Consider the following 72,089-nt stretch of genomic DNA (forward strand, 5'->3'; position numbering starts at 1 on the left):
ATCATACACCCTCATCTATACACATCACTGTCACTGCACCTCCATCATACACCCTCATCTATACACATCACTGTCACTGCACCTCCATCATACACCCTCATCTGTACACATCACTGTCACTGCACCTCCATCATACACCCTCATCTATACACATCACTGTCACTGCACCTCCATCACACACCCTCATCTATACACATCACTGTCACTGCACCTCCATCACACACCCTCATCTATACACATCACTGTCACTGCACCTCCATCACATACCTTCATCTATACACATCACTGTCACTGCACCTCCATCACACACCCTCATCTATACACATCACTGTCACTGCACCTCCATCATACACCCTCATCTATACACATCACTGTCACTGCACCTCCATCACACACCCTCATCTATACACATCACTGTCACTGCACCTCCATCACACACCCTCATCTATACACATCACTGTCACTGCACCTCCATCACACACCCTCATCTATACACATCACTGTCACTGCACCTCCATCACACACCTTCATCTATACACATCACTGTCACTGCACCTCCATCACATACCTTCATCTATACACATCACTGTCACTGTATCTCTATCACACACCCTCATCTATACACATCACTGTCACTGCACCTCCATCATACACCCTCATCTGTACACATCACTGTCACTGCACCTCCATCACACACCCTCATCTATACACATCACATTCACTGCACATCCATCATACACCATCATCTACACACATCACTGTCACTGCACCTCCATCACACACCTCATCTACACACATCACTGCCACTGCACCTACATTACACATTTAAATTTAAAGCTCAATTAAAGACACAAAGGGGGAAGATCAAATAAAACAAACGAAATAAAAAACAGGTAGGGGGGGGGGGTATAAAATGGGAAACACATGTAATACTCAGCTGGAGGTGAAACGTAAAGACCTGCTGAGGGACTCTGATTAGACCAAATTAGCCGAATTATAGATTAGAATTCAGTCCGTCAAGTCAGGCAAAAAATCGCAAATAACTCCAGACCCCCGCTGCCGACTCATGCCAGCAACGGCGAGTAGCTAATCCCTGAGTAGGATAAAAAAGGGGGAACACCAACAGACGCACAACACCATAACATCACAGAACTGGAACAACGTAATACATTGCCATTTAAACAAAGCACCAAGCGCAAACCGACCTCTCATGTGACGGGGCGAATATATCGTCTGTAACTTGATGACTTCCATCGCCCCACCGCTTGGATTTCAGTTCTGGAGCAACCCGCCGCAGCAGCCGACGTCGCTGCGCCTATGCGAAAGGAATGGGTACCGAAAGCAGTGGGTGGGAGGCCCAAGCCCGCCAGACAACGACTCAGCATCCAACGAAACTGGTATTTCGTGACTGGCAGCCCATCGTAATGCAACAGCCAAGACCCCTTCTTAACGGGTCGCACCACCACATATTGCCTTGCCAGACCAACTGGGCAAACGCTCTCCTCTAGCGCTGGAACCATTGTAACCCAGCGCCCTCTCCCCACTTGATCCGTCTTGGAGCGTCGCAACCTGCACAGCAAGGACCTCTCACCCACTACCACGCCCCCGACCAGCATGCGCGAATCTGCTCTCTTGGAAGGCGCTACCAACTCAGAAACTCGAAAGGCCCCGTGGTAAGCCATTGAGAACGCCAAACTAAACAAGAGCGTCTCAAACCTGGACGACGCGACTCGCCCTACCGCCTCGATGACGGCTGGCAACAAAGCCGCATCGATGGGCCGCCTCCTATCCGGTGGCGACGGCGCAACTCGCGCCCACCCTTTCATTGCCTTCCGCAGAACCTCACTTTTCGTTACGTCAGGGACGCCTCGCAGCTTGCAGAAAAATGAGATGCCTGCCAAATACCGCGATACCACTGCTCGTGACCTACCGGAGACGTAAAGCTGCCACATAAAAGAAAGCATCAGCCGATGCCTACTCTTACCTTGATGCTGACGCCCTTGGACAAACTCCTCCCATTCACTCCAAGCTTGTTCGTAAGCCTTGAGCGTGGCCGGCGCGATCGACCGCAACACTAGACCCTCCAGTCCGGTCCGATCACCTGCCAAACATAACCAGGACAGTGAAAACCTTGAACTTCGGCCTCAGGTGCCAAATCCCAAAATCTCTCCCACTGTCCACGCGACAACGCGTCTGCGATTCCGTTTTCCAAACCGGGCACGTGTTTCGCCCGGAACCATAGGTTCCTACGCAAGCACGTCAACAGCAATTGTCCGAGCACCCGCAGCACCACTAGCGATTTCGCCCTCTGGTTGTTAATCGCATGCACCACGCCCAGATTATCGCACCTGAACACTATGCTGCGGTTAGCCAACCGATCGCCCCAAACTTCCAACGCTACCATAATGGGAAAAAGCTCCAGCAGCACCAGATCTCTTGTAAGACCCTCGCTATGCCAGTTTCCCGGCCAAGATGCCGCACACCACGATCCCTCCAAAAAACAACCGAATCCAGAGGCACCTGCAGCATCGGTAAAAAGCTGCAAACTCTCGCTGTCAACGGCTGGCGCTTGCCATATGCTCACCCCGTTGAAATCCTCCAGGAACGAAGCCCAGACGGCCAAATCCCTTTTCAATTCAGAGGACAAACGAACGAAATGATGTGGCCTGGCACACCCCGCCGTTGCCCTTTCGAGCTTTCGTCAGAAAACCCTGCCCATCGGTATTACCCGACAAGCAAAGTTCAGCATGCCCAGCAAGGACTGCGCCTGCCGCACCGTGACTTTACGCGAGCCGTTGAAACGGCAAATAGTTTCGCGGAGCTTAGACACTTTGTCCTGGGGCAGGCGACACTCTCCCGCCACGGTGTCAATTTCAATCCCCAAAAATGATAGGCAGGAGGCCGGACCCTCCGTTTTATCCCTGGCTACCGGGACACCGAAGTGGTAAAAAAGAGCCCGCGTGCTAAACAGCAGGTCGCCGCACCTTGTGTCATTAGCCGGTCCCGTACACAGGAAATCATCGAGGTAATGTGCAACCCCGTGACCGCCTGACGTCGACTCCACGCACCAATGAAGAAAAGTGCTAAAGCGCTCGAAAAACGAGCATGAAACGGAACATCCCATCGGCAGACATTTGTCGATGAAATACTCCGCCCCAATCCGGAAGCCCATAAAACGGAATGAGTCCGGATGCAATGGCAGTAATCTAAAAGCTGACTCAACATCAATCTTAGCCATGAGGGCCCCGCTCCCGTAGCCGCGGACCATCTCCAGCGCCTCGTCAAATGACTGATACACCACCGAGCAATAAGCCGGTGGTATTGCGTCGTTGACCGATGCCCCTGGCGGGTAAGAAAGATGCTGAATGAGCCGAAAAGATCCTGGAGTCTTCTTTGGTACCACCCCAACCGGGGAGATGACCAAGTCATCCACCGGGGGTGACTTAAACGGCCCCTCCATCCTACCCAACCTGACCTCCTTATCCACTTTCTCCCGTAACACCGTCGGCAAGGTTCGGGCAGACTGAAGGTTCCTGTGCGCGCGCACGGACACTTCGCTTGCAACAGGCAAGCGAAAACCGAACTTAAAACCGTCTAACAAAAATTTTGCATCCCTTTTATTGGGATACAGACCCAACCATTTACCCATCGTTTCCAACTTAACTGGCGTTGGTGCTCTGCTGAGCGGTCCCGCTCGCGGCCTGCTTAGGGTATGGTTGTTTCCCCCGATTTCCCTGTCGTCCCCCTTTGAAACAAGAGGAGGCTGGGTGGGTTCCACCGCACTGCTGGCAAGAGTGACGAAAACGACACTGTTTGCCAAATGAACATGTTCCGCTGTTAAAAGCGAAGCATTTCCCTCGAGGGGCAGACCGCCCGCCCATGCGAACGGCCAATCCGCCTGTCTTGGCAAATCCCCCGTCCGCGCCCGTTCCCTGTGCTGAGGACCCCCCGCGACGCCCACCTGCTCCCTGTTTCTGGGTTTCCTCCTCCCGCTGGGATGCCCGGGTCACTTTGAGCCAGACCTCCACGTCTTTGAACCCAAAATCCATAACCCGTAGCCCGTCCTGCTTCTCCCGAAACTCTTGGTCATATTGCCGCCATTCCGAGCCCGAGGATGTGCGCTGCATGTCGTGCACGAGATGAAGGTACCGGATGATATTCATGTGCTCTTCCGGCCTGTCCTCCAAATAGCAAGCCGCAAACACCCAGAAACCGGCCAGCCAGTTATCAAAAGACCTGAAAGCTTCTGCCCCCATGCCCTTCGTGGCGGCCGCCGTTTTGTAATCTTTCTTCATGGCCTTAGTCAAACCGAATAAGTCCACAAAGTCACCCCTACGTATCTTCTTGCGGCAGCTGTCTCGCAGCCCCCGCATAACTGCGGTGTACTCGCAGCGCACTACCCCCGGCAGATCGCGCCGCTTCTTTGCCCTACGCTCCTCTTCACTAATTCGCCTGCGCCGCTTACGCCTCTTCTGCTGTTTTGCTGCCCTTTTGGCAAGTTTCTCGGCCTCCTTCCTTGCCCTAGCAGTACTATCAGCGTCGGACGCTTGCGACGCCAAAGAAGAGGAGGAGGAGGAGGACGAAGAGCTACGCGAACTCGAGCTTGCGGTGGAAATTGATATAGACTGTACCAACTCATCGACCTCTCCGACCCGGATTCTTCGTTTTCTTCATTCCAATCATCGTCCACCACGAAATCTGCCAAATCCCTTTCACCTCGGCCCTCTGTGGAAGACAAAACAGAAGAGGGCCCGGCCCGCGCTTGCGGCGCACGCCGGGCACCCCGCGTGGAATGCGCAGCGACCGTGCGCCCCTGCTGCTCCCGGTCTGGTCCTAGCTCCAGCTCCGCCGCGGCGGCCCCCAGCTCCCGGCAGGCTCGTGCCACTCGCTGCGCCGCTGATGCCCTTCGAATGCCAGACCCCCTGCGTCCCGCAGCCTGGCCGAAATCCGCCCTCGCCCTAGGGGAGGCCACTGCAGCTAATGGCCCCAGAGCCTCCACCACCGTGGCCAGAGCTGACGCTATGGCCCCAGGGGGATCCCGTGCGGCGCGACCCCCGGAAACGCCGCCCGAAGGACGACCGGTCCTTGGTTGGGCGCGAGCCCGCGCCCACCGACCGCCCGATGCGCCCCGGGGACCCTCCCCCTCATGCTCTAATCCGAAGGCAAGTGCCCCCCGGCCGGCCCAACTGCTCTCCATCTCCGATCCTTCGCCTTCCCTATCCAGGGAAGCAGAAGAATCCCCTGGTCCTGGGGAGGACCCGCTGTCTTGCGCAGCGGCCCGTGCCGCGGCCCTGCGGCCGCTGACCCATTCCCTGTCTCCCCTCCTGCCGCGGGACCCGCTGCGTCCTGCGGTAGACACAGGGACCTGCTGCCCCCCCGCGCGTGCCCCCCCGCGTGTCACCGGACCCGCGGAAAGCGCGCCCGCCTGCTGTTCCCGGCCACCCCTCGTAGTTTCTGCTGTGCCCCCCTCTCTTGTCGCCCTCTCCGTGCCCCCAGCGCTGCCTAACCGAGGCATACGCTGCACCCCCCTAATTGGCTCTCTCCCCCTGCCAGATTCCGGCATCCGGGGAGAAGAAGCGGGTGGCCTGTGTGATGCTGGTGCCGCTGCGCGCGCACGTGTGCGGCCAGCGGCGTCAGGAGCGAGCGTGGGCGCGCGCGCACGTCGAGCGCGCGTCCCACGTCCACCCGCCAACGGCCTCCCGCACTGTTCCTCCTCATCGGCCGCCGCGCGAGGTTCCTGCATAGGCCCCGCGCGGCGACCGCCAGCTCCCTCACCCGTCTTCTCCCCCCGCCCGGCACGAACACTCGGCCGTGGCGAGGAAGGAGAGCCAGTGCCTGCCACTCCCGGGCGCCCCCCCCGCGGCCCGCACGCACGCGCCCGCGGGCGCCCGACATGATCTCGGGCTCGGCGGCTCCCGGAGGGGACGGCCGCCGCCCGCCGATCCTCGAGCGGCCCGAGGGGACCCCTGGTCCCCCACGCCGCCCTCGTCTGGCCGGAGTGCCCGACCCGGCACCCGGCGGCGAGCCCGCCCGGGCCCTGTCCGTGCTGCCAGCGGCCGCGTTCGGCGAGGCCCTAGGGGACGGAGCCCCGTCCCTCATGCCGCCCACTGCCGCCTCAGGGCCCGCTCGGCCGTCCGACCCACGGTACCGAGCCGGGGCCCTGAGCACGCGCTGTGGGCGAGACATGTCGGCAGACAATAAATACCAGGAAATTATAAGGGGTTACTGTGGAGGAGAATCCCAAAGTGAGGGTGAGTCTATGTACTTAATGGCAGAGCAAGAATCCCCTAATAAAACAAAGTTTTGCTTGCACTGCAGCACTCACCTAAAGCAAATCACCAAGAGGAAAGCAAATCACCAAGAGACTTAAGATGGCCTCTCCTTCCCTATATATAGCAAACCCTCCCCCTAAAACAGGCTGTACTTTCCTCACAGCTAGGTCCACCCCTCCCCAGATGTTTAACTCTTTCCTCTCCTATGCAGTCAATACTCTCTCCTTTTGGTTCTTAGCAGTAATATGACGTTTCATTCCTTTCTACAGGTAATTTATAACACGTGTATAAAATAAATGATCAGCTTCTCTCAAGTAACCTGGACCATGATAATGTTTATATGTCTTCAATTAATTTTTTCTATGGACCAGAGATGCAATCTGGATATTCCAGCTCTTGAGGGGCTGACACAACCTGGAGATATCATGATAGGATTTTTGATGCCTGTCTTTTTGGATAAAGTATATCAAAGAATTTCCTTTACACAGAGACCTCCCAGCATCAAATGTGATGTGTAAGTGTGGATTACCACTATATAACTGATACCATCATTTGTATAGGTATAAACCACCAATGGGTGTGAGTCTTCTCTGTATTCTAGTCTTACCGAGCCTGTTGTTTCTTGTTTTCCATGACAAGCAGAGGGGCAAGTGGTCCCCTATCCTAGTACTGTGATTGAACCATTTAATTAAAAAGTTCACTTTACTAAACCTTAGCTCTTCAACAGTTCTGGATCTTTCCATATATGTAATAAGAATTAACACTTCACTCTCTGCAGTATAACACATTTATGTAAATACATACCATCGTATCAATTCTCACTAATTGCTACCTGTAACTACAAATTTATTTAGGTATTAACGACTATGTGGAATTATAATAACGAGTACACACAAATTTACTGCGCAATAATTAGTGATGAGCGGGTTCGGTTCCTCGGAATCCGAACCCCCCCAAACTTCACCCATTTTACACGGTTCCAAGGCAGACTCGGATCCTCCCGCCTTGCTCGGTTAACCCGAGCGCACCCGAACGTCATCATCCCGCTGTCGGATTCTCGCGAGATTCGGATTCTATATAAGGAGCCGCGCGTCGCCGCCATTTTTCACTCGTGCATTGGAAATGATAGTGAGAGGACGTGGATGGCGTCCTCTCAGTTTTGTTCAGTGGGCTGCAAATATCTGGGCTCATTGCTTTATTGTGGGGACTGGGGACCAGCAGTATTATATAGGAGGAGTACAGTGCAGAGTTTTGCTGACCAGTGACCACCAGTATTATACGTTCTCTGCCTGAAAAACGCTCCATATCTGTGCTCAGTGTGCTGCATATATCTGTGCTCACACTGCTTTATTGTGGGGACTGGGGACCACCAGTATTATATAGGAGGAGTACAGTGCAGAGTTTTGCTGACCAGTGACCAGTGACCACCAGTATTATACGTTCTCTGCCTGAAAAATGCTCCATATCTGTGCTGCATTGTAGTATTTATAGTAGGAGTACAGTGCATAATTTTGCTGACCACCAGTATATAATATATTGCAGTACCAGAGGCAGAACTCTGGGAGGCAACGGAGTCATCTGCCGCCGGGCTCCTGCTCTGAAGGGGGGCACCTCTCCTCCCATTCTGTGACACTATTGAATTAAGTTAATTGATAGCTGTCGCTGTCTTTTCAGTGGCCGACTTCCTCACTGGTCCCTGCACCTTACAAATCACACCCTCTTTATTATACTGAATATACACATTTTACAAGTGTAACACCCAGGATTAGAAACCACAACCTATTACACTGGAATCAGTCACCTTACTGATGAAGCTGTTTGCTCCTGTATAGGAAATATGAGAATTTTAACTATATGAAGATACTTCTCTGACAATTCCTCTACAGGAGCAAATAACTCCATCAGTAAAGTGTCTGCTGTTAGTGTAACAGGTCATGGGTTCTAATCCTGGGTATGACTGCTGAGAAATGTGTGATTTAAAATAAAAGACAATTAAATGTATTAAATACAGTATATACATTTGTTTCAGAACACTACATACACACACACACACACACACACACACACACACACACACACACATACATACATACATACATACATAAATACATATATTTATCTTAATATAGGAAATAGGGGGCACCAATATTTAACTTACCTCCGGGCAACTGGGACGAACTTACGCCACCGAGCAGTACGGTACAGTAGGCCACTGCTCTACCTACCTCTGTGTCGTCAATTATACTATCCATCCATACCTGTGGTGCATTTCAGTTTTGCACAGTTTGCTGACCACCATATAGCAGTACGGTACAGTAAGCCACTGCTCTACCTACCTCTGTGTCGTCTCCATCCATATCTGTGGTGCATTTCAGTTTTGCACAGTTTGCTGACCACCAGTATATAATATATAGCAGTACGATACAGAAGGCCACTGCTCTACCTACCTCTGTGTCGTCAAGTATACTATCCATCCATACCTGTGGTGCATTTCAGTTGTGCGCAGTATATATATAGTAATAGGCCATTGCTATTGATACTTGCATATAATTCCACACATTAAAAAATGGAGAACAAAAATGTGGAGGGTAAAATAGGGAAAGATCAAGATCCACTTCCACCTCATGCTGAAGCTGCTGCCACTAGTCATGTCCGAGACGATGAAATGCCATCAACGTCGTCTGCCAAGGCCGATGCCCAATGTCATAGTAGAGAGCATGTAAAATCCAAAAAACAAAAGTTCAGTAAAATGACCCAAAAATCAAAAATAAAAGCGTCTGATGAGAAGCGTAAACTTGCCAATATGCCATTTACGACACGGAGTGGTAAGGACAGACATTTGTCGATGAAATACTCCGCCCCAATCCGGAAACCCATAAAACGGAATGAGTCCGGATGCAATGGCAGTAATCTAAAAGCTGACTCAACATCAATCTTAGCCATGAGGGCCCCGCTCCCGTAGCCGCGGACCATCTCCAGCGCCTCGTCAAATGACTGATACACCACCGAGCAATAAGCCGGTGGTATTGCGTCGTTGACCGATGCCCCTGGCGGGTAAGAAAGATGCTGAATGAGCCGAAAAGATCCTGGAGTCTTCTTTGGTACCACCCCAACCGGGGAGATGACCAAGTCATCCACCGGGGGTGACTTAAACGGCCCCTCCATCCTACCCAACCTGACCTCCTTATCCACTTTCTCCCGTAACACCGTCGGCAAGGTTCGGGCAGACTGAAGGTTCCTGTGCGCGCGCACGGACACTTCGCTTGCAACAGGCAAGCGAAAACCGAACTTAAAACCGTCTAACAAAAATTTTGCATCCCTTTTATTGGGATACAGACCCAACCATTTACCCATCGTTTCCAACTTAACTGGCGTTGGTGCTCTGCTGAGCGGTCCCGCTCGCGGCCTGCTTAGGGTATGGTTGTTTCCCCCGATTTCCCTGTCGTCCCCCTTTGAAACAAGAGGAGGCTGGGTGGGTTCCACCGCACTGCTGGCAAGAGTGACGAAAACGACACTGTTTGCCAAATGAACATGTTCCGCTGTTAAAAGCGAAGCATTTCCCTCGAGGGGCAGACCGCCCGCCCATGCGAACGGCCAATCCGCCTGTCTTGGCAAATCCCCCGTCCGCGCCCGTTCCCTGCGCTGAGGACCCCCCGCGACGCCCACCTGCTCCCTGTTTCTGGGTTTCCTCCTCCCGCTGGGATGCCCGGGTCACTTTGAGCCAGACCTCCACGTCTTTGAACCCAAAATCCATAACCCGTAGCCCGTCCTGCTTCTCCCGAAACTCTTGGTCATATTGCCGCCATTCCGAGCCCGAGGATGTGCGCTGCATGTCGTGCACGAGATGAAGGTACCGGATGATATTCATGTGCTCTTCCGGCCTGTCCTCCAAATAGCAAGCCGCAAACACCCAGAAACCGGCCAGCCAGTTATCAAAAGACCTGAAAGCTTCTGCCCCCATGCCCTTCGTGGCGGCCGCCGTTTTGTAATCTTTCTTCATGGCCTTAGTCAAACCGAATAAGTCCACAAAGTCACCCCTACGTATCTTCTTGCGGCAGCTGTCTCGCAGCCCCCGCATAACTGCGGTGTACTCGCAGCGCACTACCCCCGGCAGATCGCGCCGCTTCTTTGCCCTACGCTCCTCTTCACTAATTCGCCTGCGCCGCTTACGCCTCTTCTGCTGTTTTGCTGCCCTTTTGGCAAGTTTCTCGGCCTCCTTCCTTGCCCTAGCAGTACTATCAGCGTCGGACGCTTGCGACGCCAAAGAAGAGGAGGAGGAGGAGGACGAAGAGCTACGCGAACTCGAGCTTGCGGTGGAAATTGATATAGACTGTACCAACTCATCGACCTCTCCGACCCGGATTCTTCGTTTTCTTCATTCCAATCATCGTCCACCACGAAATCTGCCAAATCCCTTTCACCTCGGCCCTCTGTGGAAGACAAAACAGAAGAGGGCCCGGCCCGCGCTTGCGGCGCACGCCGGGCACCCCGCGTGGAATGCGCAGCGACCGTGCGCCCCTGCTGCTCCCGGTCTGGTCCTAGCTCCAGCTCCGCCGCGGCGGCCCCCAGCTCCCGGCAGGCTCGTGCCACTCGCTGCGCCGCTGATGCCCTTCGAATGCCAGACCCCCTGCGTCCCGCAGCCTGGCCGAAATCCGCCCTCGCCCTAGGGGAGGCCACTGCAGCTAATGGCCCCAGAGCCTCCACCACCGTGGCCAGAGCTGACGCTATGGCCCCAGGGGGATCCCGTGCGGCGCGACCCCCGGAAACGCCGCCCGAAGGACGACCGGTCCTTGGTTGGGCGCGAGCCCGCGCCCACCGACCGCCCGATGCGCCCCGGGGACCCTCCCCCTCATGCTCTAATCCGAAGGCAAGTGCCCCCCGGCCGGCCCAACTGCTCTCCATCTCCGATCCTTCGCCTTCCCTATCCAGGGAAGCAGAAGAATCCCCTGGTCCTGGGGAGGACCCGCTGTCTTGCGCAGCGGCCCGTGCCGCAGCCCTGCGGCCGCTGACCCATTCCGTGTCTCCCTTCCTGCCGCGGGACCCGCTGCGTCCTGCGGTAGACACAGGGACCTGCTGCCCCCCCGCGCGTGCCCCCCCGCGTGTCACCGGACCCGCGGAAAGCGCGCCCGCCTGCTGTTCCCGGCCACCCCTCGTAGTTTCTGCTGTGTCCCCCTCTCTTGTCGCCCTCTCCGTGCCCCCAGCGCTGCCTAACCGAGGCATACGCTGCACCCCCCTAATTGGCTCTCTCCCCCTGCCAGATTCCGGCATCCGGGGAGAAGAAGCGGGTGGCCTGTGTGATGCTGGCGCCGCTGCGCGCGCACGTGTGCGGCCAGCGGCGTCAGGAGCGAGCGTGGGCGCGCGCGCACGTCGAGCGCGCGTCCCACGTCCACCCGCCAACGGCCTCCCGCACTGTTCCTCCTCATCGGCCGCCGCGCGAGGTTCCTGCATAGGCCCCGCGCGGCGACCGCCAGCTCCCTCACCCGTCTTCTCCCCCCGCCCGGCACGAACACTCGGCCGTGGCGAGGAAGGAGAGCCAGTGCCTGCCACTCCCGGGCGCCCCCCCGCGGCCCGCCCGCGGGCGCCCGACATGATCTCGGGCTCGGCGGCTCCCGGAGGGGACGGCCGCCGCCCGCCGATCCTCGAGCGGCCCGAGGGGACCCCTGGTCCCCCACGCCGCCCTCGTCCGGCCGGAGTGCCCGACCCGGCACCCGGCGGCGAGCCCGCCCGGGCCCTGTCCGTGCTGCCAGCGGCCGCGTTCGGCGAGGCCCTAGGGGACGGAGCCCCGTCCCTCATGCCGCCCACTGCCGCCTCAGGGCCCGCTCGGCCGTCCGACCCACGGTACCGAGCCGGGGCCCTGAGCACGCGCTGGGGGCGAGACATGTCGGCAGACAATAAATACCAGGAAATTATAAGGGGTTACTGTGGAGGAGAATCCCAAAGTGAGGGTGAGTCTATGTACTTAATGGCAGAGCAAGAATCCCCTAATAAAACAAAGTTTTGCTTGCACTGCAGCACTCACCTAAAGCAAATCACCAAGAGGAAAGCAAATCACCAAGAGACTTAAGATGGCCTCTCCTTCCCTATATATAGCAAACCCTCCCCCTAAAACAGGCTGTACTTTCCTCACAGCTAGGTCCACCCCTCCCCAGATGTTTAACTCTTTCCTCTCCTATGCAGTCAATACTCTCTCCTTTTGGTTCTTAGCAGTAATATGACGTTTCATTCCTTTCTACAGGTAATTTATAACACGTGTATAAAATAAATGATCAGCTTCTCTCAAGTAACCTGGACCATGATAATGTTTATATGTCTTCAATTAATTTTTTCTATGGACCAGAGATGCAATCTGGATATTCCAGCTCTTGAGGGGCTGACACAACCTGGAGATATCATGATAGGATTTTTGATGCCTGTCTTTTTGGATAAAGTATATCAAAGAATTTCCTTTACACAGAGACCTCCCAGCATCAAATGTGATCTGTAAGTGTGGATTACCACTATATAACTGATACCATCATTTGTATAGGTATAAACCACCAATGGGTGTGAGTCTTCTCTGTATTCTAGTCTTACCGAGCCTGTTGTTTCTTGTTTTCCATGACAAGCAGAGGGGCAAGTGGTCCCCTATCCTAGTATTGTGATTGAACCATTTAATTAAAAAGTTCACTTTACTAAACCTTAGCTCTTCAACAGTTCTGGATCTTTCCATATATGTAATAAGAATTAACACTTCACTCTCTGCAGTATAACACATTTATGTAAATACATACCATCGTATCAATTCTCACTAATTGCTACCTGTAACTACAAATTTATTTAGGTATTAACGACTATGTGGAATTATAATAACGAGTACACACAAATTTACTGCGCAATAATTAGTGATGAGCGGGTTCGGTTCCTCGGAATCCGAACCCCCCCAAACTTCACCCATTTTACACGGTTCCAAGGCAGACTCGGATCCTCCCGCCTTGCTCGGTTAACCCGAGCGCACCCGAACGTCATCATCCCGCTGTCGGATTCTCGCGAGATTCGGATTCTATATAAGGAGCCGCGCGTCGCCGCCATTTTTCACTCGTGCATTGGAAATGATAGTGAGAGGACGTGGATGGCGTCCTCTCAGTTTTGTTCAGTGGGCTGCAAATATCTGGGCTCATTGCTTTATTGTGGGGACTGGGGACCAGCAGTATTATATAGGAGGAGTACAGTGCAGAGTTTTGCTGACCAGTGACCACCAGTATTATACGTTCTCTGCCTGAAAAACGCTCCATATCTGTGCTCAGTGTGCTGCATATATCTGTGCTCACACTGCTTTATTGTGGGGACTGGGGACCACCAGTATTATATAGGAGGAGTACAGTGCAGAGTTTTGCTGACCAGTGACCAGTGACCACCAGTATTATACGTTCTCTGCCTGAAAAATGCTCCATATCTGTGCTGCATTGTAGTATATATAGTAGGAGTACAGTGCATAATTTTGCTGACCACCAGTATATAATATATTGCAGTACCAGAGGCAGAACTCTGGGAGGCAACGGAGTCATCTGCCGCCGGGCTCCTGCTCTGAAGGGGGGCACCTCTCCTCCCATTCTGTGACACTATTGAATTAAGTTAATTGATAGCTGTCGCTGTCTTTTCAGTGGCCGACTTCCTCACTGGTCCCTGCACCTTACAAATCACACCCTCTTTATTATACTGAATATACACATTTTACAAGTGTAACACCCAGGATTAGAAACCACAACCTATTACACTGGAATCAGTCACCTTACTGATGAAGCTGTTTGCTCCTGTATAGGAAATATGAGAATTTTAACTATATGAAGATACTTCTCTGACAATTCCTCTACAGGAGCAAATAACTCCATCAGTAAAGTGTCTGCTGTTAGTGTAACAGGTCATGGGTTCTAATCCTGGGTATGACTGCTGAGAAATGTGTGATTTAAAATAAAAGACAATTAAATGTATTAAATACAGTATATACATTTGTTTCAGAACACTACATACACACACACACACACACACACACACACACACACACACACACACATACATACATACATACATAAATACATATATTTATCTTAATATAGGAAATAGGGGGCACCAATATTTAACTTACCTCCGGGCAACTGGGACGAACTTACGCCACCGAGCAGTACGGTACAGTAGGCCACTGCTCTACCTACCTCTGTGTCGTCAATTATACTATCCATCCATACCTGTGGTGCATTTCAGTTTTGCACAGTTTGCTGACCACCATATAGCAGTACGGTACAGTAAGCCACTGCTCTACCTACCTCTGTGTCGTCTCCATCCATATCTGTGGTGCATTTCAGTTTTGCACAGTTTGCTGACCACCAGTATATAATATATAGCAGTACGATACAGAAGGCCACTGCTCTACCTACCTCTGTGTCGTCAAGTATACTATCCATCCATACCTGTGGTGCATTTCAGTTGTGCGCAGTATATATATAGTAATAGGCCATTGCTATTGATACTTGCATATAATTCCACACATTAAAAAATGGAGAACAAAAATGTGGAGGGTAAAATAGGGAAAGATCAAGATCCACTTCCACCTCATGCTGAAGCTGCTGCCACTAGTCATGTCCGAGACGATGAAATGCCATCAACGTCGTCTGCCAAGGCCGATGCCCAATGTCATAGTAGAGAGCATGTAAAATCCAAAAAACAAAAGTTCAGTAAAATGACCCAAAAATCAAAAATAAAAGCGTCTGATGAGAAGCGGAAACTTGCCAATATGCCATTTACGACACGGAGGGGTAAGGAACGGCTGAGGCCCTGACCTATGTTCATGGCTAGTGGTTCAGATTCACATGAGGATGGAAGCACTCATCCTCTTGCTAGAAAAATGAAAAGACTTAAGCTGGCAAAAGCACAGCAAAGAACTGTGTGTTCTTCTAAATCACAAATCCCCAAGGAGAGTCCAATTGTGTCGGTTGCGATGCCTGACCTTCCCAACACTGGACGGGAAGAGGTGGCGCCTTCCACCATTTGCACGCCCCCGGCAATTGCTGGAAGGAGCACCCGCAGTCCAGTTCCTGATAGTCAAATTGAAGATGTCACTGTTGAAGTACACCAGGATGAGGATATGGGTGTTGCTGGCGCTGGGGCGGAAATTGACAAGGAGGATTCTGATGGTGAGGTGGTTTGTTTAAGTCAGGCACCCGGGGAGACACCTGTTGTCCGTGGGACGAATATGGCCATTGACATGCCTGGTCAAAATACAAAAAAAATCAGCTCTTCGGTGTGGAATTATTTCAACACAAATGCGGACAACAGGTGTCAAGCCGTGTGTTGCCTTTGTCAAGCTGTAATAAGTAGGGGTAAGGACGTTAACCACCTCGGAACATCCTCCCTTATACGTCACCTGCAGCGCATTCATCATAAGTCAGTGACAAGTTCAAAAACTTTGGGTGACAGCGGAAGCAGTCCACTGACCACTAAATCCCTTCCTCTTGTAACCAAGCTCCTGCAAACCACACCACCATTTCCCTCAGTGTCAATTTCCTCCTTACACAGGAAATAGTCCTGCAGGCCATGTCACTGTCAAGTCTGACGAGACCTCTCCTGCCTGGGATTCCTCCGATGCATCCTTGAGTGTAACGCCTACTGCTGCTGGCGCTGCTGTTGTTGCTGCTGGGAGTCGATCTTCATCCCAGAGGGGAAGTCGGAAGACCACTTGTACTACTTCCAGTAAGCAATTGACTGTCCAACAGTCCTTTGCGAGGAAGATGAAATATCACAGCAGTCATCCTGCTGCAAAGCGGATAACTCAGGCCTTGGCAGCCTGGGTGGTGAAAAACGTGTTTCCGGTATCCACCGTTAATTCACAGGGAACTAGAGAATTTCTTGAGTTAGTGTGTCCCCGGTACCAAATACCATCTAGGTTCCATTTCTCTAGGCAGGCGATACCGAGAATGTACACAGACCTCAGAAAAAGAGTCACCAGTGTCCTAAAAAATGCAGTTGTACCCAATGTCCACTTAAACATGGACATGTGGACAAGTGGAGCAGGGCAGACTCAGGACTATATGACTGTGACAGCCCACTGGGTAGATGTATTGCCTCCCGCAGCAAGAACAGCAGCGGCGGCACCAGTAGCAGCATCTCGCAAATGCCAACTCGTTCCTAGGCAGGCTAGGCTTTGTATCACCGCTTTCCATAAGAGGCACACAGCTGACAACCTCTTAAGGAAACTGAGGAACATCATCGCAGAATGGCTTACCCCAATTGGACTCTCCTGGGGATTTGTGACATCGGACAACGCCACCAATATTGTGCATGCATTACATGCGGGCAAATTCCAGCACATCCCATGTTTTACACATACATTGAATTTGGTGGTGCAGAATTATTTAAAAAACGACAGGGGCGTGCAAGAGATGCTGTCGGTGGCCCGAAGAATTGCGGGCCACTTTCGGAATTCAGCCACCGCGTGCCGAAGACTGGAGCACCAGCAAACAGTCCTGAACCTGCCATCATCTGAAGCAAGAGGTGGTAACGAGGTGGAATTCAACCCTCTATATGCTTCAGAGGATGGAGGAGCAGCAAAAGGCCATTCAAGCCTATACATCTGCCTACGATGTAGGCAAAGGAGGGGGAATGCACCTGACTCAAGCGCAGTGGAGAATGATTTCAACGTTGTGCAAGGTTCTGCAACCCTTTGAACTTGCCACACGTGAAGTCAGTTCAGACACTGCCAGCCTGAGTCAGGTCATTCCCCTCATCAGGCTTTTGCAGAAGAAGCTGGAGACATTGAAGGAGGAGCTAAAACAGAGCGATTCCGCTAGGCATGTGGGACTTGTGGATGGAGCCCTTAATTCGCTTAACCAGGATTCACGGGTGGCCAATCTGTTGAAGTCAGAGCACTACATTTTGGCCACCGTGCTCGATCCTAGATTTAAAACCTACGTTGTATCTCTCTTTCCGGCAGACACAAGTCTGCAGAGGTTCAAAGACCTGCTGGTGAGAAAATTGTCAAGTCAAGCGGAACGTGACCCGTCAACAGCTCCTCCTTCACATTCTCCCGCAACTGGGGCTGCGAGGAAAAGGCTACGAATTACGAGCCCACCCGCTGGCGGTGATGCAGGGCAGTCTGGAGCGAGTGCTGACATCTGGTCCGGACTGAAGGACCTGCCAACGATTACTGACATGTCGTCTACTGTCACTGCATATGATTCTCTCACCATTGAAAGAATGGTGGAGGATTATATGAGTGACCACATCCAAGTAGGCACGTCAGACAGTCTGTACGTATACTGGCAGGAAAAAGAGGCAATTTGGAGGCCCTTGCAGAAACTGGCTTTATTTTACCTAAGTTGCCCCCCTCCAGTGTGTACTCCGAAAGAGTGTTTAGTGCAGCCGCTCACCTTGTCAGCAATCGGCGTACGAGGTTACTTCCAGAAAATGTGGAGAAGATGATGTTCATCAAAATGAATTATAATCAATTCCTCCGTGGAGACATTCACCAGCAATTGCCTCCAGAAAGTACACAGGGACCTGAGATGGTGGATTCCAGTGGGGACGAATTAATAATCTGTGAGGAGGGGGATGTACACGGTGAAAGGGGTGAGGAATCCGAGGATGAGGAGGAGGTGGACATCTTGCCTCTGTAGAGCCAGTTTGTGCAAGGAGAGAATGATTGCTTCTTTTTTGGTGGGGGCCCAAAGCATCATTTCAGTCACAGTCGTGTGGCAGACCCTGTGGCTGAAATGATGGGTTTGTTAAAGTGTGCATGTCCTGTTTATACAACATAAGGGTGGGTGGGAGGGCCCAAGGACAATTCCATCTTGCACCTCTTTTTTCTTTGAATTTTTCTTTACATCATATTCTGTTTGGGGACTGTTTTTTTGAAGTGCCATCCTGTCTGACACTGCAGTGCCACTCCTAGATGGGCCAGGTGTTTGTGTCGGCCACTTGGGTCGCTTAGCTTAGTCACACAGCGACCTTGGTGCACCTCTTTTTTTCTTTGCATCATGTGCTGTTTGGGGACTATTTTTTGAAGTGCCATCCTGTCTGACACTGCAGTGCCACTCCTAGATGGGCCAGGTGTTTGTGTCAGCCACTTGGGTCGCTTAGCTTAGTCACACAGCTACCTCATTGCGCCTCTTTTTTTCTTTGCATCATGTGCTGTTTGGGGAGAATTTTTTTAATCTGCCATCCTGTCTGACACTGCAGTGCCACTCCTAGATGGGCCAGGTGTTTGTGTCGGCCACTTGGGTAGCTTAGCTTAGTCACACAGCGACTTCATTGCACCTCTTTTTTTCTTTGCATCATGTGCTGTTTGGGGACTATTTTTTAAATCTGCCATCCTGTCTGACACTGCAGTGCCACTCCTAGATGGGCCAGGTGTTTGTGTCGGCCATTGGGTCGCTTAGCTTAGTCATCCAGCGACCTTGGTGCAAATTTTAGGACTAAAAATAATATTGTGAGGTGTGAGGTGTTCAGAATAGACTGGAAATGAGTGGAAATTATGGTTATTGAGGTTAATAATACTGTAGGATCAAAATGACCCCCAAATTCTATGATTTAAGCTGTTTTTGAGGGGTTTTTGAAAAATCTAATTACAAATATATTGAGAGGTGCTATGATGCTGAAACTTGTAATTCCACAATGAAAGAGAAAATATAATGCCGATGCACACTCTATAGAATTAAGCACTGCTAATCAGAATAATTATACTGAACTCTGTAATCTAATATACTGTAGAGCAACACTGATATGTTGGCATACTTTTTGGAAAAAAAATATTGGCCCACCAACCAGCGTCCAGGTGACCTCATCTGATGGATCCCTAACACCAAGATGAAGAGATTGGGACATCAGCACATGACAGGACTAAGGCCATGTGCAAAGTGAGGTATTTGTTTAAGTAGAAATGTGCCCTGGTCCATGCCATGGTGCAGTTGTACCCATGCCTGCTGGGTGCCCAGGTGTACAGGACTGCATCCAAGAAGTAAGCCATGTGGAGGTCGATCAAGGCCGCAGTCAACATGGTCATCTCCCGCAGTCGGGATCTGAAGAATGTGAAGAAGAGATATGGATACATCAAGAGGTTTCTGAAGGCCAAGATGGCTGAGGAATTGGGAATTTAAACTTGATTTTTACACTTTTTGAATATTTCCAATTCCCGACCCAGGTGACGGAGGATTGTGAAATTTCGACAATGTGTTCCATATGTATGGAGGCCTTTACATCTCTAAATGTCTATGATACCGGTGTTTTGGATGCCGGCATTCATAAGACTTACACCAAAATCCCAATGCTCAGCATCCCAACAGGGGTCGGGTAAGTTTACTTACCCTCCCCCACCATCATAACCCACCCTTCTCGCAGCCTAACCTTAACCTCCCCCCTACACCCACAGCCTAACCCTAACCTTCCCCAGTGGTGCCTATAACTAAGTCCCCTCCCCACAGCCTAACCCTAACCCTTCTTTCCCCACAGCCTAACCATAACCCTCCCCGGGGGTTCCAAACCCTCCCTTCCCCGCAGCCTAACCGTAACCCTTTCCCGGGGGTGCCTAACCCTCCCTTCCCCACCGCAGCCTAACCCTAACCCTCCTTTCCCCACAGTCCAACACCAACCCTCCCCCTGCAGCCTAAACCTACCCCCCCCCCCCCCCCTTGCCACAAGGGCAAGACCTAAGAGTCCCTGGCATACTTATGTTCGGGATTCCGGCGCCAGGATTTCAAGCACCGGCATTCTGACCGCATGCCCTTTAAAAATATTTTCACTGTTTCTACATTGTTACTCTTCTTCTATCTGGATGCCTTGTGTCCTGTTTAGATGTCTTTACATCTACTGTCTTTTTTCTGTCCTGAAGATTCAGGTTTGATTACTACCAACAATTCCTAGCCATGAAGTTTGCTGTAAAAGAGATTAACATGGATCCCAGTGTTCTTGGCAACAGGACATTAGGGTTGCAGGTGTATAAGACGTGTAATGTGCCTCACTATGAAGTACACGGAGCCTTACACCTATTATCTGAGTCCAACACGGCCATCCCCAACTACAGGTGTCTTTGGAAATCAACCTACAGTGCGGTTATAGGATCTTTCTTATCCACAAACTCAATCATAACTGCAAATATTTTGGGGATCTTCAGATACCCTCAGGTAAGGAGATTTCCTACTATTAATGTACTTTTATTTATTTACATTTTTATAAGGACTAGAGATTGCATGTAAGCTTTCAGAAATAGCTTCTAAAACAGGCATTTACATAATTACCACTGTCTCAGCCATTACTATGTCTTGGTTACACAGTAAAGTAAATACTTTGTTATCTAATAGCTATAGCCCTAAATCTGTCAAAATCTCAACACAATAGTACTGTGTATTTACTAAAAGATAAAACATTTTAACAATAGATAATTTATAGATTGAAAAAAGATATACAAATGGAAGATGTTTATGATGCACCCAAGTTATGGTGTTACTTTACATGAATGCAAACTTCTTTCTGTTTCCAGATCAGTGCAGGATCAAGTATCTCTCTCCTAAGTAATAAAATAATGTTTCCATCCTTTGCCAGGACTGTTCCCAGCGATAAGGAACAGTCTATGGGACTGGCTAAGCTTATTCTGCACTTTGGTTGGACATGGGTCGGTCTGTTGGCTGTGGACAATGATTATGGCCTACAGGGAATTCAGCCAATCAAGAAAGAGATAATAAAAGCTGGCGCATGTGTGGCCTTCACTGAATATATCCGTCTATCTCAACCAGACCGCAACGCCCCCCACATAGTCAAAGTCATTCAAGAATCATCAGTTATGGTTGTAATTATGTTCTCTGCTGATATTGATTTGGTTCCTATCATGAGTGAGATGTTGAAACAGAAAATCAAAGGGAAGATTTTTGTCTCCAATGCTGCTTGGTCAATGTCTAATTTGTTCTCAGCTGGAATCTTTTCCCCAATATTATCAGGGTCTATTGGTTTTTTTATCAACAACAGAGTGATTCCAGGATTCAGCGCCTACCTCAATGACGTCCAACCAACTATGGTAGGGTCGTGGGTGAACTTATATTGGGAGAAACTTTTCAATTGCAAGTTTTTGTATCTGAAAAATATAACCGGATCTGTGGATCCAACAGTGACAGAGTGCACAGGAGCAGAGAGTATAGACAGCATCAAGAACAGCTTCATGTACATCAACAGCTTAAAGTATACTCATGGTTTCTATGCTGCTGTCCGTGTTGTGGCCAAAGCTTTGGAAGACCTGAAAAACTGCATATTAAGAGATGGAACATTTCCATATATCAGTTGTAAAGACATTTTGAATTTTAAACCATGGCAGGTAAGTTATGTCTGGGATGAAAGTACTGTAAAAAAACCCACTAGACACAGTGTCTGCATTGGCCAGTGCTCTACTGAAAATGTGAAGGTTTTAAATGCCAAGATTCACCTCATTATTCTCCCATGCTCTCTTTATTCTCAGATATCCATTTTAAAGGTTCCTGGATGGTGATTATTCTGAATTTCCTTTCCAACAAGTCTTAACTGAGAGTGTCTAATGCTCACTTGATTGCAAATGCTTCTTTTTAAATAGTGGCATAGTTTCTCTGATGTACATTCAGCTTTCTGCTTAAGTGAACAAGAGGATCCTCTTCACCCTCTTTGTTCTGAGACAGGACTGCCCCTATTCCAACATCCGATGCATCAGTTTTTTTTACCACAAATTCCCTTTTAAAGTCAGGTGTCATCAGAACTGGCTGAGTACAATGGTACTTTTGGGATGTACAATAGAGATGGTGATATTGAATGCGCCAATTTTTGGTGGTTATAAGGCAAATTTCTATAATCGTATTCTTACTGAAGATCTCTATGAGTAAATCGTCCGTCTTCACAGGTAAATCCACTCATCAATGGAAATGTTCATATGAAAATAAAACACAGAAGAAAGGTCCCAATGTGTGGTAATGTCTTGATGATAAATACAGTCAAGGAGTAACAAAAAGGAAGACTATAGACAACTCCTCCACTTGGTAGTGATGAAAAGGCGTAATGGGGTCACCCAATAAGTGCAATGGTCAAAGGGGGGTGATGCTCACTTCCAAGCTTACTTCAATAAAATCTGGTCCATACACACAAAGGTATCTTTAAACGAGTCCTGGGATGGCGTCATCTAATGGATGTTATCCATGCCCCTCCACAGGATGTACATAAAAACAGGAAACATAAACATGCTCCAATGTGTAATATCAAAATGGGTATGGTTATCTCTTGGGAATGGTGAATAGTATAATCTCTAATCCGTGATGTATAAAGATAGAGGATCACCCAGGATGTGTTATAATATATTGTGATGCTCACTTTTAAGGCTTACATTAAAAAGAAGGATCCATACGTATAAAGGTATCTTTAAACAATCATATGGTCATCCAGCATAAAAGCGTACTTGTATGCTTACTTGAAATATGCGTTGTCCATTCCTATAACGGTTTCTTTCTCTCGTTTCCCAAACCGTTATAGGAATGGACAACGCATATTTCAAGTACGCACACATGTACGCTTTTATGCTGGATGACCATATGATTGTTTAAAGATACCTTTATACGTATGGAGCCTTATTTTTAATGTAAGCCTTAAAAGTGAGCATATTCACGATATATTATAACACATCCTGGGTGATCCTCTATCTTTATACATCACGGATTAGAGATTATACTATTCTCCATTCCCAAGAGATCACCATACCCATTTCAATATTACACATTGGAGCACGTTTATGTTTTCTGTTTTTATGTACATCCTGTGGAGGGGCATGGATAACATCCATTAGATGACGCCATCCCAGGACTCGTTTAAAGATACCTTTATGTGCATGGACCAGATTTTATTAAAGTAAGCTTGGAAGTGAGCATCACCCCCATTGACCATTGCACTTATTGGGTGACCCCATTACGCCTTTTCATCACTACCAAGTGGAGGAGTTGTCTATATTCTTCCTTTTTGTTACTCCTTGACTGTATTTATCATCAAGACATTACCACACATTGGGACCTTTCTTCTGTGTTTTCTTTTCATATGAACATTTCCATTGATGAGTGGATTTACCTGTGAAGACTGATGATTTACTCATAGAGAACTTCAGTAAGAATCCGATTATAGAAATTTGCCTTATAACCACCCAACATTGGCTCATTCAGTATCACCATCTGTATTGTATTATCATTGTTTCTGGGTTTGATAACACCAGAAGATATAGTTTGCTGCCTTTTGTTGTCCAGCGCAGGGTTGTACCCACTTTTTTTGTTTTGTTTTTGTTTGTAGTCAATATCCCTGCGGTCAGGATACTGGCGTTCAGAATACTGATGCCGGGATCCCGACCGATGGTATGCCGGCAGCAGTGCCACGGCTATTCCCACTTGTGGGTGTCCACGACACCCACAGAGTGGGAATAGAACCTGTGGCGAGCACAGCAAGCCACCGAGCCCACATGGGCCTTTCTAGCGCTTGCCCTGCTGCCGGCATTCTGGCAGCTGGGACCACGGCATCGGTATTGTGAATGCTGGGATCTCATACCCAATGCCTACCTTCAACTACTAAAAAGCCTTTTCTGCTTTTGGATTCCATTTAACTATAACTTTCTGTTTGTCTTTGGTAAGGTTTGTCAGTGGGACAACAAAGGTGACAAAATTGGGTATAAACCTTCTATAATACCCTGTAATTCCTAAAAAAAAAACCTCACCTGCTACTTATTCAGGGGTAATTGCAATTTTGTATTACCTCAGTTTTTTTAAGTTGGCTGTCAATCCTGCCTTATGGATGGAGTCTAACACTGCTTGTACCCTGGGTACAGTAGGTGAGACTGCCAATCAGGACTACAGATAAGTACATCATCCAGATAAGCAGCGACATACTGTTAATGGGGAATAAGAATTCTATCCATCATCCTTTTTAAGGTGGAGGGTGCCCCATACAACCCAAATGTCAACATCTTGCATTGGAACAACCATTTCGGTAGAAAAAATGCTGTCTTTTCTTCGGCATTAATGGCATTTGCCAATACCCTTTGGATAACTCTAGAGTGTTAACTACTTTGCTGTTCCTAATCATTCAATAAGGTAATTGACCCAAGGCATTGGTTAGGCCTCGAAATTAGACCCATTATTCAATTTACAGAAATCATTGCAGAAGCGCAAACTCCCATCAGGTTTCAGAATGAACACAATTGGACTTGACCGCTCACTATGTGACTCTTTAGTTACATCCAACTCTGACATTTTTTAAATGTCTTTAGACACTGATTTCCACTGGGCTTTTGGTATTCCATAGCGCTTTAGGTTAACCTCAACCCCTGCGTCAGTGATTATGTCAAGTTTAATGGTGTGTCTGAAGACAAAATACTATGGTGGTCATTCTGAGTTGTCCGCTCACTAGCAGTTTGTAGCAGCCATGCAAGCACTAAGCCGCCACCCTCTGGGAGTGTATTTTAGCTTAGCAGAAGTGTGAACGAAAGGATCGCAGCACGGCTACAAAAAAAATTGTGCAGTTTCAGAGCAGCTCCAGACCTACTCAGCTCTTGCGATGAGTTCAGAATAATCAGTTCCTGTTTTGACGTCACAAACACGCCCTGCGTTCGCCCAGCCATGCCTGCATTTTTCCTGGCATGCCTGCGTTTTTTCGAACACTCCCTGAAAACGGTCAGTACACACCCAGAAACGCCCTTTTCCTGTCAATCACTCTGCGGCCAGCAGTGCGACAGAAATGCTTCGCTAGCCCTTGTGGAAAACTGCATCGGCCATTGTGAAAGTACGTCATGCGTGCGCATTGTGCCGCATATGCATGCGCAGAAGTGACGCTTTTTTGCCTGATCGCTGTGCAGCGACCGAAAACAGCTAGCGAACAACTCGGAATGACCACCTATGTCTTATGAGATATTCTTATGCCTCCTGCTTTTGAACAGTTGAGAGGTTTTAGCTATTGTTACATTGGGAACCAAAGGTTTTTGGTTTACTGGAGGGACTGGGGTGGCTGACATAGCTATTGTATCCTTCCAAAGTTTTATAAATTTGCATGGTAGATCTGCTCTGGCTTTATAATTAAGCTCCCCCACTTTTTCTAGGATTTGAAAGGGTCCTTGCCACTTAGCCAAAAGTCTACTTTCTAGTGTAAGAGCCAAAACAAACACTCTGTCCCCAGGAGCAAAGACACGCAACTGTGCATTGTGATTGTACACCTTCTACAGTGCCTGTTGGGCCAGTTCCAAGTACTCTCTCACTATCAGCATCACTGCAGCCGTTCTTTCCTGCATCTGAGAAACATGCTTAATAACAGTTTTATAAGTACTGGTTTTCCCCTCCATTATCTCCTTTGCAATGTTTAGCAATCCACTTGGGTATCTCAACAGATCAAAACGTGAAATGCCAGTGGAGGATTGGGAAACCTTTCTAATGGCCAGCAGTAAATAACTCCAATATCTTCCATCGGGTTCAATATAATTTGCCGATGGATGGGATGTCGGCTGTTAGTATACCGACAACGGCTTACTGTCCATCATAATCCCAACAGCCCACCATTCAGCTCCCTAACCATCACCTTTTCCCTACCCTAACCCTAACCCTCCCTTCTGGGTGCCTAACCCTAACACTCCCCGGTGGTGCCTAACCCTAACCACTTGGTGCCTAACCCTATCCCTCGCTTCCCCGCTGCCTAAAACTAACCCTCTCCGCTTAATGCCAAACCCTAACCTCCCCATCTAAGTGCCTAACCCTCCCTTCCCGATCCCTAAATCTAACCCTTCCGTCCCTGCTCCCTAATCCTAATCCCCCTTGTCCTGCCTAAACCTAACCTCCCCCCCCCCCCCCCCCGTGGCCGGATGCCAGTGCGTCCCACTGTGAGGACAATTGGGATGCCGGGTGTCGGTAATGTGATGCTAGCATCCTGGTCGGCGTTGGTATGTTGATGAAAGCATTGTGTCCTTCCTCTGGATCCCGGCATCGGTATATTGACCGCCAGGAAACTAACTGCTCCCCCGTCCATCTTTATCCACCACTTTATTTAGCATGGTTTTTAAAGTTTTATTAAACCTTTCCACTAAACCATCAGTCTGGGGGTGATAAACGGAGGTTCTTAACTGAGTCAATTTAAGTGCGGCGACACACTGCCTTACCACCACTGTGTGGTGATGACGAATCCCCACTAGTCGCTTGACTAGGCCTCTGCACTGCAGCAGATGGAAAACAGAGCTAGGTTTCACCTAGCCCTGCAGGTCACAAGATGAAGCGGTTGTCTTGTGACAGAACATGTTTTATTCGCCCAAACAGTCTTAAAAAAGACTCTTCCCTATTGATGGGGGCAACAGCAATACAGCAGATGTTTACAGCAGAATGAAAATGGTATAATACACTCTGAGGCTCGCAGACCTTTTTATACAGGAAAACACACTATATCTCATGGGGGTAGTTCCCCCTCCCCTGTGTCTTTTCCATCCAATCAGGATATGTTACAAAATATAAATAAATAGATTACATTTTAAAAGGAGATGACGACTGCATGAAGCAATTTCCTCCTTCCTGTCACACAGACAAAGTTTGGTGTCTCCTAAACTCCATCCTTTACAACCTGGCAGTTTACAATTCGCCTTTGATACATTTATCACATGGCTTCAAAATATGGTTTGTATTTGATTTCTTAAACAAATGTTCCTCCATCCTTTTCCTGCATATACCATTCAGGATTCCTATATCAATCAAACCAGCTACATGAATAAAAACAGGTTCCAAACCCATCTGACACTTTACATATGGAATAAGGAAATTCTCTGTGATTAACGCCTTTGTCTAAGGAACTCACACTCCCAGCCATTACCTGCCATGCACTGTCCAACATCAAAAGGTTTTGTCATTCACTAGATCTGCTAGGAGAGGGCAATTAGCATGCCATTTCCTAGTCACAGAAGCTAGGGGATGCTTATTCAGACATACATATTAAGTGTATTTTTCCATTTAAAATACATGTGACCACAACTTAAATATAAATCCATTTAAACATGCAATCCTACAACTGTGCGCAGAGCACTACATATGACATGTTAAAACACATCATTAAACATATTTTTAAACAGTCCGCCCTCGGTGCCATAAGTACATTTCAAATATGGTGCCTAGCACCAGTCCACAGTTAAGTTCCGCTGCCCCCATTACACCTGTGGCCGACGGGGTATTCGGCCACAGGAGGTATGACCCAATGCAATATGCCTACCTTTTTGTCTAGTGGTGATATGGTTTTACAAAAACAGTAAGGGATTTGATCTGTGGTTTTGTCTTTAGAAAATGTAATTTTTTTTAAACTTCACACAAAAACACAAAACAAAAAATTTCAAATAAAAAATAAGACAAATACTTTACGTTCTACCTTACAGCTCCTGCACTACATAAGGAATGTGAGGGTTACACTGAGCAGCGGAATCAACTTTTATTTTGATGCTAATGGAGACATCCCTGCAGTCTATGACATTGTGAACTGGCAGATGACCCAAGAAGGGACTATGCGACCGGTCATGGTCGGCAGTTATCACACTGTAACGTCTTCTTGCCAAATTTTCAACATCAACTCAAGTCAGTTATTGTGGTCTATGGGGGGAAAAGAGGTGAGACCTTGTATAGACTTTATCAGAAAGTATAATATTGAGAAAAGGATACATTGAGGTTTATCACAAAATAAAGTAATACAACATCTTTTTTAAATAAATTTAATGTAAGTTAAGACTTTTTTTCTGCTTTATGGCATAAATATACAGTAGATAAGACTGAGCTTTGTACAATGTTGTATATAATTACTAGAGATGAGCGTCTCCGTTTCTCAGATAATCAGACCCACCCGAACTTACCATTCCGAGTCCGGCTCGGGGTTTCCCGCCTGACTCAGATACCAAAACAAAGCAAAACGTCATCGTCCCACTGTCGGATTCTCGCAGGTTTTCAATTGCATAAAACTCCCTGGAGATCGGCGTGTAACGTCACTCTGGCTGTGAAGCTTCAACAGTGAGGTACCTCAAGGGGTGCTGTGTCCATCCAGGGGCTTTACTGTATCCTTTCAGGGGCTCTGCAGTGTCCATCCAGGGGCTCTGCTGTGTCCATCCAGGGGCTCTGCTGCAGTGTCACATACCAGTATTGTGATGCTGCAGGTGAAACCGCAGTGTAATATTCATACATGTATTGTGATGCTGTAGGTCATACCCCAATTCATACAAGTATTTTGATGCTGCAGGTCATACCACAGCTTAATATTCATATATGTATTGTAACTCTGTAGGTCATTCTCAAATTTCATACAAGTATTGCGATGCTGCAGGTCATACCGCAGCTTTATATTCATAAATGTATTGTGACGCTGTATGTCATTCCCCAATTTTATACAAGTACTGTGACTCTGCAGGTCAAACCGCAGTGTAATAGTCATACAAATATTGTGATGCTGCAGGCCGTACCACAGTGTATACATAACAAATACTGTGATGCTGCAGGCCATACCACAGTGAAATATCCATACAATTACTGTGATGCTGTAGGCCGTACTCAGTGGCGTAACTAGAAATTTTTCTCCCCCAAGCCAAAAAATTCTCTGGCGCCCCCTCCCCCTCCCCAATTGCCATTAGAAAAGTAAAGAAATTGTGCGTGCCTCAAAAAAGGGGGGGGGGTCCCAACCGCCATTCACATAATCACATCCCTTCCAAAAAATGTGGGAAACTAATGTTCATCAGAATTACCTACAAAATCAAAAAGGAGGACTGCAGTACCTTTGCCACTAATTACAACAAACAGAAACTGGAACAGTGGATTCCAGTGGGGATGAACTAATATTGTGTGATCATATCATGAACAACAGTTATGATGTTGATGATAAGAATGATGACACTTTTAACTTTGAGGATGTTTAACACTGTTGGCCTTAAGCCCATTTGTAAATTGGTTTAAACAAAACACCAAGATGTTGTCTATTTTATGGGCCAAAACAAACCAAGCACTTCAGCCACAAAAGTGTCAATCCCTGTTGCTAAAGTGCTTGGTTTGTTAAACTGTGAATGTCATTTTTATTTTCCAAAATAAGGATGGGTAGGAGGGTCCATGGACATTTCCATTGTGCGCCACTTTTTATTATGCGCTTTGTTGTGATTGTATGTGTTTGAGAGTCAGCATATATTACTCTACTACTTACTGGGTGTTTTAGTCCAAAATCAAAATTATCTTCATAAGAAGCTAAATTCTGACTGCTTGAAGACAAAGTTATAAATCTCCATGGGGTTATAACCACTATGCTCCCGTACAATGAATGTAAAAGGTGTAGCAGTAGTGTGAATACTTGTTTAAGCCTCTATGAAAAATAAAGAAGTCAGCGGATTATCTCAGCCAAACAAAATGTATAAACTTTTTAATTTATTATCTTTACTACTAGGCTGTGACTCCTGCTTGAATTGCCTCTATTGGCCAGAGGCCTGTGATTTGTTGGTTGAAGAAGTTTGTTAGTAACTTATTAATTAATTACCAATTTCTGATTTCTACTTTTTACAATTATCAGTTTCTATTGGCCTGAGGCCTGTGATTTGTTGGTTGAAGAAGTTTGTTAGTAACTTATTAATTAATTACCAATTTCTGATTTCTACTTTTTACAATGATCAATTTCTATTGGCCTGAGGCCTGTGATTTGTTGGTTGAAGAAGTTTGTTAGTAACTTATTAATTAATTACCTATTTCTGCTTTCTACTTTTTACAATGATCAATTTCTATTGGCCTGAGGCCTGTGATTTGTTGGTTGAAGAAGTTTGTTAGTAACTTATTAATTAATTACCTATTTCTGCTTTCTACTTTTTACAATGATCAATTTCTATTGGCCTGAGGCCTGTGATTTGTTGGTTGAAGAAGTTTGTTAGTAACTTATTAATTAATTACCAATTTCTGATTTCTGCTTTTTACAATTATCAGTTTCTATTGGCCTGAGGCCTGTGATTTGTTGGTTGAAGAAGTTTGTTAGTAACTTATTAATTAATTACCAATTTCTGATTTCTACTTTTTACAATTATCAGTTTCTATTGGCCTGAGGCCTGTGATTTGTTGGTTGAAGAAGTTTGTTAGTAACTTATTAATTAATTACCTATTTCTGCTTTCTACTTTTTATAATGATCAATTTCTATTGGCCTGAGGCCTGTGATTTGTTGGTTGAAGAAGTTTGTTAGTAACTTATTAATTAATTACCAATTTCTGATTTCTACATTTTACAATGATCAATTTCTATTGGCCTGAGGCCTGTGATTTGTTGGTTGAAGAAGTTTGTTAGTAACTTATTAATTAATTACCTATTTCTGCTTTCTACTTTTTACAATGATCAATTTCTATTGGCCTGAGGCCTGTGATTTGTTGGTTGAAGAAGTTTGTTAGTAACTTATTAATTAATTACCAATTTCTGATCTCTACTTTTTACAATTATCAGTTTCTTTTGGCCTGAGGCCTGTGATTTGTTGGTTGAAGAAGTTTGTTAGTAACTTTTTAATTAATTACCAATTTCTGATTTCTACTTTTTACAATTATCAGTTTCTATTGGCCTGAGGCCTGTGATTTGTTGGTTGAAGAAGTTTGTTAGTAACTTATTAATTAATTACCTATTTCTGCTTTCTACTTTTTACAATGATCAATTTCTATTGGCCTGAGGCCTGTGATTTGTTGGTTGAAGAAGTTTGTTAGTAACTTATTAATTAATTACCTATTTCTGCTTTCTACTTTTTACAATGATCAATTTCTATTGGCCTGAGGCCTGTGATTTGTTGGTTGAAGAAGTTTGTTAGTAACTTATTAATTAATTACCAATTTCTACTTTCTTCTTTCAACAATGATCAATTTCTATTGGCCTGAGGCCTGCGATTTGTTGGTTAAAGAAGTTTGTTAGTAATTTATTAATTAATTAATTACCAATTTCTGCTTTCTACGTTTTACAAAGATCAATTTCTATTAGCCTGAGGCCTGTGATTTGCTGTTTGGAGAATTGTGTTGGTAAAATATAATATTGTTTACTATGTTTTTTATTTTATTAGTTCTTGATTATTGAAAACATTTCATAGGGTTGCCACTACTGTGCCACTACGTTTCATAGATGTTCTATATTCTTTGAAACAATGTGTGAAAATACAGGGTTGCAGATCCCCCGAGCATGGCAGTAGATGAAAACCAACAGTGGTTTATTGAACAGAATGGCTGATAAACAATAAAGCACACTTCAGTAATGCAGTTCCAAATGACCTCTCCCAAATTGAATCCCTGGCAGAGAATCACCTCTCCAGCCCTCACCAACTCCAACTTTATCACACTTTGGATCACCCCATGGGATGACTTGCCCAGCAGAGTTATATAAAGTTAGGATGGGTGGGGACTTTACAATAGTCAGCTCCAGAGCCGGCCATAGGCATAGGCAAACTAGGCAATTGCCTAGGGCATTTGATATGCCTAGGGGCATCAGTAGCTTCTGATGATTAAAATTATATGTGGCATGCCTATATTCTGTGTGTAGCATTTCATATGCAGATACAGCCACAGTCTCACACAGTATATAGGCATGCTGTATATCATTTTAATCAGCAGAAGCTGCTTGTGCATCCTAGCCACATAGCAATGCAAATAAGATGCATTTTCATAAAAAAAGGTGCCCGACGTTAGCCTTGAGGCAAGATTTATGAGGACACATCTGTATCCAAGCAGAGGCAGAGGTCACAGTGTTAGTGGCAGTGTGAGTGCTGTTTGCATGTGAGTGGGTTGGTTGTGCAGTAGTGTCCGGAATATGTGTAAGGTGCATTATGTGTGTCATGTAAAAATGCATTAATAATGTGCAACATATGTGTAAGGGGCACTATGTGTGTCATTATGTGTATAAGAGCATTAATAATGTGCGGCATATGTGTAACAGGGTACTACTGTATGTGTGTCATTATGTGTATAGGGGCACTAATAATGTGCAGCAAATCTGTAGGGGGCACTATGTGTGTCATTATGTGTATAAAGGCATTAATAATGTGTGGCATATAGGTAAGGGACATTATGTGTATAAGGACATTAATAAAGGTTGTCATAATGTGTAAGGCACATTATTTTTATAAGGACATTAATAATGTGTCTCATATGTGTAAAGGGCATTACTGTGTGGAATTATGTGTATAAATGCATTACTAATGTGTGGCATTATGTGTATAAAGTGCTCTACTATGTGGCGTTGTGTATAGAAAGGGCACTACTGTGTCGTCTAATGTGAATAAAGAGCAATAGGGTGTGGTGTAATGTGAATAAGGAGCAATTCAGTGTGATGTAATGTGAATAAGGGGCTCTACTGTGAGGAGTAATGTTTATAAGGTAAAGTGATACTACTGTGGGATGTAATATGAATTATGGACACTATCGCAAGATAAAATGTGAATAAAGTGCAGTACTGTGTGGCGTAATTGGAATTGGGGTTACTATTGTGTGGCCATGCCCCTTGCCAGCAAAAACACACCACTTTTTGGGCTGTGCGTCAAATGTGCGAACTGTTCCTATTTAAAATATAAGGGGTACAAACACCAAAATAAGGACTGCTATGGGTGAGGGGTGATGGTGTTGGGAAAAAGGTGCAAGGTTAGAGGTGGAACCAGCGGTGGTGCTAGGGGGCACCAACCAAAATCCTGCCTAGGGCATCATATTGGTTAGGGCCAGCTCTGGTCAGCCCCCACTATCTCCCACAAATGTCATCTATCAGGTGACACCCAGCTAGGTCCGACTCCCTGGCTGTCTGGAATAGCTCACTGTTGGATAAAAAGGAGTAAACAAAGATCACTTCTGTTGAACAATAATCTGGTCTACTTGATCTGATAATCTATTTATGTATGGTGGTAAACAATAGGAAACTCTTGTGCTAGCAGGAATAACCATACAGTGTAACTGATAACATAACAGTCTCATACAGATGGAGCCATCTTTATCTTGGCCTTTAATAGGATTAATTGAGCCAGGGCAGTCAGACTTAGGGGGTCATTCCTAGTTGATCGCTCGCTAGCTAGTTTTAGCAGCCGTGCAAACGCTATGCCGCCGCCCTCTGGGAGTGTATTTTAGCTTAGCAGAAGTGTGAACGCAGCCGAGCTTTGGAAAGACAGTTTGTGCAGTTTCTGAGTAGCTCTGAACCTACTCAGCGCTTGCGATCACTTCAGCCTATTCGTGTCCGGACTTGACGTCATACACCCGCCCAGCAAACGCCCAGCCACGCCTGCGTTTTTTCAGACACTCCCTGAAAACGGTCAGTTGACATCGAGGAACGCCCCCTTCCTGTCAATCTTCTTGCGGCCGTCAATGTCAAGAAAAACTTTGCTGTAACCTGTGTACAACCACAAAGAGCTTTGTAGCCGTACGCCGCGCATGCGCATTGCGGCCCATACGCATGTGCATAAATGCCGTTTTTTCACCTGATTGCTGCGCTGCAAAAATCGGCAGCGATCGATCATCTCGGAATGACCCCCTTAATCCCCTGTTGTATTGTTCTCTCTGTATTGTATTGCAGCTGAGAACAATAGATGAAAGGCTTATGCTAATAAACATTGGTGCGCCAAGGTGCAGTAGAGAAGGATAGATGAGCGTGGCTCCAACTGTATATTACTAATATTAAGGCTGATTCAAACACAGCAGGGGGTGAACAGGGACGCGCTTTGGGGGACATGGGGATAAAAAGAAAATAATCAAATGTTTTTTTTGTACTCTATGTGTTTGTGTCACTGCATATTGGGGGTCATTCCGACCCGTTCGCACGCAGTGGTTTTTCGCTGCTGTGCAAATGGGTGCGGATTGTGCATGCTCGCCGGGTTACGTCGCGGCTACCGACGGGAGCAGTCGCAGCGGCGACCGCTAAGAAGATTGACAGGAAGGAGGCGTGGATGGGCGGATCCGGACCGTTGGAGACCGTTTTTGGGGAGTGGTGAGTAAAACGCAGGCGTGTCCAGGACAACGGAGGGCGGTTGTCTGACGTCAAAGCCGGGTCCATCATCGCTGGATCCATCGCACAGGGTAAGTATGTCCAGGGCTAGTCTTGTTTTGCTTGAATTTTTTTTTAGCATAGCAGGGCTGCACAAGCGATCGCAGCCCTGCTAAGCTAAAATACACTCCCCCATAGGCCAGCAGTGCGACTGAAATGCATCGCTAGACCCTGTGCAAAACGGCATCGTTCATTGTGCCCGTACTCGTGCATGCGCATTTCGCCGCATACGCATGCGCAGAACTGCCGTTTTTTAGCCTGATCGCTGTGCTAGCGATCAACTTGGAATGAACACCAATAGTCGTTATATTAATGCATTAATGGGGTCATTATCAGAGTCTGGAGGATCTGAATTGCAAGAACGTTACAAAAAGGTTACACTATATAGAGAACTGGCATAGCCAAAGTCAGCACACAGTAGGTACCAGCAAAAAGCATGGAAATAGTTACTCAGAATAAACCTTTTACAACTTTGTAGTAAATCTATCAACTTTGGTATTGTGTGAGGTTCGGAAACTGCTGTGTGGGGTTTTCAGCCCCACACACCAAGATTTGGAGATTGTAGGCTGAAGCCTCACCTGGCATGCACTGAGGCAGTTTTAATAATGCATGGTGAAAAAAAATCATACGGCTCTTGAGTATCAGGCCAATCCTTTAAAAGATGGAGTAGTGGGAACATATGCAAAAACAAATAAGAAAACAATACAGAAAATTCGGACTTCTAGAGATGCAGATTTCTTGGTCTCATAAGGCCCGCTGCAATGGTCAGCCTGTGTAAGCTTTGAGGCATACTGAGCTGGCTGTTTGCGGGGAACATTGCAACCATCGGTCACGATGTTGATCCCAGGCTGCGACAACGGTCGCAGCGTTAAGATCGCAAATACAGCAAGGAGGTGTTTAACACCTACTACTGCATTTGCATTTTTAGTGATTGCATTTGCAAAGCTGCCTGCGTGCAGCTTTGCAAATGCAATCAATGATGACTGAGTACCAATGTGAATGTACGTACTTGCTGTAGCAATTGAGAATCACGGAGTGTGCGCACAGATTTCCAGTTACAACTGAAATCTGGCCTCTGGACTCCAAGCCCTGGAACCTGTGTGATTCACAGCGGGATCTAAGTGTGACCACTGCTCCTCCAACAGATCTCTGTGGCGCACCCGCTGCAGAGTTTATCGGCTCTGTCCCAGGAGTCCTACTAACACCTGTAATAGGGGACAGGACGGTTCCTGTACCGCTCAGCTTGCACCGCAGCAAGTGACAGAGAACCCGCTGGTGCTGCTGGACTGCGAGAAGGGATCAGCCATTGACCGCTGATTCTGCATGCTGCAGACGGCTGAATCTCGTGAGTCGGACCTCACCCACCAGCCGTTGTCACACAGTGTAGCTGGAGTCCTACCAATTTCACACACACCATATTTGTTTTCCCTTTTTTTTTAAAGGGGGGGGGGCACCAATCTCCAATATGCCTCTTGGCTACCGGGATGACCTTACTTCCCTGACTGGAAGGTATACATAATTGAAGTGAAACTACAGTATCTGTGCAAAGCCTATAGACCGCCTTGGGTTCCTTTTCCAACTGCTGTAATCAGACAGTTGTATTTTAAGCTTAGCAGGTGCTTCTGCAGTATTCGCGGTGCTTATCCATCCAGCACAGGGGATAGCGAGGGGGTAGGAAAGGAAGGGCGATGGTGAAAAAGGGAGGTCCTCACAATAGCCGCAGCACAATCTGGTGCAAATGGTATTAAACACAATTTATTTTACAGAATAAAATCAATAGACAATAAATAAAATATGCCAGGTACCTGGTATTTATAATATCACAATACATTATATCAACATACAAAACATACAATATATGTAAAATGCAATTTCCATCCTCTGAAATGCTGGGAGAGGATCATATACCGATATACTGTACAAATCTTGCACAAATATGTTATACCTGAACGGCTTTGAATAATGTCCAGAGACTAGAAATCCGTTTAAAGGGTTAAATCAGACCTGGTGTTGCAAAACGATTGTATTTGGTACCGTTGATTGTGGGCGGCGATAAGACTGAAGAGCAATGTGATCAAGGTGTGTTGCTAAAGGTTGGTTATGATATGGAACTGCTGCATCAGGAGAGGAGAATGAAGACAATAGTAAAGAATTGTAACGGTCTTGTTAATCTCACTGCCCACTAGGGGTTAAAGTGGGGGAAATTAGGTGAAACTAGTTCCACCACCTCCATTGCCCTGCACAGTAATTCCAACAGTAAAAAAATGCCCCATCACCTACATCAATAGATGATACAGGCGGCGCTAGTGTTACTGATGAGCTGCAGCCACCTCACCCCCTTCCTCGGGTCCTGGTGGCTCTATGGTCCTGCTCCATTTACAGCCCACCCCTCCTGGCACTCACATACGCTGCGTCTGTCGGACAGCATTCATCCCCTCATCAGGTCCAAGTGGCTACCTTTTCCAGCACGGTGTATGTGGTGTCATGCCATCACCGCTGCTGAAGTGAAGAGGAGCCATGAAGAGGAGCAGGCTCTGTGCATCTTAAAGACAAGATGAGAGGAGGCTGGAGGGAAAAGAGAGGTGGGGAACTGCTGAAGGGACACAGATGGTGAGCTGCTGAAGGGACACAGGCATTGAGCTGCTGGAGGGACAGAGAGGCAGAGATGTGTGTAACGGGCATTACTGTGGGCAATATGTGTATAAGCGGCACTACTGTGGTCATTATGTGTAAGAGGTAGTGATGAGCGGGTTCGGTTTCTCGGAAACCGAACTTCACCCTTTTTACACAGGTCCGAGGAATGCTCGGATTCTCCCGTATGGCTCGGTTTACCCGAGCGCGCCCGAACGTCATCATCCCGCTGTCGGATTCTCGCGAGATTCGGATTCTATATAAGCAGCCGCGCGTCGCCGCCATTTTCACTCGTGCATTGGAAATGTTAGGGAGAGGACGTGGCTGGCGTCCTCTCCGTTTATTAATCTTGATGCAAAAATATTTGTGCTTATTCCTTAATTGTGGGGACTGGGGAGCAGCAGTATTATATAGGAGGAGCACAGTGCAGAGTTTTGCTGATCAGTGACCACCAGTATACGTTGTCTGCCTGAAAAACGCTCCATATCTGTGCTGCATTGTAGTATATAGTAGGAGTACAGTGCATAATTTTGCTGACCACCAGTATATAATATATAGGAGTACGGTACAGTAGGCCACTGCTCTACCTACCTCTGTGTCATTAAGTATACTATCCATCCATACCTGTGGTGCATTTCAGTTTTGCACAGTTTGCTGACCACCAGTATATAATATATAGCAGTACGGTACAGTAGGCCACTGCTGTACCTACCTCTGTGTCGTCAAGTATACTATCCATCCATACCTGTGGTGCATTTCATTTTTGCACAGTTTGCTGACCACCAGTATATAATATATAGCATTACGGTACAGTAGGCCACTGCTGTACCTACCTCTGTGTCGTCAAGTATACTATCCATCCACACCTGTGGTGCATTTCAGTTTTGCACAGTTTGCTGACCACCAGTATATAATATATAGCAGTACGGTACAGTACGCCACTGCTGTACCTACCTCTGTGTCGTCAAGTATACTATCCATCCATACCTGTGGTGCATTTCATTTTTGCACAGTTTGCTGACCACCAGTATATAATATATAGCATTACGGTACAGTAGGCCACTGCTGTACCTACCTCTGTGTCGTCAAGTATACTATCCATCCATACCTGTGGTGCATTTCAGTTTTGCACAGTTTGCTGACCACCATTATATAATATATAGCAGTACGGTACAGTAGGCCACTGCTCTACCTACCTCTGTGTCATCAAGTATACTATCCATCCATACCTGTGGTGCATTTCAGTTTTGCACAGTTTGCTGACCACCAGTATATAATATATAGCAGTACGGTACAGTAGGCCACTGCTGTACCTGCCTCTGTGTCGTCAAGTATACTATCCATCCATACCTGTGGTGCATTTCATTTTTGCACAGTTTGCTGACCACCAGTATATAATATATAGCATTACGGTACAGTAGGCCACTGCTGTACCTACCTCTGTGTCGTCAAGTATACTATCCATCCATACCTGTGGTGCATTTCAGTTTTGCACAGTTTGCTGACCACCAGTATATAATATATAGCAGTACGGTACAGTAGGCCACTGCTGTACCTACCTCTGTGTCGTCAAGTATACTATCCATCCATACCTGTGGTGCATTTCATTTTTGCACAGTTTGCTGACCACCAGTATATAATATATAGCATTACGGTACAGTAGGCCACTGCTGTACCTACCTCTGTGTCGTCAAGTATACTATCCATCCATACCTGTGGTGCATTTCAGTTTTGCACAGTTTGCTGACCACCAGTATATAATATATAGCAGTACGGTACAGTAGGCCACTGCTGTACCTACCTCTGTGTCGTCAAGTATACTATCCATCCATACCTGTGGTGCATTTCATTTTTGCACAGTTTGCTGACCACCAGTATATAATATATAGCATTACGGTACAGTAGGCAACTGCTGTACCTACCTCTGTGTCGTCAAGTATGCTATCCATCTATACCTGTGGTGCATTTCATTTTTGCACAGTTTGCTGACCACCAGTATATAATATATAGCATTACGGTACAGTAGGCCACTGCTGTTCCTACCTCTGTGTCGTCAAGTATACTATCCATCCATACCTGTGGTGCATTTCAGTTTTGCACAGTCTGCTGACCACCAGTATATAATATATAGCAGTACGGTACAGTAGGCCACTGCTGTACCTACCTCTGTGTCGTCAAGTATACTATCCATCCATACCTGTGGTGCATTTCATTTTTGCACAGTTTGCTGACCACCAGTATATAATATATAGCATTACGGTACAGTAGGCCACTGCTGTACCTACCTCTGTGTCGTCAAGTATACTATCCATCCATACCTGTGGTGCATTTCAGTTTTGCACAGTTTGCTGACCACCAGTATATAATATATAGCAGTACGGTACAGTAGGCCACTGCTCTACCTACCTCTGTGTCATCAAGTATACTATCCATCCATACCTGTGGTGCATTTCAGTTTTGCACAGTTTGCTGACCACCAGTATATAATATATAGCAGTACGGTACAGTAGGCCACTGCTGTACCTGCCTCTGTGTCGTCAAGTATACTATCCATCCATACCTGTGGTGCATTTCATTTTTGCACAGTTTGCTGACCACCAGTATATAATATATAGCATTACGGTACAGTAGGCCACTGCTGTACCTACCTCTGTGTCGTCAAGTATACTTCCATCCATACCTGTGGTGCATTTCAGTTTTGCACAGTTTGCTGACCACCAGTATATAATATATAGCAGTACGGTACAGTAGGCCACTGCTGTACCTACCTCTGTGTCGTCAAGTATAATATCCATCCATACCTGTGGTGCATTTCATTTTTGCACAGTTTGCTGACCACCAGTATATAATATATAGCATTACGGTACAGTAGGCCACTGCTGTACCTACCTCTGTGTCGTCAAGTATACTATCCATCCACACCTGTGGTGCATTTCAGTTTTGCACAGTTTGCTGACCACCAGTATATAATATATAGCAGTACGGTACAGTAGGCCACTGCTCTACCTACCTCTGTGTCGTCAAGTATACTATCCATCCATACCTGTGGTGCATTTCATTTTTGCACAGTTTGCTGACCACCAGTATATAATATATAGCATTACGGTACAGTAGGCCACTGCTGTACCTACCTCTGTGTCGTCAAGTATACTATCCATCCATACCTGTGGTGCATTTCAGTTTTGCACAGTTTGCTGACCACCAGTATATAATATATAGCATTACGGTACAGTAGGCCACTGCTCTACCTACCTCTGTGTCATCAAGTATACTATCCATCCATACCTGTGGTGCATTTCAGTTTTGCACAGTTTGCTGACCACCAGTATATAATATATAGCAGTACGGTACAGTAGGCCACTGCTGTACCTACCTCTGTGTCGTCAAGTATACTATCCATCCATACCTGTGGTGCATTTCAGTTTTGCACAGTTTGCTGACCACCAGTATATAATATATAGCAGTACGGTACAGTAGGCCACTGCTGTACCTACCTCTGTGTCGTCAAGTATACTATCCATCCATACCTGTGGTGCATTTCATTTTTGCACAGTTTGCTGACCACCAGTATATAATATATAGCATTACGGTACAGTAGGCCACTGCTGTACCTACCTCTTTGTCGTCAAGTATACTATCCATCCATACCTGTGGTGCATTTCAGTTTTGCACAGTTTGCTGACCACCAGTATATAATTTATAGCAGTACGGTACAGTAGGCCACTGCTGTACCTACCTCTGTGTCGTCAAGTATACTATCCATCCATACCTGTGGTGCATTTCATTTTTGCACAGTTTGCTGACCACCAGTATATAATATATAGCATTACGGTACAGTAGGCAACTGCTGTACCTACCTCTGTGTCGTCAAGTATGCTATCCATCTATACCTGTTGTGCATTTCATTTTTGCACAGTTTGCTGACCACCAGTATATAATATATAGCATTACGGTACAGTAGGCCACTGCTGTACCTACCTCTGTGTCGTCAAGTATACTATCCATCCATACCTGTGGTGCATTTCAGTTTTGCACAGTTTGCTGACCACCAGTATATAATATATAGCAGTACGGTACAGTAGGCCACTGCTGTACCTACCTCTGTGTCGTCAAGTATACTATCCATCCATACCTGTGGTGCATTTCATTTTTGCACAGTTTGCTGACCACCAGTATATAATATATAGCATTACGGTACAGTAGGCCACTGCTGTTCCTACCTCTGTGTCGTCAAGTATACTATCCATCCATACCTGTGGTGCATTTCAGTTTTGCACAGTTTGCTGACCACCAGTATATAATATATAGCAGTACGGTACAGTAGGCCACTGCTCTACCTACCTCTGTGTCATCAAGTATACTATCCATCCATACCTGTGGTGCATTTCAGTTTTGCACAGTTTGCTGACCACCAGTATATAATATATAGCAGTACGGTACAGTAGGCCACTGCTGTACCTGCCTCTGTGTCGTCAAGTATACTATCCATCCATACCTGTGGTGCATTTCAGTTTTGCACAGTTTGCTGACCACCAGTATATAATAAATAGCAGTACGGTACAGTAGGCCACTGCTCTACCTACCTCTGTGTCATCAAGTTTACTATCCATCCATACCTGTGGTGCATTTCAGTTTTGCACAGTTTGCTGACCACCAGTATATAATATATAGCAGTACGGTACAGTAGGCCACTGCTGTACCTGCCTCTGTGTCGTCAAGTATACTATCCATCCATACCTGTGGTGCATTTCATTTTTGCACAGTTTGCTGACCACCAGTATATAATATATAGCATTACGGTACAGTAGGCCACTGCTGTACCTACCTCTGTGTCGTCAAGTATACTATCCATCCACACCTGTGGTGCATTTCAGTTTTGCACAGTTTGCTGACCACCAGTATATAATATATAGCAGTACGGTACAGTAGGCCACTGCTGTACCTACCTCTGTGTCGTCAATTATACTATCCATCCATACCTGTGGTGCATTTCATTTTTGCACAGTTTGCTGACCACCAGTATATAATATATAGCATTACGGTACAGTAGGCCACTGCTGTACCTACCTCTGTGTCGTCAAGTATACTATCCATCCATACCTGTGGTGCATTTCATTTTTGCACAGTTTGCTGACCACCAGTATATAATATATAGCATTACGGTACAGTAGGCCACTGCTGTACCTACCTCTGTGTCGTCAAGTATACTATCCATCCATACCTGTGGTGCATTTCAGTTTTGCACAGTTTGCTGACCACCAGTATATAATATATAGCAGTACGGTACAGTAGGCCACTGCTGTACCTACCTCTGTGTCGTCAAGTATACTATCCATCCATACCTGTGGTGCATTTCATTTTTGCACAGTTTGCTGACCACCAGTATATAATATATAGCATTACGGTACAGTAGGCCACTGCTGTACCTACCTCTGTGTCGTCAAGTATACTATCCATCCATACCTGTGGTGCATTTCAGTTTTGCACAGTTTGCTGACCACCAGTATATAATATATAGCAGTACGGTACAGTAGGCCACTGCTGTACCTACCTCTGTGTCGTCAAGTATACTATCCATCCATACCTGTGGTGCATTTCATTTTTGCACAGTTTGCTGACCACCAGTATATAATATATAGCATTACGGTACAGTAGGCCACTGCTGTACCTACCTCTGTGTCGTCAAGTATACTATCCATCCATACCTGTGGTGCATTTCAGTTTTGCACAGTTTGCTGACCACCAGTATATAATATATAGCATTACGGTACAGTAGGCCACTGCTCTACCTACCTCTGTGTCATCAAGTATACTATCCATCCATACCTGTGGTGCATTTCAGTTTTGCACAGTTTGCTGACCACCAGTATATAATATATAGCAGTACGGTACAGTAGGCCACTGCTGTACCTGCCTCTGTGTCGTCAAGTATACTATCCATCCATACCTGTGGTGCATTTCATTTTTGCACAGTTTGCTGACCACCAGTATATAATATATAGCATTACGGTACAGTAGGCCACTGCTGTACCTACCTCTGTGTCGTCAAGTATACTTCCATCCATACCTGTGGTGCATTTCAGTTTTGCACAGTTTGCTGACCACCAGTATATAATATATAGCAGTACGGTACAGTAGGCCACTGCTGTACCTACCTCTGTGTCGTCAAGTATACTATCCATCCATACCTGTGGTGCATTTCATATTTGCACAGTTTGCTGACCACCAGTATATAATATATAGCATTACGGTACAGTAGTCAACTGCTGTACCTACCTCTGTGTCGTCAAGTATGCTATCCATCTATACCTGTGGTGCATTTCATTTTTGCACAGTTTGCTGACCACCAGTATATAATATACAGCATTACGGTACAGTAGGCCACTGCTGTACCTACCTCTGTGTCGTCAAGTATACTATCATTCCATACCTGTGGTGCATTTCATTTTTGCACAGTTTGCTGACCACCAGTATATAATATATAGAATTACGGTACAGTAGGCCACTGCTGTACCTACCTCTGTGTCGTCAAGTATACTATCCATCCATACCTGTGGTGCATTTCAGTTTTGCACAGTTTGCTGACCACCAGTGTATAATATATAGCAGTACGGTACAGTAGGCCACTGCTGTACCTACCTCTGTGTCGTCAAGTATACTATCCATCCATACCTGTGGTGCATTTCAGTTTTGCACAGTTTGCTGACCACCAGTATATAATATATAGCAGTACGGTACAGTAGGCCACTGCTGTACCTACCTCTGTGTCGTCAAGTATACTATCCATCCATACCTGTAGTGTATTTCATTTTTGCACAGTTTGCTGACCACCAGTATATGATATATAGCAGAACGGTACAGTAGGCCACTGCTGTACCTACCTCTGTGTCGTCAAGTATACTATCCATCCATACCTGTGGTGCATTTCAGTTTTGCACAGTTTGCTGACCACCAGTATATAATATATAGCAGTACGGTACAGTAGGCCACTGCTGTACCTACTTCTGTGTCGTCAAGTATACTATCCATCCATACCTGTGGTGCATTTCGTATTTGCACAGTTTGCTGACCACCAGTATATAATATATAGCATTACGGTACAGTAGTCAACTGCTGTACCTACCTCTGTGTCGTCAAGTATGCTATCCATCTATACCTGTGGTGCATTTCATTTTTGCACAGTTTGCTGACCACCAGTATATAATATACAGCATTACGGTACAGTAGGCCACTGCTGTACCTACCTCTGTGTCGTCAAGTATACTATCATTCCATACCTGTGGTGCATTTCATTTTTGCACAGTTTGCTGACCACCAGTATATAATATATAGCATTACGGTACAGTAGGCCACTGCTGTACCTACCTCTGTGTCGTCAAGTATACTATCCATCCATACCTGTGGTGCATTTCAGTTTTGCACAGTTTGCTGACCACCAGTGTATAATATATAGCAGTACGGTACAGTAGGCCACTGCTGTACCTACCTCTGTGTCGTCAAGTATACTATCCATCCATACCTGTGGTGCATTTCATTTTTGCACAGTTTGCTGACCACCAGTATATAATATATAGCATTACGGTACAGTAGGCCACTGCTGTACCTACCTCTGTGTCGTCAAGTATACTATCCATTCATACCTGTGGTGCATTTCATTTTTGCACAGTTTGCTGACCACCAGTATATAATATATAGCATTACGGTACAGTAGGCCACTGCTGTACCTACCTCTGTGTCGTCAAGTATACTATTAATCCATACCTGTGGTGCATTTCAGTTGTGCGCAGTATATATAGTAGTAGGCCATTGCTATTGATACTGGCATATAATTCCACACATTAAAAAATGGAGAACAAAAATGTGGAGGTTAAAATAGGGAAAGATCAATATCCACTTCCACCTTGTGCTGAAGCCGCTGCCACTAGTTATGGCCGAGATGATGAAATGCCATCAACGTCGTCTGCCAAGGCCGATGCCCAATGTCATAGTAGAGAGCATGTAAAATCCAAAAAACAAAAGTTCAGTAAAATGACCCAAAAATCAAAATTGAAAGTGTCTGAGTAGAAGCGTAAACTTGCCAATATGCCATTTACAACACGGAGTGGCAAGGAACGGCTGAGGCCCTGGCCTATGTTCATGGCTAGTGGTTCAGAATCACATGAGGATGGAAGCACTCATCCTCTCGCTAGAAAAATGAAAAGACTTAAGCTGGCAAAAGCACAGCAAAGAACTGTGCGTTCTTCTAAATCACAAATCCCCAAGGAGAGTCCAATTGTGTCGGTTGCGATGCCTGACCTACCCAACACTGGACGGGAAGAGCTTGCACCTTACACCATTTGCACGCCCCCTGCAAGTGCTGGAAGGAGCACCCGCAGTCCAGTTCCTGATAGTCAAATTGAAGATGTCACTGTTGAAGTACACCAGGATGAGGATATGGGTGTTGCTGGCGCTGGGGAGGAAATTGACAAGGAGGATTCTGATGGTGAGGTGGTTTGTTTAAGTCAGGCACCAGGGGAGACACCTGTTGTCCGTGGGACGAATATGGCCATTGACATGCCTGGTCAAAATACAAAAAAATCAGCTCTTCGGTGTGGAATTATTTCAACACAAATGCGGACAACAGGTGTCAAGCTGTGTGTTGCCTTTGTCAAGCTGTAATAAGTAGGGGTAAGGACGTTAACCACCTAGAAACATCCTCCCTTATACGTCACCTGGACCGCATTCATCAGAAGTCAGTGACAAGTTCAAAAACTTTGGGTGACAGCGGAAGGAGTCCACTGACAACTAAATCCCTTCCTCTTGTAACCAAGCTCCTGCAAACCACACCACCAACTCCCTCAGTGTCAATTTCCTCCTAACACAGGAAAGCTAATAGTCCTGCAGGCCATGTCACTGACTGACGAGTCCTCTCCTGCCTGGGATTCCTCCGATGCATCCTTGAGTGTAACGCCTACTGCTGCTGGCGCTGCTGTTGTTGCTGCTGGGAGTCGATCGTCATCCCAGAGGGGAAGTCGGAAGACTACTTGTACTACTTCCAGTAAGCAATTGACTGTCCAACAGTCCTTTGCGAGGAAGATGAAATATCACAGCAGTCATCCTGCTGCAAAGCGGATAACTCAGGCCTTGGCAGCCTGGGCGGTGAGAAACGTGGTTCTGGTATCCACCGTTAATTCAGAGGCAACTAGAGACTTGATTGAGGTACTGTGTCCCCGGTACCAAATACCATCTAGGTTCCATTTCTCTAGGCAGGTGATACAGAAAATGTACACAGACCTCAGAAAAAGAGTCACCAGTGTCCTAAAAAATGCAGTTGTACCCAATGTCCACTTAACCACGGACATGTGGACAAGTGGATCAGGGCAGACTCAGGACTATATGACTGTGACAGCCCACTGGATAGATGTATTGCCTCCCGCAGCAAGAACAGCAGCGGCGGCACCAGTAGCAGCATCTCGCAAACGCCAACTCGTTCCTAGGCAGGCTACGCTTTGTATCACCGCTTTCCAGAAGAGGCACACAGCTGACAACCTCTTACGGAAACTGAGGAACATCATCGCAGAATGGCTTACCCCAATTGGACTCTCCTGGGGATTTGTGACATCGGACAACGCCAGCAATATTGTGCGTGCATTACATCTGGGCAAATTCCAGCACGTCCCATGTTTTGCACATACATTGAATTTGGTGGTGCAGAATTATTTAAAAAAACAACAGCGGCGTGCAAGAGATGCTGTCGGTGGCCCGAAGAATTGCGGGCCACTATCGGCATTCAGCCACCGCGTGCCGAAGACTGGAGCATCACCACACATTCCTGAACCTGCCCTGCCATCATCAGAAGCAAGAGGTGGTAACGAGGTGGAATTCAACCCTCTATATGCTTCAGAGGATGGAGGAGCAGCAAAAGGCCATTCAAGCCTATACATCTGCCCACGATATAGGCAAAGGAGGGGGAATGCACCTGACTCAAGCGCAGTGGAGAATGATTTCAACGTTGTGCAAGGTTCTGCAACCCTTTGAACTTGCCACACATGAAGTCAGTTCAGACACTGCCAGCCTTAGTCAGGTCATTCCCCTCATCAGGCTTTTGCAGAAGAAGCTGGAGACATTGAAGGAGGAGCTAAAACAGAGCGATTCCGCTAGGCATGTGGGACTTGTGGATGGAGCCCTTAATTCGCTTAACCAGGATTCACGGGTGGTCAATCTGTTGAAATCAGAGCACTACATTTTGGCCACCGTGCTCGATCCTAGATTTAAAACCTACGTTGTATCTCTCTTTCCTTCAGACACAAGTCTGCAGAGGTTCAAAGACCTGCTGGTGAGAAAATTGTCAAGTCAAGCGGAACGTGACCTGTCAACATCTCCTCCTTCACATTCTCCCGCAACTGGGGGTGCGAGGAAAAGGCTAAGAATTCCGAGCCCACCCGCTGGCGGTGATGCAGGGCAGTCTGGAGCGAGTGCTGACATCTGGTCCGGACTGAAGGACCTGCCAACGATTACCGACATGTCGTCTACTGTCACTGCATATGTTTCTCTCGCCATTGAAAGAATGGTGGAGGATTATATGAGTGACCGCATCCAAGTAGGCACGTCAGACAGTCCGTACGTATACTGGCAGGAAAAAGAGGCAATTGGAGGCCCTTGCACAAACTGGCTTTATTCTACCTAAGTTGCCCTCCCTCCAGTGTGTACTCCGAAAGAGTGTTTAGTGCCGCCGCTCATCTTGTCAGCAATCGGCGTACGAGGTTACTTCCAGAAAATGTGGAGAAGATGATGTTCATCAAAAGGAATTATAATCAATTCCTCCATGGAGACATTCACCAGCAGCAATTGCCTCCAGAAAGTACACAGGGACCTGAGATGGTGGATTCCAGTAAGGACGAATTAATAATCTGTGAGGAGGGGGATGTACACAGTGAAAGGGGTGAGGAATCGGACGATGATGATGAGGTGGACATCTTGCCTCTGTAGAGCCAGTTTGTGAAAGGAGAGATTGATTGTGCATGTCCTGTTTATACAACATAAGGGTGGGTGGGAGGGCCCAAGGACAATTCCATCTTGCACCTCTTTTTTCTTTCATTTTTCTTTGCATCATGTGCTGTTTTGGGAGAATTTTTTTGAAGTGCCATCCTGCCTGACACTGCAGTGCCACTCCTAGATGGGCCAGGTGTTTGTGTCGGCCTCTTGGATCGCTTAGCTTAGTCACACAGCGACCTTGGTGCGCCTCTTTTTTTCTTTGCATCATGTGCTGTTTGGGGACTATTTTTTTGAAGTGCCATCCTGCCTGACACTGCAGTGCCACTCCTAGATGGGCCAGGTGTTTGTGTCGGCCACTTGTGTCGCTTAGCTTAGCCATCCAGCGACCTCGGTGCAAATTTTAGTACTAAAAATAATATTGTGAGGTGTGAGGTGTTCAGAATAGACTGAAAATGAGTGTAAATTATGGTTATTGAGGTTAATAATACTATGGGATCAAAATGACCCCCACATTCTATGATGTAAGCTGTTTTTGAGGGTTTTTTGTAAAAAAAAAACCTGAATCCAAAACACACCCGAATCCGACAAAAAATTTTCAGGGAGGTTTTGCCAAAAAGCGTCCGAATCCAAAACACGGCCGCGGAACCGAATCCAAAACCAATACACAAAACCCGAAAAATGTCCGGTGCACATCACTAGTAAGAGGCACTACTATTGTGGGCATTACGTGTAAGGGGCACTACAACTGTGGGCATTATGTGTAAAGGGCACTACTACTTTGGGAATTATGTATAAGGGGTACTACTGTGTGGTATAACATGTATAAAGGGTACCATTGTGTAGTGCAATGTGAATAAAGGGCACTACTAAGTGACGTAACCTGAAAAAGGGGCTTTACTATGTGGTGTAATATGAATCAGGGTCACTACATGCGCTGTAATGTGAATATGATTGTGCCACTGTGTGGTGTAATTTGAATTGGGGGTACTATTATGTGACCACGCGGGATCAGTACTAAATGCCGCCGGTCGGAATCCCGGCGGCATCCTGACCGCATCCCGACCACGCTGCTTCTTTGTGAGGTTAATGTTCCTTTATACAGTATGGGCAGTAGGGCACTAATTTACAGTTGGCAGGCGGGTGCCGAAAACACCAGCACTGACTCTGGCTCCTCTTAATGTGTGTGTGTGGGGGGTGGTTGTTTGGGAGGTGGCAGGTAAATGAGTTCCACCACCTCTTCAGAACCACTTTAAGCCCTGCTGCCCACATATAAGGACTTACAATACAGTATGGCTCTTTCTTCAACTATATGTGAGGGAAATGTACTGATTTGCACTGAGTATGTATTGGGACAATTCTGTATTTATGACATTAGTGTTTCTCCTTGCAGAATAACACAGTATATAGATAAGGCAAAGATTTATGAAGCCCTGAAGAGTGATAAATTACACAGTGATAAAGTACCAACCAATCAGCTCCTGTCATTTTTCAAACACAGCCTGTAACATGGCAGTTAGGAGCTGATTGGTTGATACTTTATCACCGTGCCATTTTTCACTCTCCAAGCCTTGATGAATCTGGCCAATACTGTAGGTTATACAGAAATTTGTGATTCTTGTTTCAAAAAAAACTTTGTGTCCTATCACCAGATCCCTCGCTCAGTCTGCAGTGAGAGCTGTCCACCAGGTACCAGGAAGGCGGCTATCAGAGGACAACCTGTGTGCTGTTTTGAATGTGTCCCCTGTCTACAAGGAGAAATATCTAACCAGACAGGTGAGTGATGGACCTGCTGATACCTGCTGACCTCCTAGGGACAGGTGTGCTTGGTAGGACATGTTGACATTCAGACCACTTTTCATGACCATGTCTCCTGTGTTCTCAGTTTCCTTCTCATTCCCCTCCACCTTTCAAAGATCGTGTATACTTTCTATACTCCTAATGTCCCATTTAAGCATTATGATATGGGAATCTCCTGCTGGTCAACATTCATTTTACCCTGAAAACATTGGTTGTGATGGGTGATAGACAACCCTTACCGGGAAGTCCTACTTGCTCCTCCAGCATTCCTAATACCCATCACTTCCCATTTCTTAAAGAAGCCTTTACAAAAATCACTAAAGTCTGAACAAGACATTTAATAGTCATAGGTGTCTCTAACTTGGTTCTAGATGTCAGAATATATACTATAGGACACAGAATATATAGTGTAGGACACAAGGCCAGACTGTTGCAATCCCCAAAGGTCTCAGCCCTTGGCAGAGATTACATTATTACTGGAATGACCTTGTGTCGGCAGGTAAATGGACATTGCAACACTCCAAGTGCTAAATTTACTAAAGGTCGATACTGAACAATTTTGTGTTTGTCTGAGATTTGGGGGTATTTTTACTATCAGTCTATTTTTTAGTTTCAGTCGATTTTGAGTGACAGGTATTGCCTAAAATCAAAATCGACCCAAATAGAACTTTACACTTAAATAGAACTACAATAAAACATTCTATACTTATACATAGAGCTCAATTCCTACTGTGACCCATATTTAATAATAGTCGATTTGGAAATCGACTCAAAAATCACAATTTTTCAATAGAGCCACCAGCAATAGTTCTATTTTTTATATTTTTGTGTAGAATTGTCTGAGACCTCAATACAGGGCTGGATTGCCCATCTGGCACTTCTGGCCGGTGGCCAGTCCGGTCACAGATAAGTTGGCTATCTGTTTGGGGCCCCCGCTGCCAGAAGTACCTGTTCGCAATGCGTGGACACGGCACACCACTGTGCGCTGTGTCTGCACGCCCCTGTCCCCCAGGGTACTCTGGCTGCTTAAATTAATGCACTGAAAGACACAGCAATTTATTTATTTTTAAATCGTGGATGTGCAAATTTGGCCAGGAATGAAGGTGTTTGTGGGTAAACAGTGCATGTGACCTGTTTTGAGTTTGACCAATAGAATTTTTTTTTTGTCTATTTTGGGTCGATTTTCGATCAATGTTATCTTCTTTTTTTTTTTTTTTACAATTTTGGATCGATTTTTGATGAATAGAACACTTCAAAATAGAACTCCCATCACACAGCAAATATTAAAAGGAACTCAAAACCGACTTTTAGTAAATGAACTATTTGAAATAGAACCACTGTAGCCGATTTTGTGGGGATGTTGGTTCTATTCTGGCTGATTTGAAATAGAACCAAAACCGACTGTTAGTAAATATACCCCATGGTTGTGATTCAGCAAATCAGAGATTTACTAAAGCCCAAATCACAGGTTCAACACAATTTAACACTCCAATTCTACACAATAGAACATCGGACTTAGGTGGTCATTCCGAGTTGATCACACGTAGCAACTTTTAGCTGCTGGTGCGATCAATAGTCCACGCCTATGGGGGAGTGTATTTAGCTTAGCAGGGCTGTGATCGCTTGTGCAGCCCTGCTAAGCTAAAAAAATGTCAAGCAAAACAAGACTAGCCCTGGACATACTTACCCTGTGCGATGGATCCAGCGATGATGGGTTCGGCTTTAACGTCACTCCTCTGCCCTCCGTTGTCCTGGACATGCCTGCGTTTCACTCACCACTCCCCGAAAACGGCTCCAAACGGTCCGGATCCGCCCATCCACGCCTCCTTCCTGTCAATCTTCTTAGCGGTCGCCTCTGCGACCGCTTCCATCGGTAGCCGTGACGTAACAACGTCGCACACGCGCACTGCGCCCACCACGCATGCGCATTCTGCACCCGTTCGCACGCAGTGAAAAACCGATGCGTGCGAACGGGTCGGAATGACCCCCAAAAATATCCTTGGCGGGATGTACCAAAGCAAAAATGCGGTAAAAACCCAGTTTTCGAAGGTTTTACCACATTTTCAAATGTGCTAAGCCCTGTCCGCCAAGGCTCCGACGCGGAGGGTAACACCAGCCTATAGGAGCCTATGGGCTCCTTTCTGTGTCGCGATATCTGAGGGATCCAATCGAATCCCAGCATGCCCCACGGCCGCCGCGTCCTTCTGCGCATGCGCAGATGGACTTCTGGGGCCGATACCCGGAAGTCCAGGGACAGAGACGCATCGAGAAGGACAGCTGTGATGCAAGAGCTGTACTTTGCAACATTACTTGCATATGTTAGTGCATACAGTATGCGATTAGTATCGGCGCAATGTGTGGCCTTTAAATAGATACAAATAGAATAAAATATGGATTTACTAAGAATTGTCTCACATAGATAAAAATTATACCAAAATCACAGCAAAATAGACAAAATAATTTCTGTGAATCTGTGTTTGAGCATTATGTTGTCCTGAAGCACTGCACAGATTATAAGGATTCATGTAAGTTTTTGTGCATTCTAGTGTTAAGTTCGAGAAAAAAAATTGTGTAGGACCCCAGCCCTCAAAAAAGCATAATCAGCCGCGGACCACTGAGCCCTTTTTGGTACTGGAAAATCAGTGTTTTTGTCTTCCAATTTTGCAGTACCAGAACTGGTGCTCGTAACGCTTTTTTTTGGGGGGACCCCCACATAATTTTTTTCCCTCAAACTTAACCCTTTTTTGACTGAAATCAACTGAAATTGCACACACCTTACAAACACCTTAATCGATGAGTATCGCCATCTGAAAAAATTAGATACTCAAGCATGCGGCTTAGTAAATCTATGATTTTGAGTTTAAAGCGATCCAGCGATGTAAAGCAATTTGGTTTAGACTTCAAACACGATTCTTAGTAAATTTATCCATATCTCTTTAAAAATTCACCCTATTATATTGATATGACATTGGTGTACTCCTCTGAGACCCTGACGATTACCATCCTACAATATCTCTCATCTACTCTGGAATCCTCACACACTCTGATGGAAGTCCTGTATTATGGCCCTCATTCCGAGTTGTTCGCTCGTTATTTTTTTCCGCTAAGGAGTGATTAGTCGCAAACTGCGCATGCGCAATGTACGCAGCGCGCCTGCGCCAAGTAAATTTGCACAAAAGTTTGGTATTTTACTCACGGCCTAACAAAGTTTTTTCATCGTTCTGCTGACCGTAGTGTGATTGACAGGAAGTGGGTGTTTCTGGGCGGAAACTGACTGTTTTCTGGGAGTGTGCGAAAAAACGCAGGTGTGTCGGAAAAATGCGGGAGTGTCTGGAGAAACGGGGGAGTGGCTGGGCGAACGCTGGGTGTGTTTGTGACGTCAAACCAGGAACGAAACTGACTGAACTGATCGCAGTGGAGGAGTAAGTCTCGAGCTACTCAGAAACTGCTAAGAAATTTCTATTCGCAATTCTGCTAATCTTTCGTTCGCAATTCTGCTAAGCTAAGAGTCACTCCAAGAGGGCGGCGGCTTAGCGTGTGCAATGCTGCTAAAAGCAGCTAGCGAGCGAACAACTCGGAATGAGGGCCTATATTCCTTCTTGAAAACCACCATACTCAAAGACATGTCAGTATTTACTGTACATAATGGTGTACTATTAAAGCAGACATTCGGGGAATAGCCATACAAATTGAAGCAAGGGAAAAAAAAGGAGATATTGACTGACCCAGGTAGACTTGGAAACTACCTTAACAAGGTAGCATTAATGTTATACTTCTGGCAATAGAGCTAGTAGATTTTGCACGTAATAGAGTTAAATGTATATTAGATGGGCAGGACAAAAAGTTTTTTAATACCTTGGATACTGCACGTGTTCTCTGCTTACTTAGCTTAATTGTACAATCTTCGTGAGGATACCTCAATGAGTCAAACAGCCAATACTTCTTGACTAATCTTCCAAGGTTCAATGAGGAGATCCTTGCTCAATGCCCCACCATCAGTCAGTCCCCCAAGGATAAGGCCTCTGCTCAGGATGGCTATACAAACCACCTTTTTTTTTGCATACCAGGATGACTTGGTGGCAATTTTAGCTGATCTTTTTGATGCAGTTACAATATGGTGGCATCTTCTTTTCCCGAGTAGTGCTGGAGGCCCAAACCATTATTGTACCCAAAAATGACAAACATCCCTCAGATTGTAGAAACTATAAACTTACAGTATAGCTCTAACAAATATGGATGTTAAGCACATTTTCTGAATTATTTAGCAGGCTTTGTGACCACTTATTACTTGTTTAGTTTACATAGAAACATAGAAACATAGAATTTGTCGGCAGATAAGAACCACTTGGCCCATCTAGTCTGCCCCTTTTTTTTTTTTTATATATTATTTTTTTTTATCACTAACCTTATTTGATCCTTATTTCTTTGTAAGGATATCCTTATGTCTATCCCATGCATGTTTAAATTGCTCTACTGTCTTAGCCTCTACCACCTCTGATGGGAGGCTATTCCACTTGTCCACTACCCTTTCTGTGAAATAATTTTTCCGCAAATTTCCCCTGAACCTCCCCCCCTCCAGTCTCAGTGCATGTCCTCGTGTCCTATTGCTTCTCTTCATTTGGAGAATGTTTCCCTCCTGGACTTTGTTAAAACCCTTCATATATTTGAAAGTTTCTATCATGTCGCCCCTTTCTCTTCTCTGCTCCAAACTATACATATTGAGATTTCTTAGTCTTTCTGGGTATGTTTTGTGATGTAGGCCATGCACCATTTTAGTTGCCCTCCTTTGTACAGTTTCTAATGTATTAATATCCTTTTGAAGATATGGCCTCCAGAACTGAATACAGTATTCTAGATGAGGCCGTACCAATGACCTATACAGTGGCATTATTACTTCTTTCTTTCTGCTGCTGATTCCTCTCCCAATGCAGCCAAGCATCTGACTAGCCTTCCTCATTGCCTTGTTACATTGCTTACCTGCCTTTAAGTCATCTGAAATAGTGACTCCTAGATCCCTTTCCTCCTCAGTAGTTTCCAGTATAGTGCCATTAATACTGTATTTAGCTTTAGGATTTTTGAGACCCAAGTGCATGATTTTGCATTTTTTGGCATTAAACTGTAATTGCCAGACTCTTGACCATTCCTCTAGTCTACCTAGATCCTCAATCATTTGTTTTACCCCACCTGGTGTGTCTACCCTGTTGCATACCTTTGTGTCATCTGCAAAAAGGCATACTTTCCCTTTAATCCCATTTGCAATGTCACCAATAAAGATATTGAAAAGCACTGGTCCAAGTACAGATCCCTGGGGTACTCCACTGGTAACATTTCCCTCCTGTGAATGCACTCCATTTACCACAACTCTCTGTTTTCTATCCTTCAACCAAGATCTTATCCATTCAATAATCCTAATATCCAATCCCAAACTTTCAAGTTTATTTAGCAGTCTGCGATGTGGAACTGTGTCAAAAGCCTTACTAAAGTCAAGATAAGCTATATCCATGGCTCCACCTTTATCCATCACTTTAGTCACACAATCAAAAAAGTCAATAAGATTTGTTTGACATGATCTTCCCCCAGTGAATCCATGCTGTTTGGGATCCAGTAAATTGCCGGATTTGAGATGATCTACAACTCTTTCTTTTAAGAGTGTTTCCATCAATTTCCCTACTACTGATGTAAGACTCACTGGTCTGTAGTTGTTTGCCTCTTCCTTGCTTCCACTTTTGTGCAGTGGGACTACGTTTGCTCTTTTCCAGTCCCCTGGAATTTCTCCTGTAGCTAATGACTGGTTGAATAATTCTGTCAATGGTGCTACCAGCACCTCTTTAAGTTCTTTTAGTATCCTTGGATGTATCCCATCTGGCCCCATAGATTTGTCCACTTTCAGCTTTGAGAGTTCTGTTAGGACCTTCTCCTCTGTAAATGTACTTGTTTCATTTTCCTGAATATCCCTGCAACTTAACTGTGGCCCCTTCCCCTCTCTTTCAGTAGTAAATACTGAGCAAAAATAATCATTAAGATGATCTGCTATTAAATTGTCTCCCTCAACAAGATTCCCAGTGTCCGTCTTTAGTTTTATAATTCCGCCTTTTGTTTTTCTTTTTTCGCTTATATACCTAAAAAAAGTTTTGCCTCCTTTACCCACTGACTGGGCCATTTTCTCCTCAGCTTGTGCCTTTGCACATCTGATTACCTTCTTTGTCTCCTTCTGTCTAACAAGATATATCTTTTTGTCTTCATTATTTTGTGTCTGCTTATATTTCCTAAAAGCCATCTTTTTTGCTCTCACAATATTTGCTACTTCTTTTGCAAACCACACTGGCTTCCTTTTCCTTGTGTTTTTCCTAACAGTTTTGATACAAAGGTCTGTTGCCTTCAATATTGCACATTTGAATGTTTTCCACCTCTCCTGCACTGTTTCCAAGTTCCTCCACTCTGCCAAAGAATCGCTTACACATTTTCCCATCCCTACAAAATCAGCCTTCCTAAAATCCAACACCTTTGTTTTTGTATGGGACGAGTCAGTCTCTGTCTTAATGCTGAACCATACTGCTTGATGATCACTGGATCCGAGGTTTTCACCCACTTTTACGTCTGATAATCTGTCTCCATTTGTAAGTATTAAGTCTAATATTGCGTCTTTCCGAGTGGGCTCCCTCACCAATTGGTGGAGGGATGCTCCCTGAAGGGAATTTAAAATGTTCCTACTTCTAGTGGAACTAGCAACAGACACCTCCCAGTTTACATCAGGAAGATTAAAGTCTCCCATGATTATTACCTCTCCTTTTAATGCCATTTTAGTTATGTCCTGCAATAGGTTCTTGTCAAGTTCCTCTTCCTGACCTGGTGGCCTGTATATCACGCCAATACGAATAATCAACTTTTCCCCTGTTTCTATGGTCACCCAAAGGGCCTCAGTTTTTTCTTCAATACTTTGTATTAATGTAGTATTTATGGCATTTTTTACATACATTGCTACCCCTCCCCCGATTTTTCCAATTCTGTCCTTCCTAAACAAAGTATATCCCGGTATAGCTATGTCCCAGTCATGATTTTCATTGTACCATGACTCTGTAATTGCCACAATGTCTAGATCATCCCTTGTCATTATTGCAGTTAGTTCTGGGATTTTATTTCCTAAGCTCCTAGCATTTGCACACATAGCTTTTAGAGTTTTGTTTGTGCTTTTTCTGTTCCTAGCTATGTTCTTCTCTCTGCCTATTTTTATTTGGTTTTGTTCTGAATTATCTTCTGTTGCTGTGGATATGCTTCCTATTCCCTTTGCCTGCAGAAACAATACCTCTGTGTTGGGGGAGCAGATTTCTTTATTCCTATTTGGTTCACTGCCCCCCTTTGTTAGTTTAAATAGCTCTTGATGAAGCATCCAAACTGTTCAGTTAGTATTTTCGTTCCCGTTGAAGATGGGTGCAGGCCGTCACTTTTGTATAAGCTCCTATCTTGCCAGATGGTGTGACTATGGCCTATAAATCCAAATCTCTCCTCATTGCACCATGTCCTTAGCCAAACATTGAAGTTTCTGATGCAATGAGTTCTGTCTTCCCCTCTGTGTACTGGCAATACTTCTGAAAAAGATACAGTGGTTGCCACCTGCTTCAGAGCAGTCCCTAACTTCCTAAATTCATCTTTTACAGCAATGAGTTCTGCATTTGCCAGGTCATTTGTCCCTAGGTGGACAATGACATCCACCTCCCCATCTTTTCTTGCTGCCTTCACAATTCTTAGCATGCGCTCTTTATCCCTTGGAGCTGTGGCTCCAGGTAAGCACCTTACTTGTTTCTCTACTTCATTTGCATTTCCCAGATGTATTCCTCTAATAATGGAATCTCCCAAAAGAAGTGCAGTCCTTTTTGGAGATTCAATTTTCCTGTTCCATTTCCTGTTCCTATGGTTGGTAGATGTCCCCATATCCTCCTGTTCTGTAGTGCCTCTATTAGTTGTATCTTCCAGCCCTGCAAGAGTAGCATACGAGTTTTGCAGTGTCACCGCTTGCGGGAGGTGTCTGTGTCCCTCTGGAAACCTCTGCCCTTGAGAGCCCACAGTAGTCCAGGCAGAATGTCTTCTGGTGGCTCTCTGAGGCAGTGGAGGCTTCAAAGACACAGACATCTTACAAATCTCAGCATGCAGTTTTGCTATCTCCTCTGACCAAGCAGGCTTTGTTCAAGGCCTCCAATAACACCAGGAGGTTTCTCAATCTGGTGAAATCAGCGTTGGGATTCAGGGAGGAGCTTGTCTTTCTGTTTCAATCCCAAGAAAGCCTTTGACTGGCCTAATTGGTGATACATGCAGATGGTGTTATCTACTTAGGCCATCGATGTGCTATATTTTCAGATGCTCTATACACGTTTCCTGCTCAAGTGTTTAGAAACAGATTCTTTTCTGACTTTTTGACTATCTCCAATGCTATGATGCAAGGTGGCTGTCTCTCTTACTTTATTCCTAAATTGACAATAGAACTAAAAGATTTGTGATTGCTCTATATTTCTATATTGATTGTTATCAAGCACACCCCACGGTGCATCATAGTCCCAGCTGTTACAAAAGCAGCCAGGATGCTATTTTACTGGGCGGCACAATCAGGGATAGCCTCTATATATGTACAGCAATTCAACTGCTATTTCATTCATCTCTGAAGGGCCTGTCTCTGTGGACAGTGGGGATTGACTGATGGTCTTGTTAAATGTCAGGGAAGGCTTAGCCTCAATGTTAGTTATAGCTTCTGTCCATCAGAGCTTACCTTCCTGCTGTGGCTTGCTGGTGGTATTTTGACAGTTACCACAAGCCATTATCCTTGCCTTGTTGGATTCTTACTGTTTCCCAGCTTGTGTAGTCCTGTTTGGTCCTGAGCTTGTTCATAATCTGCTTTGTTTTATTCCCATTGCTGATGCAGCGAAACACCCCTTGTGCTGCTGCCTTTCAGTGGCGCCTCTAGAGGTGGGGCTGCAGCACAGTAAAAAATTCAAATAGGGCCGCCACACCAACTGCCAGTGATTACCGTCCGGCGATGTTTGGCAGTGTTTAGAGTGGCAGTTGGTGTGGCTCCTCTATTTGAATTTTGGACTGGACCTATGGAGCCGCAACTGGTTGTTTTATTATGGAAACAGGAGGCACATTTTGAGTAACAAAGACGCTCGGCGTGGCCGACTCGCACAGGTGCTTAGAGTTCAGAGAGGGCCTATTTACTGCAGCTAGAGCCATAGTGTATGAGGACACATCTGTACTACATTTATCTGTTTACTAAATCTAAAAAGCAACATACTGTATAACAATTCTGCTATTCTATCTCTCAGATTCAGTTGATTGCCTGAAGTGTCCGTGGAACCAGTGGCCGAATCTCCAGAAAACCAAATGTCTACAGAAGACTATAGAGTACCTGCACTATGAGGAACCATTAGGTGCAGCATTGGCAGGAACAAGCATACTGTCCTCACCCATTCCTGTTTTAATATTAAGTCTATTCATCCGTTATAAGGATACACCCATAGTGAAAGCTAACAATTATTCCCTGAGCTGCCTTCTTCTGGGGTCCCTGTCATTGTGTTTCCTCTGCTCTTTAGGTTTCATTGGCTATCCCCAACCTGAGAACTGTCTACTGCGCCAAGCTGCTTTTGGTTTAGTATTTGCTCTTTGTATCTCTTGTATTATGGCAAAAACTATGATGGTGGTGCTTGCTTTCATGGCCACCAGACCAGGCAGCAGCCTGAGGAGATGGACCACACCTCAAGTGTCCTACACAATAATTTTTACCTGTTTTCTATTACAGTTCCTCTTGTGTGTCACTTGGCTCTCACTCACCCCTCCTTTCCCACAATATAACACTCAAACTAAACCTGGACTCATCATTATTGAGTGTAATGAGGGCTCTCCCATTGCCTTCTGGACTATGCTGGGTTATCTGTTTCTTCTGGCCACCATTAGTTTCATTGTTGCCTTCCTGGCTCGGAGACTCCCTGACAGCTTCAATGAGGCCCAGTTTATTACCTTCAGCATGCTGGCCTTCCTCAGTGTCTGGGTGTCCTTTATCCCGGCCTCCCTCAGTTCTCAGGGTAAATACACGGTGGCCATGGTAATATTTGCAATCCTGGCTTCCAGTTGGGCTCTGGTGATCTGTATGTTCCTGCCTAAATGTTTCATTATAGTGTTTAGACCTGACATGAACACCAGAGAACATCTCATGAGGACAGGCACAGTTCAGTCTAAGAGCAAGATATAGATAAATGCATTAGCTAGAGTCATTTATATTTTACCATCAATGATATAAAAACACTATTCTTGTTGTTATCTCGATTGCTTATTGAATTGATTGTGGTGATAAATGCCTCCGGCACTTCTTTGGGACATTCAAAATTTATTTGGGTTTGATTCTACCAGTCAGCTTATAGCTTAAAATGTTAGATATTTGAAAAGGTCCAAAAATTTCCACCTCAGTTTTATATTCCCCTCATTTCGTTCTTTGACTTCTAACATTTTCAGGGAAACCATATGTGGGAACTTCATTGGTTTGTTGAAGGTTATTTACCTTATTAAAACATATGTGTAAAACATTTTATTCATTCAGGAAATGCCATTGTTCATATTGTCCACATTTTGACCCATCTACAAGAGGGCAATTATGACTGTAATTAATTGTTTGAAATACAATGCACTTCCAACTGCCAACAATACAACCAGAAGCATTCCTACGCCCTGTGACACCAAGTGTGGTAGAAGGGGACCATTCAAAAGTGGGAGTGAACTCACATGAAGGGGGGTGGCCTAGTGGCACAACCCCCATTTCCACTTTGGGAGATACTGCGCTTCCCCCAGAGATTGCCAAGTCTGCAATTCCGGCTCCTACACTATTACAGGAGCTGAGTGCTGCACATAAGTTAGAGTGCAGCACCTGGCTCCTGTCACTTGTTGTCACTTTGGTGTCACCGCTCGGCGGGTGACACCCGGGTGCGGCCTGTACCCACCGCAACACATTTCCTGCTCCCTACACACAAATACCACACACTTCCTTCTCCCAACACACGTCATCACAGCATGATGGTAGACAACACAAAAATCACAACAGTTTAACAGTTGCATGAACAATTGATGACATCACCTATGTGACTGCAATTACATCATTGCATAATTTAATCTGAGAGTACTTGATTTTCTCTCTCATAGCCCTTTAACAAATACCACTTTGTGTTTCCATCTTTCCTACTGTCACTAGGGATAGAGCAAAGCCCCATTCCCCTGCATCCCATGAAAGTCACAGTTACTACCCACACGATGGACCAGTTTTCATCCAAGGTTGTTGGTGAGGGCACTTTGCTTCTGGGTTGTGCTGGAGTTAAGGCTATACACACTTGTTTTTCTATATTTGGTTATGGAATCACAATTTGGACTTGACCTGTTTCGACGTCCTTTATCGAGTTCAGTTATTTAAGTAAATGACCTAATTAAAAATGGTCTGAATTATTTTTTTGTGCTTAAAGAAACATATACACTGAAAACACAAATTAGGGAAATGTGAGAGCAGGTTAAACCATCAGTATGACAGAGGTGACTATTACATAGGTGGAATTACTTTATCTAGAGCCATATTTAGGGCCACATTGGCCTGGGCTGTAAATATTCAAGGGGCCTACACTGAGTAGATGTGACCAGTGCCACGTGGGTGTGGTCAATGCATTATAGGAGTGACCAGCAGGTCTGCCATCAGTGGGGGACTGCTGGGACTCCAGTCCGTGGCCTGGACATAGCTAGGAGTCTGCCAAAGCTCTGATCGCCCATATTTATGCATCACTTGCCGCTGTCACTGTGGCAGAGGAGAAGGACAGAGCAGTGCAGGGTCTGAGAGTTTCCTGGTGAGCAGCAGCCACTCTCTTTCCCACCTCCTGCACACCATAACACTCTCCCCACCCTTCCCAGGTTCCAGCTCCTCTTACCTTGGGTCCTCCTGGCTCCTCTACTAACCCCCCCCCCCCCCCCCCACACACACACACACATACACATACACACTCACAACCCCCCAGCCTATGTTTCCAGTCCCGGGCCTCACAATTTGTGATGGCGGCCCTGGTGACCAGTGCTATGTGGGTGTGGTCTGTGCTTTGTGGGAGTGACCAACAATATGTGAGTGTGGTCAGTTCTATGTGGAGTGACCAGTGCTTTGTGGGTGTGTGCATTCTTTACACTATCAGTCCAAAATTACTCCCTAAATACATAAAAAAGAGAAACAAATTGCATAAATTTGTGATAACAAAAAAATTACAATTGAATGACTTATGATGATGGGCCTATTTTTATGTAAGGCCTGGAGCAGTACCTCCATCTGCCTCAAATTTAATCTAGCCCTGACATCACATCTCTCTTTTCCATCCTCATCTCACTCTTTCCTACTATTATACAAACCTACACATAAGTTTACGGGATGTGGTTATATTTGCCGATGGTCAGGATCCCAATGCCGGAATCCCGATAGCTGAAAATGCCGACAAATGGAATCCCGGCTAACGGGCTATTCCCACTTGTGGGTGTCCACGCACAGCGAGCCACCAAGCCCACATCGTGGCGAGCGCAGCGTAGTGATTGCCCTTTTAAAAAAATGTCCAAGTTCGGTTGGCATCCCGCATGGTCAACGGATTTGGGCGGAGTTACATCCTGCCGTATATATACAAATACATTTGCCCCTTATTAATGACCATGAGGCTTGCTTTAATAAAAGTAATTTTACTTAAATAATATGCATACATAAATATTTATACACATTCATCACATATCAAGAGAAAGGAATATTTAAAAACTATTTATTTCAATTATATGATCCTGTTGTTAGTGTAATAACGAACTTGCTTTAGTTTTCAGGTTGTGGTTAGATGAAAAGAAACACTTGTGTCCTCACGCTGCTAAATGGCATATAATGTTGCCAGTTAAAAAGTCTCGTTAGTGAATTACATTAGCAATGCACAATGTAACATTATCTGCTATTTAACAGTGAATGGATAAAATGCTTTTCGCTAACGTCCTAGTGGATGCTGGGGACTCCGTAAGGACCATAGGGAATAGACGGGCTCCGCAGGAGACAGGGCACTTTAAGAAAGAATTAGGAATACTGGTGTGCACTGGCTCCACCCTCTATGTCCCTCCTCCAGACCTCAGTTTGCATCTGTGCCCGGACGAGCTGGGTGCACCTTAGTGAGCTCTCCTGAGCTTGCTAAATAGAAAGTATTTTGTTAGGATTTTTTTATTTTCAGAGAGATCTGCTGGCAACAGATTCTCTGCTACGTGGGACTGAGGGGAGAGAAGCAGCCCTACTCACTGTGGATAGGTCATGCTTCTTAGGCTACTGGACACCATTAGCTCCAGAGGGATCGAACACAGGAACGCACCCTTGGTCGTCCGATCCCAGAGCCGCGCCGCCGTCCCCCTAGCAGAGCCAGAAGCCGGCGTGAGAAGCAAGAAGACGTCAAAAGCGGCGGCAGAAGACTCCAGTCTTCATATGAGGTAGCGCACAGCACTGCAGCTGTGCGCCATTGCTCCCACATTAAACCCACACACTCTGGTCACTGTAGGGTGCAGGGCACAGGGGGGGGGCGCCCTGGGCAGCAATTAGGTACCTCTTGGCAAAGTGGCATATATACAGTTGGGCACTGTATATGTGCATGAGACCTCGCCATTATTTTATACAAAATCGCGGGACAGAAGCCCGCCGCTGAGGGGGCGGGGCTTCTTCCTCAGCACTCACCAGCGCCATTTTCTCTCCACAGCTCCGCTGAGAGGAAGCTCCCCAGGCTCTCCCCTGCAGATTCACGGTAGAAAGAGGGTAAAAAGAGAGGGGGGGCACATAAATTTAGCGCAAAATCAGTATATACAGCAGCTACTGGGTAAACACTAAGTTACTGTGTAATTCCTGGGTCATATAGCGCTGGGGTGTGTGCTGGCATACTCTCTCTCTGTCTCTCCAAAAGGCCTTGTGGGGGTTCTGTCCTCAAATAGAGCATCCCCTGTGTGTGTGGTGTGTTGGTACGCTTGTGTCGGCATGTTTGACGAGGAAGGCTATGTGGAAGCAGAGCAGGTACAAATGAATGTGGGATCGCCGCCAACGCCCGATTGGATGGATATGTGGAAGGTTTTAAATGATAATGTTACTACCTTGCATAAAAGGTTGGATAAAGCTGAAGCCTTGGGACAGTCAGGGTCTCAACCCATGCCTGATCCCACAGCGCAGAGGCCGTCAGGGCCTCAGAAGCGCCCACTATCCCAAATTGTTGACACAGATATCGACACGGATTCTGACTCCAGTGTCGATGGCGATGATGCAAAGTTGCAGCCTAAAATGGCTAAAGCCATCCGCTACATGATAATAGCAATGAAGGATGTATTGCACATCTCAGAGGAAAACCCAGTCCCTGACAAGAGGGTTTATATGTTTGGGGAAAAAAGGCATGAGGTGACCTTTCCCCCTTCACATGAGTTAAATGAGTTATGTGAAAAAGCTTGGGGATCTCCAGATAGAAAAATGCAGATTTCCAAACGGTTGCTTATGGCGTATCCTTTCCCGCCAGCGGACAGGTTACGCTGGGAATCCTCCCCTAGGGTAGACAAAGCTTTGACACGCTTATCTAAGAAGGTAGCCCTGCCGTCACAGGATACGGCCACCCTAAAAGATCCTGCGGATAGAAAGCAGGAAGGTATCCTGAAGTCCGTTTATACACATTCAGGTACCATACTAAGGCCGGCAATTGCGTCGGCCTGGATGTGTAGTGCTGTAGCAGCATGGACGGATACTTTATCTGAGGAACTTGATACCTTGGACAAGGATACTATATTACTGACCCTGGGGCATATAAAAGACGCTGTCCTATATATGAGAGATGCCCAGAGAGACATTAGCCTACTGGGCTCTAGAATAAATGCAATGTCGATTTCTGCCAGAAGGGTCCTGTGGACTCGGCAATGGACAGGTGATGCCAACTCAAAAAGGCACATGGAGGTTTTACCTTATAAGGGTGAGGAATTGTTTGGGAACGGTCTCTCGGACCTAGTTTCCACAGCTACAGCTGGGAAGTCAATTTTTTTGCCATATATTCCCTCACAACCTAAGAAAGCACCATATTACCAACTGCAGTCCTTTCGATCACAAAGAGGCAAGAAAGTCCGAGGTGCGTCCTTTCTTGCCAGAGGCAAGGGCAGAGGAAAGAAGCTGCACAATACAGCTAGTTCCCAGGAACAGAAGTCCTCCCCGGCTTCCACTAAATCCACCGCATGACGCTGGGGCTCCACAGGTGGAGCCAGGATCGATGGGGGCACGTCTCCGAAATTTCAGCCACCAGTGGGTTCACTCACGGGTGGATCCCTGGGCTATACAGATTGTATCTCAGGGATACAAGCTGGAATTCGAAGTGATGCCCCCTCACCGTTACCTCAAATCGGCCCTGCCAGCTTCCCCCATAGAGAGGGAAATAGTGTTAGCGGCAATTCACAAATTATATCTCCAGCAGGTGGTGGTAAAGGTTCCCCTCCTTCAACAGGGAAGGGGTTACTATTCCAAAATGTTTGTGGTACCGAAGCCGGACTGTTCGGTCAGACCCATATTGAATTTAAAATCCCTGAACATTTACCTGAAAAGGTTCAAGTTCAAGATGGAATCGCTCAGAGCGGTCATTGCAAGCCTGTAAGAGGGGGATTTTATGGTGTCTCTGGACATAAAGGATGCTTACCTGCATGTCCCCATTTATCCACCTCATCAGGAGTACCTCAGATTTGTGGTACAGGACTGTCATTACCAATTCCAGATGTTGCCGTTTGGTCTGTCCACGGCACCGAGAATATTTACCAAGGTAATGGCAGAAATGATGGTGCTTCTGCGAAAGCAAGGAGTCACAATTATCCCATACTTGGACGATCTCCTCATAAAGGACGTGGTCCAGAGAGCAGTTGCTGATCAGCGTAGCACACTCTCGGGAAGTGTTGCAACAGCACGGCTGGATTCTGAATATTCCAAAGTCGCAGCTGATTCCTACGACTCGTCTGCCCTTCCTGGGCATGATTCTGGACACAGACAAGAAGAAGGTTTTTCTCCCGGCGGAGAAGGCTCAGGAGCTTGTGACTCTTGTCAGAGACCTCTTAAAACCAAAACAGGTGTCGGTGCATCAATGCACGCGAGTCCTGGGAAAGATGGTGGCGTCATACGAAGCCATTCCCTTCGGCAGGTTCCATGCGAGGATCTTTCAGTGGGATCTGTTGGACAAGTGGTCCGGATCACATCTTCAGATGCAGCGGCTGATCACCCTATCTCCCAGGGCCAGGGTGTCTCTTCTGTGGTGGCTGCAGAGTGCTCACCTTCTCGAGGGTCGCAGGTTCGGCATTCAGGATTGGGTCCTGGTGACCACGGATGCAAGCCTCCGAGGGTGGGGGGCAGTCACACAGGGAAGAAATTTCCAGGGTCTGTGGTCAAGTCAGGAGACTTGTCTGCACATCAATATCCTGGAACTGAGGGCCATATACAACGCCCTAAGTCAAGCGGAGCCTCTGCTTCGCAACCATCCGGTGCTGATTCAGTCAGACAACCGCAGTGGCTCATGTAAACCGCCAAGGCGGCACAAGGAGCAGGGTGGCGATGGCAGAAGCCACCAGAATTCTTCGCTGGGCGGAGAATCACGTAAAAGCACTGTCAGCAGTGTTCATTCCGGGAGTGGACAACTGGGAAGCAGACTTCCTCAGCAGGCACGACCTCCACCCGGGAGAGTGGGGACTTCATCAAGAAGTCTTCACACAGATTACAAGTCGTTGGGAACTGCCACAGGTGGACATGATGGCATCCCGCCTCAACAAAAAGCTACAAATGTATTGCGCCAGGTCAAGAGACCCTCAGGCGATAGCTGTGGACGCACTAGTGACCTCGTGGGTGTTCCAGTCGGTTTATGTGTTTCCTCCTCTTCCTCTCATACCCAAGGTGCTGAGAATCGTAAGAAAAAGAGGAGTGAGAACAATACTCATTGTTCCGGATTGGCCAAGAAGGACTTGGTATCCGGAACTGCAAGAAATGCTCACAGAGGACCCATGGCCTCTGCCTCTCAGACAGGATCTGTTGCAACAGGGGCCCTGTCTGTTCCAAGACTTACCGCAGCTGCGTTTGACGGCATGGCGGTTGAACGCCGGATCCTAGCAGAAAAAGGCATTCCGGATGAGGTTATTCCTATGCTAATAAAGGCTAGGAAGGACGTGACGGCTAAACATTATCACCGTATATGGCGAAAATATGTTGCTTGGTGTGAGGCCAGGAATGCCCCTACAGAGGAATTCCAGCTGGGCCGTTTCCTTCACTTCCTACAGTCGGGAGTGACTTTGGGCTTAAAATTGGGGTCCATTAAGGTCCAGATTTCAGCCCTATCCATTTTCTTTCAAAAGGAACTGGCTTCTCTTCCTGAAGTTCAGACGTTTGTAAAGGGAGTGCTGCATATTCAGCCCCCTTTTGTGCCACCAGTGGCACCTTGGGATCTTAACGTGGTGTTGAGTTTCCTGAAATCACACTGGTTTGAGCCACTTAAAACCGTGGAGTTAAAAATATCTCACGTGGAAGGTGGTCATGCTATTGGCCTTAGTTTCGGCTAGGCGTGTGTCAGAATTGGCGGCTTTGTCACATAAAAGCCCCTATCTGGTTTTCCATATGGACAGGGCAGAATTACGGACTCGTCCGCAATTTCTGCCAAAAGTGGTGTCATCTTTTCATTTGAACCAACCTATTGTGGTGCCTGCGGCTACTTGTGACTTGGAGGATGCCAAGTTACTAGATGTAGTCAAGGCTTTGAAGGTTTATGTAGCCAGAACGGCTGGAGTCAGGAAAACTGAGTCGCTGTTTATCCTGTATGCATCCAACAAGCTGGGTGCTCCTGCTTCAAAGCAAACTATTGCTCGCTGGATCTGTAACACGATTCAGCAGGCTCATTCTGCGGCTGGATTGCCGCCTCCAAAATCAGTAAAAGCCCATTCCACAAGGAAGGTGGGCTCTTCTTGGGCGGCTGCCCGAGGGTTCTCGGCATTACAGCTTTGCCGAGCAGCTACTTGGTCGGGTTCAAACACTTTTGCAAAGTTCTACAAGTTTGATACCCTGGCTGAGGAGGACCTTGTGTTTGCTCATTCGGTGCTGCAGAGTCATCCGCACTCTCCCGCCCGTTTGGGAGCTTTGGTATAATCCCCATGGTCCTTACGGAGTCCCCAGCATCCACTAGGACGTTAGAGAAAATAAGATTTTACTTACCGGTAAATCTATTTCTCGTAGTCCGTAGTGGATGCTGGGCGCCCGTCCCAAGTGCGGACTTCCTCTGCAATACTTGTATATAGTTATTGCTTACATAAGGGTTATGTTATGGTTGCGTCAGGTTTATCTGATGCTCTGTTGTTGTTCATACTGTTAACTGGGTAAGTTTATCACGAGTTATACGGTGTGATTGGTGTGGCTGGTATGAGTCTTACCCTGGATTCCAAAATCCTTTCCTTGGACTGTCAGCTCTTCCGGGCACAGTTTCCTTAACTGAGGTCTGGAGGAGGGACATAGAGGGAAAAGCCAGGGCACACCAGTATTCCTAATTCTTTCTTAAAGTGCCCTGTCTCCTGCGGAGCCCGTCTATTCCCCATGGTCCTTACGGAGTCCCCAGCATCCACTACGGACTACGAGAAATAGATTTACCGGTAAGTAAAATCTTATTTTTTTAATTTATCTTCACAGGCTCTTGTTGCTCTGTAGCCGCATACTAACTGATTATTGCACTGCGTGGTTGTCATGGATGTCCGTGATAAAAGGGATTAATCACACATCAAATTAATCCAATACTGTATCAGATAGAGCTCAAAAACATCTTGCTGGATAAAAAATACAATTATACAGATGTGTCCTCTTACTGTACATCTTTGCTATTTTGCTCAATTTGGCACAATATGCAAAACACGGCAAAGCTGTTTTTCATGAGTAGCGAGAGGATGGATTTTAAAATTTTTGTTTGCAATAATAGATTATGTATAAAATAACTAGAGATGAGCGGGTTCGGTTTCTCGTAATCAGAACCCCCCCCGAACTTCACCCATTTTACACGGGTCCGAGGCATACTCGGATTCTCCCGTATGGCTCGGTTAACCCGAGCGCGCCCGAACGTCATCATCCCACTGTCGGATTCTCGCGAGATTCGGATTCTATATAAGAAGCCGCGCGTCGCCGACATTTGTCACTCGTGCATTGGAAATGATAGTGAGAGGACGTGGCTGGCGTCCTCTCACTTTGTTTCAGGGGGCTGCATATCTTTATTCTCGGGACCAGCAGTATTATAGGAGGAGTACAGTGCAGGGTTTAGCTGACCAGTGACCACCAGTATTATACGTTCTCTGCCTGAAAAACGCTCCATATCTGTGCTCAGTGTGCTGCATATATCTGTGCTCACACTGCTTTATTGTGGGGACTGGGGACCACCAGTATATTATATAGGAGGAGTACAGTGCAGAGTTTTGCTGACCAGTGACACCAGTATTATACGTTCTCTCCTCTGCCTGAAAAACGCTCCATATCTGTGCTCAGTGTGCTGCATATATCTGTGCTCAAACTGCTTTATTGTGGGGACTGGGGACCAGCAGAATTATATAGGAGGAGTACAGTGCAGAGTTTTGCTGACCAGTGACCACCAGTATTATACGTTCTCTGCCTGAAAAACGCTCCATATCTGTGCTGCATTGTAGTATATAGTAGGAGTACAGTGCATAATTTTGCTGACCACCAGTATATAATATATAGGAGTACGGTATAGTAGGCCACTGCTCTACCTACCGCTGTGTCGTCAAGTATACTATCCATCCATACCTGTGGTGCATTTCAGTTTTGCACAGTTTGCTGACCACCAGTATATAATATATAGCAGTACGGTACAGTAGGCCACTGCTCTACCTACCTCTGTGTCGTCAAGTATACTATCCATCCATACCTGTGGTGCATTTCAGTTTTGCACAGTTTGCTGACCACCAGTATATAATATATAGCAGTACGGTACAGTAGGCCACTGCTCTACCTACCTCTGTGTCGTCAAGTATACTATCCATCCATACCTGTGGTGCATTTCACTTTTGCACAGTTTGCTGACCACCAGTATATAATATATAGCAGTACGGTACAGTAGGCCACTGCTCTACCTACCTCTGTGTCGTCAAGCATACTATCCATCCATACCTGTGGTGCATTTCAGTTTTGCACAGTATATATAGTAGTAGGCCATTGCTATTGATACTGGCATATAATTCCACACATTAAAAAATGGAGAACAAAAATGTGGAGGTTAAAATAGGGAAAGATCAAGATCCACTTCCACCTTGTGCTGAAGCTGCTGCCACTAGTCATGGCCGAGACGATGAAATGCCATCAACGTCGTCTGCCAAGGCCGATGCCCAATGTCATAGTAGAGAGCATGTAAAATCCAAAAAACAAAAGTTCAGTAAAATGATACAAAAATCAAAATTAAAAGCGTCTGAGGAGAAGCGTAAACTTGCCAATATGCCATTTACGACACGGAGTGGCAAGGAACGGCTGAGGCCCAGGCCTATGGTCATGGCTTGTGGTTCAGTTTCACATGAGGATGGAAGCACTCATCCTCTCGCTGGAAAAATGAAAAGACTTAAGCTGGCAAAAGCACAGCAAAGAACGGTGCGTTCTTCTAAATCACAAATCCCCAAGGAGAGTCCAATTGTGTCGGCTGCGATGCCTGACCTTCCCAATACTGGACGGGAAGAGGTGGCGCCTTCCACCATTTGCACGCCCCCTGCAAGTGCTGGAAGGAGCACCCGCAGTCCAGTTCCTGATAGTCAAATTGAAGATGTCACTGTTGAAGTACACCAGGATGAGGATATGGGTGTTGCTGGCGCTGAGGAGGAAATTGACAAAGAGGATTCTGATGGTGAGGTGGTTTGTTTAAGTCAGGCACCCGGGGAGACACCTGTTGTCCGTGGGACGAATATGGCCATTGACATGCCTGGTCAAATTACCAAAAAAATCACCTCTTCGGTGTGGAATTATTTTAACACAAATGCGGACAACAGGTGTCAAGCCATGTGTTGCCTTTGTCAAGCTGTAATATGTAGGGGTAAGGACGTTAACCACCTCGGAACATCCTCCCTTACACGTCACCTGCAGCGCATTCATCATAAGTCAGTAAAAAGTTCAAAAACTTTGGATGACAGCGGAAGCAGTCCACTGACCACTAAATCCCTTCCTCTTGTAACCAATCTCCTGCAAACCACACCACCAAGTCCCTCAGTGTCAATTTCCTCCTTACACAGGAAAGCCAATAGTCCTGCAGGCCATGTCACTGGCAAGTCTGACGAGTCCTCTACTGCCTGGGATTCCTCCGATGCATCCTTGAGTGTAACACCTACTGCTGCTGGCGCTGCTGTTGTTGCTGATGGGAGTCGATCGTCATCCCAGAGGGGAAGTCGGAAGACTACTTGTACTACTTCCAGTAAGCAATTGACTGTCCTACAGTCCTTTGCGAGGAAGATGAAATATCACAGCAGTCATCCTGCTGCAAAGCGGATAACTCAGGCCTTGGCAGCCTGGGCGGTGAGAAACGTGTTTCCGTTATCCACCGTTAATTCACAGGCAACTACAGACTTGATTGAGGTACTGTGTCCCCGTGACCAAATACCATCTAGGTTCCATTTCTCTAGGCAGGCGATACCGAAAATGTACACAGACCTCAGAAAAACAGTCACCAGTGTCCTAAAAAATGCAGTTGTACCCAATGTCCACTTAACCACGGACATGTGGACAAGTGGAGCAGGGCAGACTCAGGACTATATGACTGTGACAGCCCACTGGGTAGATGTATTGCCTCCCGCAGCAAGAACAGCAGTGGCGGCACCAGTAGCAGCATCTCACAAATGCCAACTCGTTCCTAGGCAGGCTACGCTTTGTATCACCGCTTTCCAGAAGAGGCACACAGCTGACAACCTCTTACGGAAACTGAGGAACATCATCGCAGAATAGCTTACCCCAAATGGACTCTCCTAGGGATTTGTGACATCGGACAACGCCAGCAATATTGTGCGTGCATTACATGTGGGCAAATTCCAGCACGTCCCATGTTTTGCACATACATTGAATTTGGTGGTGCAGAATTATTTAAAAAATGACAGGGGCGTGCAAGAGATGCTGTCGGTGGCCCGAAGAATTGCGGGCCACTTTCGGCATTCAGCCACCGCCTGCCGAAGACTGGAGCACCAGCAAACAGTACTGAACCTGCCCTGCCATCATCTGAAGCAAGAGGTGGTAACGAGGTGGAATTCAACCCTCTATATGCTTCAGAGGATGGAGGAGCAGCAAAAGGCCATTCAAGCCTATACATCTGCCTACGATATAGGCAAAGGAGGGGGAAT

General features: G+C 46.1%; 1 protein-coding gene across 1 annotated transcript; it reads left to right on the plus strand.

The window, feature by feature from the left end:
• Positions 1-6,517: 6,517 nt before the first annotated feature.
• Positions 6,518-59,919, plus strand: LOC134934171 (extracellular calcium-sensing receptor-like). Its single transcript, XM_063929665.1, has 9 exons — positions 6,518-6,541; positions 6,644-6,786; positions 12,450-12,507; positions 12,610-12,752; positions 20,128-20,419; positions 20,776-21,600; positions 27,670-27,897; positions 49,538-49,661; positions 58,997-59,919. Exons 1-9 carry the CDS (start codon positions 6,518-6,520, stop codon positions 59,917-59,919), a joined length of 2,760 nt encoding a protein of 919 aa, XP_063785735.1.
• The last annotated feature ends 12,170 nt before the right edge of the window (positions 59,920-72,089 follow it).

The sequence above is a fragment of the Pseudophryne corroboree genome, chromosome 6, assembly GCF_028390025.1.
Source record: "Pseudophryne corroboree isolate aPseCor3 chromosome 6, aPseCor3.hap2, whole genome shotgun sequence".
Taxonomy (NCBI): Eukaryota; Metazoa; Chordata; class Amphibia; order Anura; family Myobatrachidae; genus Pseudophryne; species Pseudophryne corroboree.

Excerpts from the sequence above, each read along its gene's own strand:
- LOC134934171 (XM_063929665.1), top strand. The coding sequence starts at position 6,518 with ATGACGTTTCATTCCTTTCTACAG. Across the intron at positions 12,753-20,127 it reads CCCAGCATCAAATGTGATCT|ATTCAGGTTTGATTACTACC; the intron begins GTAAGTGTGGAT and ends TCTGTCCTGAAG. Across the intron at positions 49,662-58,996 it reads AGAAATATCTAACCAGACAG|ATTCAGTTGATTGCCTGAAG; the intron begins GTGAGTGATGGA and ends TCTATCTCTCAG.